Source organism: Nuphar pumila, chromosome 5 (genome assembly GCF_984573655.1).
Source record: "Nuphar pumila chromosome 5, dmNupPumi1.hap1.1, whole genome shotgun sequence".
In the NCBI taxonomy this organism is placed as follows: domain Eukaryota; kingdom Viridiplantae; phylum Streptophyta; class Magnoliopsida; order Nymphaeales; family Nymphaeaceae; genus Nuphar; species Nuphar pumila.
In genome coordinates, this window is record NC_143253.1 from 51636277 (window position 1) to 51708365 (window position 72089).

The 72089-nt window shown below is 35.7% G+C and overlaps 1 protein-coding gene across 3 annotated transcripts; it reads right to left on the reverse strand.

The window, feature by feature from the left end:
* Positions 1-15666: 15666 nt before the first annotated feature.
* On the reverse strand, positions 15667-34976 carry LOC149837587 (Myb domain protein). Of its 3 annotated transcripts, none has more exons than XM_090007433.1 (5): positions 34511-34873; positions 33770-33877; positions 32338-32402; positions 32099-32256; positions 15667-16708 (listed from the first exon to the last, which is right to left on the reverse strand). In XM_090007433.1, exons 1-5 carry the CDS (start codon positions 34607-34609, stop codon positions 16704-16706), a joined length of 435 nt encoding a protein of 144 aa, XP_089863559.1. In that variant the 5' UTR covers positions 34610-34873; the 3' UTR covers positions 15667-16703. The 3 variants fall into 3 exon arrangements, with proteins under 3 accessions (XP_089863559.1, XP_089863557.1, XP_089863558.1); XM_090007431.1 differs by lacking the exon at positions 15667-16708 and adding an exon at positions 31771-31822; XM_090007432.1 differs by lacking the exon at positions 15667-16708 and having other exon boundaries at positions 31962-32256; positions 34511-34976.
* Between the last annotated feature and the right edge of the window lie 37113 nt (positions 34977-72089).

The window sequence follows — 72089 nt, forward strand, 5'->3', positions numbered from 1 at the left end:
GCATATATTTTATTTTGGTTTATTTGTAATTGAATGAATGTAATTAATTATGAACGATTATGGACAACTATTTTAATTCATGAATGTTGAGTTTTTAATTCTATGGTTGTATAGTTATGAATGGATACGAAAAGTAGCACTCCAAGTTTTAGACCTAATAAGTTTTTTCACTGTTAATTTGTAAAAGTGTTTCAAAAAAAAAAAAATCCAACTTTTTTTTTTGGATTTAAAAATTGGAGTGTTACACATATACTCCATTTAATGGCATAAACAACTATCGACAAAGTATTAATTTTGGTTGTGCACTATTGGCAGATGAAACTCCAGAATCTTTTGAATGGCTTTTTAAGGACTGGTTAAATGTAATGGGTGGTTACCCTCCAAAAGTAATTATAACAGGTTAAAATTGAGCAATGAATGCAGCAATAGCCAGAGTTTTTCCCAATTCGGTACATAGATATTGCATATGGCACATAACCAAAAAGTTTCCCAATAGGCTACATGGTCCAATTGCATCCAAGGTTCAAGAAAACTTGGAATGATTGCATTTATGGTTTCACAAATGTGGAAGTTTGAAGATAGATGGAAAAGTATGTTAGAAACATTTCTGGAGTTGAAGACCATGGAATGATTACAAGATCTTTGGGATGATAGAGCAAATTGGGTTCAAGTTTACTTAAATGATATATTTGTGGCAGGCATGCTTAGCTCTCAGCGGGCTGAGTGTGCAAATAGTATCCTTCAGAAAACTGCTGATAGACACTCTTGGATGAGTTTATTGAGGTTATAGAAAAGAATATCTTGAAAGTGCATGATATTGAAAATGGATATAATCATCAAATGAATGAGGGTGGCCTAATTCTATAACTAATTGCCTTTTAGAAGATTATTTGATGTAAATCTTTACACGGAGATCATTTGCAAAATTTCAAAAAGAAATTTAAGCCTCATTAAGGTGTGTGCCAAAGCTGGAAAAGGTCCCAGGTGGTCGGAGATATGGTCTTCAAGAGTCTTTAGAGAACACTAAGAAAGAACATGTGTTGTCCTTTGATGAGAATTCTAAAGGGAGTGCTAAGAAAGAATGTGTTTACCTTTAATGAAAATTCTAAGGAGATATCAAAATATGCATGCCAAATGTGGGAGTTTGAAGGCATCATTTATCAGCATATATTTTGGGTACTTGGAATTGAGGTATTTGAGAAACTTCCAACTAATTATATTTTGAAAAGGTGGAATCAAAATGCAAAAGATGGTGTCATGTCCAGTTGTGCTAGAGATAAGAGACAACTACAAAATACAATGATTTTGCGACAAACTCATCTATGTTTGTATGCAAATAAGTGTATATTTGTTAGAGCACAATATGAATCAAGTTATGCTCATGTCTAAGAAGCTTTAAAAAGAGCTTCTCTTGAAGTTGAAGAACTTAACAAAATTGAAGAACTGAAAGCTAAAGAGAATGAACAAAATGAGGGAATGGTTGAGCCAGTACAGGTGGTGAGGGGGTTTCAAATGAGTTTACCCTTGTGGGTCGCCAACCAATGAGTACAAAAGAACGTGGCAAAAGACTCAAATCTGGATTGAGTTATTCAAACCAATGAACACGTGTCACTTGCAACAAAAAGACTTGTCATGATACTCGTAATTGTCAATTGAATATTAGTTTGGGGTATGATATGAAGTTCTCACCACTATATTTTTCATCTTACATGAAGTTAATTTTAATAGCTACTTTTTAATTCTTTTTGTTTCTATATATCAGGAATTTGTCATCTAAGATTGCATTCGACAAACCACCAAGAACATGCAAACATTGCAAGGGTGATGGTTATGACAAATGCAATTGCCCTAAAATAAAGTGCATGGGTAATCTATTTACTAAAATGATTTTTGTATAATTTTTTTATCCTGAGTTAATATTGCATGCTTTAAGTGTTCTTTCTTATCTCTTAAGATAACCTCACTTTGTTGCATTTTTTATGCTAGTGATTGTCGAGGATGGGGCTAGATTTCCAGATGCACAATCAAACTAGTTGTGAATGATCTAGAAGTCAATGCCTTTTTGTTTGAGGTACATTTGTTGTGCACTTAATATAATACATTATAGTTCAATGATTCAAAATTGCACTATAATGTATCATGTCTTATTTTTAGTATATTTGATAATTTATGTTAGTTTATACATTTATTTTAGTTTACACATGTGTTCATTATTATTAGAATCAATTTTGGTATCAAGGCAAGGTTTAGTTGGTCGAAGGCCTGTATTTTTCTTCTTCTTATAGAGCTATTTCAGGGATACCTGCAATGCAACTTTGAGAGAGACATTTTTGAAAATTTGCTTGATGGGACCAAGTATGGAACTTTGTTGTACTCTAATCATGTTTCACAGAATTGGAAACTTCCAGTTTTGGTCTCTATAAGAGTAACTCAGTACATTTTACTATGATTACTGCAATTAATAGTTAATCTCATCCAAAACCTGCAATTCCAGTTGAAAGGTGCAGTAATTTCATTTTTTATTCTCAAACATGAGTGTTTCCACATTTTTCTGTTGCAGCATATTCAGACATAAGTTGCTTGAACTTTGAACACGATGACATGATGTGTATAACTGTGCGTTCTCTTCCCCATGTTCTGCTTAAACATGTTTTGAATAGCGTGTATGCAATTGCATGTTTGTCTATATGTTACTGAATTTTTTTTCCTAAAACATTTCAGCTTGGTGTGGCAGAATTTCTTCAAAAGCCTTTGTTTGAATAGAAGCTTAAAGATGTATGCCTGCATGTGGTTTATTTTTTGCCCCTAAGCTTCAATCATATATCAATTTGAAAGAAAAGAAACTTATGTGAGTCAAGCTGGAACAATAGTTTAAACACAAATTATACATAAGATCAGGTGATACAGTTTTTGGAATTGGAGTTGCCCTATACTTTGGATACTCCTTCAATGAGCCCATGTATGGCCAAAGCTGAAGTGGATAAGTCTCAATTCAGATGCTTGAAAGGGTATGATGGTACCTTATAGAAGAAACAAGATCCATTCTTTTGTTCCTTTTCACCTCTTTTTAAAGTATTTGCATCATCATTCCTTGTTATTGTTATTAAGATTTACTGGTTGAAAATTGGTCCATTTTACACAAGCAATTTGATGAGATTTGATTGAAATTTTTTTATTCATATCTTCTTTTCACCACTATAAAACTCTTTAGGATTTTATTTTCTGAAATTTATTTGATGATCAACATTGAAGAATATGGATAAAACCACCACCATTGTTGCCCTCACTACCTCCTCCTCAAGCATGTGCTCCCTCATCAGCAAGGGCATCCACCCCATCCTCATGTATGAGTCGCTCCAATATGCTGCCAATAAGGCCATCAAGGTGCCCTGCACCATGGCCCTCCCATTCTCCCTTTTTGGTTATGGATCGCTATTGCTGATCTAGGCAGCCAACACAATTCTCAACAACAATGTCATTAATTATGTGCTCCATCCTTTTGCACCACCGTCACCCTCACCCTCACCAAATACACCTTTGGCACATTGACAAGGGCGTCCAACCCACCATAATCTTTAAGTCCTGTTGTGCTTCTAGGAACTTGTTTAAGTCCCCCCATCATGGTTGTCTAATCTCTCCGACCAATAGAAATCAGGTTGGTCTACATGCTAATGTTTTTGAGTTCCCCATCTCCCCCTCTTCCATGGCTGCCCTCATCTCCCTCTCCAACCAATGTAAGGTGGTGAAAGATTGGATCAACAACATGGCTGTTCTCATATGACGCCTTCGATAGGAGAAAATCCTTTCCCAAGGGGGGTGATACAAAATAGTTTTCATAAGTTCACAGTCAATAATAAACTTGTTTCTCATTGACCATGGGTCCTACCACGAGGGCATTCGTTTCATGTCGGTGAGAAATGTTCATTTTCAAACAAAAGTGAGTTGTTTTGTTAAAACAATGCCTGCCATCTATCTTTTCTATACTCTAGCATGGTGGTTGTGGGCACAATTGCTCGAGGGTGCAAGTATATCCTCGCTACTCCAACCAAGGAGAGAAATTGAAACCAAAACCATGTGGTGATCCAAGCTATCAATATCAACTAGCATGGGTTGTCTAAAGCTTACTAAGGAAAGCAAATAAGAGTACCCAGTTCCTGAAGAAAGAGAAGCTTGGGTAGCGAAAAAAAGATTCTCAATAGTAAAAGTTCAAACACCTACTGTAATCATAAGCCTTAACGTGACACTATAAGTGACCTATGAATCAAGCCTCAAGTTTTCATACTTAAACCATAGTTAACATCTCATGCATTCTTATTCTATAAAAAAAAGTGAATTTAGTATCCATGAGAGAGAGAGAGAGAGAGAGAGAGAGAGAGCACATTCATTTACCAAAGTTAGTATATGATTTTATACAAACAAGGGCTTCATGTATGTATACTAGGATTACTACATATTGAGTTTCAAAAGAAATAAGTGATTTTATCAATAATGGCAATGTGTACTTCATTTAACAATGTCGAATTGGAGGGAGAAAAACATGGCTAGCAGGTTCCATTTAGTCATCAAGGTTATGATCCATTTCTTGTGGTTGATTTAACATATTGACCAAAGAAGCAACAATAAGGGAATCTTGCATACCACCGTGCATCCTTTAGAAGTCAACTATTATCCAACCAGTCCATTTCAGACGAGAAGAAAATTCTTACATTTAGTGGCTGCAGTAGTAAAAACACCATGACAAATTGAAATAGATTAGAATATATTTTACTCATGAATCTACTATCTATACATGTAAACTGTAAAAAGAAATACATCTATATATTCCAGAATTTACAAAATTTCAACATTCAAAAAATAATCCATTTGAATTATTTTGTTGCATTTGTGATTTGCATAGTGAAAAAATTAGTCCACAATCAAGTATGTTTCAAAATTACCCATCATATTAAGAGCATCGAAAAATTAGGAGGATTATTTCAACTCCATTCAATCTGATGTCCAAAATCCAACAAAACCGACCTCGTAATCTCACAGAGAAATGATGTGGTAAATGGCAACCAAAGGACAAAAAAAATATAAATATAAATACAAAAACTAATAAGGTGACAATGAAAACAGACAGGTCTACTATTCAGTAAGAAATCATGCCAATTCTCAAAATATTTTTTTCCAAAGTGCATTCAAACAAGATTTCAACCATGATGTCTAGCAGCAAAAATTGGTGGTCAATTCGTTCTCTACCTCACCATCGTCATGTGAATCGAAGAATTTCATTTCATACCATGTTGACTATTTTCAACATGTCCATGTGAGAAGAGAAAAAGAGAAAACTGCACCCCTGCGAACACCAATGCTTGTCAAAACAAAGGGCAGATATACAAGTAGGTTATATAATATGTGCCTGCTATTTGCATGTCTATTCTTAGGTTCTTATAGCTAATCAGCAGATTAAAAAAAAGACTCGCTGTCAAGGAGATCAATCCCATGGCCTAAGTGATGGTCCTCAAGCTACTTGGCCTATCCGAGATGGCACCTAGTTTTTGTTGACTAGTGATTAAAAAGTTTTTGAACCCCAGTTGAAGCTTCACATATTGCCACAGAGAAAATAAGAAGGCTAAAAGAGAGCCTACTTGTGCTAAAATTTCTTTATTAGCAGTAAGAAAAAAAAAGAGTATTGAAAAATTATTTTCTTGAATGAAAAAGGGTTTCTCCAACATTAATCATTAATGTGCATGAATCAAAAATCCCTCTATTGTATTTGAGCATACAATTGGTTGGCATCTAAACCAACCATTGAATTCTCCTCAAACACGCCACCAACTTTAAAGCCAGAAGATTAGTTCAATTTATAGACTTATTATTAATAAGAAAGAAGAGGAACGAGGAGGAAGGATGAGAGGCGAAGGCTAGACTTTGAACGTGACATTCATGTAGGTGTCGTCTAGGACCTCTGGCCCTCTTTTTGTCTATGCTTGTCATCTTTAAGAGAAGAAGTGTAACGTCTCAGAAATTTCAACTTATGAAATTTAGGAAAAAAATTATAGTGGATCTTTTTTTCAGAATTTAAATGATAGTTCAACAGAATAACAATTTGAAAAATCCAAGTTAGCGCAACTCTGGGCAGATAAAATTTCCAGCAAAAGGATTAGGTCCCCAAATGTTTCAGATTTAGGCATGCATTTCCATACAATCATTCAAAACTATAAAAATTCAAACAAGGATGTGGATATAAATAGTTTTACACAAAAGTTCTTATACAAAAATGTCAAAATATGCTCAAGAGCGAACAATAGAGAGAATGAATTCTTGATATTGTTATGTCATTGTGCCATCGCCTACAACATCAGTCTATTTGTCACATGGATCCTATCAACAATGATACGTAGTTGTAAAAGACTAATACAAGTATTTATCATGGTTCGAAATATTGTATTGAATGAACCATAAATTTTGTATAAGCGAGGTGTTGTTTTCAGTTCAAATAAGCAGTGTATGTATCATGTCTTTGTTTCAATAATTACTTACCTGCGAGTACTCACATGATGAAATCGTAAAAATAACTGAAACCATTCAGAGAGTTTATTATTTTATGTAAATTGATAACCCAAATGACTAGCTGAGTCCGATGCAAAAGGAACGGTATAGTAACCGAGAGACAATTCTCTAGAGGCAAGAAATAAATGGGGGATGCATCCTAACTTCTGCAGAAGTTGTGGGATCTACCACCTAGAATAAAAATTGGTAGCCTTGTTCCCTAACTCTAATGACTAGGGATGTCGAGTCATTGTCACTCGATGAGTATAATTGTTAATAACATTGTTTATCAGAGCTTGTACCTTCTATTCTCTCTCTTGATAGAACTTAAAGTTAAATGGGTTTATCGAGTCTCCTTTTATTAAGTTAACCCATTCAGTATGCTCTGATCTTTTAAATCGAATCGTGCATCTTGTCTGTGAAGGCAATCTTAGTATTTGTATGTTATTTTCTCCATAATAATGTGTATTATTACACAAAGAGGTTTATCGCAAACCTTGACTCATACTTTGATGTAAGAGCATGCCTTGCATGTCTGATAGTATCATCGTGATCATAGTCAGTCCGCTCTTCTTTTTAAGGAAAACTAACTGGGGTGATCTTAGAAATTTATAATCTCCCGAACCTCAGGTTGGAACAACCTAGGTTATTCCCAAATAAGGATTTGGAGAGACTTGACATAAGTACGACCAGGGTCTATGTAGTCAAAGTCATGTGTTAGCCAGTCTAAGGGACAGACTCAGTTGTGTATGTTTGAATCATGTCAGTTTTATCTCTTTAATCTTTTTTTTGAAATTTGAACCCCATAGGGACAACATTTTAAAAAAGATAGATAATCAAGGATGTCTGATGTGGTCGGATGTGGGAACTTTGATGCATGCGAGTACAAAATCCTATTTTATTTGCAGGATAGGAAACACATGTGGTTGCCAAGTATTGTGTGCATGCCGACATAAAACACTTGCTTTATTTGACAAAACATCAGAGGCATGCAGACTTGATAGTCTTGTATATAAGCTTTTGAAAATAAAAGCATAAGTATGCAAAACAGTGAACTTTAAATAAATGCTCACATAATTTAAAGTAAGCAAGAGTACACAAAGTTGCGTGCTCTAAATAAATGCTAACGTAATTTAAAGTAAGCAATCTAAATAAATCATATATATATATATATACACATACATATATAACAAAGCATCGCATACTAAAAGGTCATCATAAATAAAGCAAAAGTATACAAAAATGCATACTTGAAATAAGTGCATGCGTAATTTAGATAGTAAGAGTACATAAAACTGCATACTCTAAATAATCATATACGTATATATATAATTACACGTATAGCAAAGCATCATATGCTAAAAAGTCACCTAAATAAAGCAAAAGTATGCAAAACTGCGTACTTGAAATAAGTGCATGCATAATTTAGATAGAGTAGGAGTACGCAAAATGTAGTCTGAATAATTATATAGTATATATATAATTACACGTATAAAAAAACATCATATACCAAAAGGCCATCGTAAATGTAGCAGAAGTATGCAAAACTGCATACCTGAAATAAATATGTAATTTAGATAAAGCTAAAGTATACAAAACTATATACTTGAAGTAAATGTGTACATATACTAATAATAGTATATGTATATATATTTGACGTAAATATAAATACGTATATTAGAAGTGTTCAACTGCTATCGTCGCATGTGTTTTTTCCTACTTTGGAGATAGTTTAAATGTTTGATGATTCCGAGCATAGGTGCTAGCTTGCTCGTGCCTTAGTATTCGTGCTGGAGGTATGAATCTTATAAGTTGTGTCTATTTAATGTACTAAAAAGATTTTTATCGAATTGTAGAAAGAACGAAAGTTAACGCTCATTTCTGAAGAAAGATGCAACTTTGATGCATGCGAGTACAAAATCCTATTTTATTTGTAGGATAGGAAACACATGTGGTTGCCAAGTAATGTGTGCATGCCGACATAAAACACTTGCTTTATTTGACAAAACATCAGAGGCATGCAGACTTGATAGTCTTGTATATAAGCTTTTGAAAATAAAAGCATAAGTATGCAAAGCAGTGAACTTTAAATAAATGCTCACATAATTTAAAGTAAGCAAGAGTACACAAAGTTGCGTGCTCTAAATAAATGCTAACGTAATTTAAAGTAAGCAATCTAAATAAATCATATATATATACACATACATATATAACAAAGCATCGCACACTAAAAGGTCATCATAAATAAAGCAAAAGTATACAAAAATGCATACTTGAAATAAGTGCATGCGTAATTTAGATAGTAAGAGTACATAAAACTGCATACTCTAAATAATCATATACTTATATATATAATTACACGTATAGCAAAGCATCATATGCTAAAAAGTCACCTAAATAAAGCAAAAGTATGCAAAACTGCGTACTTGAAATAAGTGCATGCATAATTTAGATAGAGTAGGAGTACGCAAAATGTAGTCTGAATAATTATATAGTATATATATAATTACACGTATAAAAAAACATCATATACCAAAAGGCCATCGTAAATGTAGCAGAAGTATGCAAAACTGCATACCTGAAATAAATATGTAATTTAGATAAAGCTAAAGTATACAAAACTATATACTTGAAGTAAATGTGTACATATACTAATAATAGTATATGTATATATATTTGACGTAAATATAAATACGTATATTAGAAGTGTTCAACTGCTATTGTCGCATGTGTTTTTCCCTACTTTGGAGATAGTTTAAATGTTTGATGATTCCGAGCATAGGTGCTAGCTTGCTCGTGCCTCAGTATTCGTGCTGGAGGTATGAATCTTATAAGTTGTGTCTATTTAATGTACTAAAAAGATTTTTATCGAATTGTAGAAAGAACGAAAGTTAACGCTCATTTCTGAAGAAAGATGCAACTATTGTGTCGCCTGGGTCGAACCTAAACCCTATTCCAGCTGATAGGACCGAGTCAGGCTCATCGTGATTAATCTGAGTTGGCTCGGTTGTGCGCAAAGGATGATACATCTCAATCTAAGCCACACAAGGAGGGGAAACCACTGAGGGGTAAACATAATGAGAGTGACAGAGAGTATTGTAAGGGCGGGGGCGAGTTATAGAGGGTCAGGTGGGGCGGTGGGGTATATGAGTTGGGGTATATGGGTTGGGTTTGGGTTGGATCTGGCTAAATCCAACCCCAAACCCATCATCCAAAGGTGGGGAGCTGGTTACGGTGTGGATTTGGGTTGGATCCAACCTAAGTTCAAGCTTAATATTAAAAGGGGGGGAGGGGGTCCGTGATGGTATTGGACTGGGTTGGGTCAGTTTGGACCTAACTCAATTCAAATATATATAGTTATACTTGTTTCAAATTGGGTTGAGTCCAATTGGACCCAGCTTAATCCTATTATAATTATATATATATATATATATATATATATATATATATATATATATATATATATATATATATATATGGAGTGTAGGTGGGTTGGATTTGGATAAAAATCCAAATTCATTCAAAAAACTATTTCTAGGTTTTAAATATATATATATATATATATATATATCACCTAAATATATATTATATTCGGTCTTCACATGTTTGAGAATGGGTCCATATCTCTTTATCCAATTCTAGCCCCAGAATGTTTATTAATGTGGATCTCATTTGGATCTAACTTGTTTTGAGGTTGGATCCATCAAACGGATCCAATCTTGTGCCTTAAAGTTTTTGAGTGATCCGAATCTCTTTTGAAATATTCTGAACCCGGATTCGGTCCATTTGAATGGATCCAAGTCCTTGTTATGATGTTTCATAAACCTATTTAATTAGGAGATTTCAGTAGATTTATGTGTCAAAAGTATGGTCGGATCAAGGTTTCTTGGGTCAATCCATGTGGACCCCCCTTTAAGATCCAGATCCATAAGGTGTTGGATAAGCAACATAACTTTAAAACATCCAAAAGTTCATCTATTATCATCAGTCCATGAATTTCTCATAAAATTACCGAAAATAATCCCTTATCATTTATGAAAAACCCAAGAAATTTGTGGGCGGTTGCAGTGCACCCGCTGAGGCTACCTCCAATCACCGCCACCTCTTTGTCCTCTAGTACCACAATGACTAACGCAAAGGTTCCAGATGGAGAAGACGAAGAAAGGGGCTAAGGGATGCATCAAAAGGTTGGATTTTGTGAAACTGCTGCCCTATTGCTAAATTGTTCATTCGTTAAAAAACCGAAGGCCATCAATCATTGCTCAAAGTAAGGGATGCGTTAAGAGGTTTTGCTTAAAAAATATGGCTTAAACAAAGGGCTGCTGGAGGAAAAGAACAGGCAAAGCCAATGCAAGCTACGGTGGGAGAAGAGAGGTGCGGGAGAAATGGCCTGCTAGGGGTGGTCCGGGAGAGAGAGAGAGGGAAGAAAGGCGAAAACAGGGTTAGGGAATAGGGGGAGTGGGTTGCTTTGGGTCGTGCGCTGACTGGGCAGGCAGGGTGTATGTTTTTATAATTATTTATTTTGCTTTTGCATTTTCCAATGGGCGGGACATTCAAACGGGTTGCACCTGAGTCCTCTAATCAAAGTTGATCCGACGGCTTGAGTGGAGCTGACCCCGACCCAAGCTGAATGAAATGCTAGCCTGCCTATTCTTTCGAAAAGATGCATTTTTTGGATTTTCATGAATTTTTGAGTGTTTTTTTCAAAAATTTGACCATGCTATCTATATGCATGTTTTTATAGGAATCACTTGGTGGAACATTTGATTCTGATGCATGGATAGGTTTTTATAAGATTTCAAACATCAACAACTTATAATTTTCATAAATTTTTTAAGGCTTTAAATGCCATTTTTTTCATCCAAAATGCATGACCCAAGTGACGATTTCTAATAAATCAGTCAAACACATCTATGGGGTCAGAATTTTGAAAAAATATCAAAAATCCACTATCATGTTTCATTTAGTAGGTTTTCATTTCCACACACACACACACACACACATATATATATATATATATATATATATATATATATATATATATATATATATATATATATATATATAAACCTACTAAATGGGCACGAAACATGTGATTGGATTTTCGGTGTTTTTACAAAATTTTGACAGTATAAATGTGACTTATATACTTGTTTTTATAGGAATTAGTTCTTGGAGCATTTGATTATGAATGAATAGATTTTTATAAGTTAAAAAACCAAAAGCCTACAATTTTTATAATTTTTTTAGACTCCAAATACCATTTTTTCATCTAAAATGCATGATCCCAGTATTGATTTCTAGTAAATCAATCATGTTGAACACATCTATGGGATTAGAATTTGAAAAAAAAAAACACAAAAAATCTAATAGCATGCTCTCTCTCTCTCTCTCTCTCTCTCTCTCTCTCTCTCTCTCTCTATATATATATATATATATATATATATATATATATATATATATATATATATATATATATATATATATATATATATAATAAGAAAATGAAAACCTCTTAAATTGAGGTTTTATTGATTTTTGGTGTTTTTCAAAATTCTAACTCTACAAATGTGATCTATATGCTTATTTTTATAGGAATAAGTTCTTCGAGCATTTGATTCAGATGCATAGATAGGTTTTTATAAGTATTAAAATCAATAGCGTACAATTTTCATAAATTTTTGAGGCTCCAAATACTATTTTTTTATCCAAAAATCATGATCCAAGTGTTGATTTATATTAAATCAATCATGCTGAACACATTTGTATGGTCAAAATTTTCAAAAAAATCACTACATTTTTTTTATTTGGGTGGTTAATATATATATAGATATAGATATATATAGAGAGAGTATTGCGCTCCTTCTGCCCAACTTATCACTCTGCTCCTAAAAAATTATTGTTTTCGGCATTTTTGTTCTCACATCTACCACTATAGATGTGATCTATAGGTTTAGTTTAGTGGGTACCAGCTTTTTGTTCACCAAAATTTGACCTGTAAACTGGTTTTTTCGGTGATCCAAAATCAATGGCTATGAAGGTACCAGTTTTCCTGACTCATAAAAACATATTTTTTTCATAAAAAAAACATGATCCAAGAGTCAATTCCCACTAAATCGAGCATGCTAAACACATCTAGCGGTTCAGATCTATCATAAAATACTTCAAAACTATGGGGCAGAACGAGAAATTAGCTCTAATATCTTTAGGTCACAAACACACACACACACACACACACACACACACACACACACACACACATATATATATATATATATATATATATATATATATATATATATATATATATATATATATATATATATATATATATATATATATATAAGCAAAGTGATAGCTGCCTACCACTTTTTTCCACTAGCCATTAGCTTACCACAAGCAAATGAGTGTTTTCAGGCTAATTTTCACAAATCTGACTTTGCATGTGATCTATATGTTTGTTTTTATAAGAATCATTTATTGGAGCATTTGATTCCGATGCATGGATAAGTTTTTATAAGTTTCAAACTCAACGGCATACAATTGAGGCTCTAAATACTATTTTTTTATCCAAAATTCATGATCCTAGTATCGATTTATAGTAAATCAATCATGATGAAACGTTTGTACAGTCAGAATTTAAAAAAAAAAAACAGCAAAAAGTTTTCATTTGGGAGGTATATATATATATATATATATATATATATATATATATAGAGAGAGAGAGAGAGAGAGAGAGAGAGAATAATGCGCTCATTGTCCCACCTTCTCATTCTGCCCCTAAAAAAATTTTCAATTTTGGCATTTTTCTCACATCTAACAACATAGATGTGATCAATGGGTTTTGTTTAGTGGGAACCGGCTTTTGAATCACCAAAATCTGACCTATATACAGTTTTTTTCGGTGATCCAAAATCAATGGTTATGAAGGTATCAATTTTTTTCAGCTCATAAAAACATGTTTTTTCATCAGAAAAACATGATCCAAGAGTTTATTCCCACTAAATCGAGCATGCTAAACACATCTAATGGTTCAGTTCTATCATAAAATACTTTAAAACTATGGGGCAGGGCAGAACAGGAAATGAAACCTAATATATTCAATTCTTATATATATATATATATATATATATATATATATATATATATATATATATATATATATATAAGAAAAGTGATAGCTGCCTACCACTTTTTCACCTGCACCAACTTACTACAAGCAATTTTCAGGCTGTTTTCGCAAATACGACCTTGCAGATGTGTTCAAAGTGATCGATTGGATAGGAACCAATTCTTGGATCATGTTTTTTTAATAAAAAACCTTATTTTTTTCAAGTCTTGAATATTTATAAAAATCTTAGACCATCGATTTTTAAAACTTATAAAAATCTACTTGCGTATTAGAATAAGACTATCCAAGAGTCGATTCCTATAAAATCAAGCATGGTGAATACATCTGTATGGTCAGATTTAAGAAAAACATGAAAAAGTCTTCAAAAAGTTAGTAGGCTGGTTATAGGATAGAAAAGTGGTAGGCAGCTACTCTCTCTCTCTCTCTCTCTCTCTCTCTCTCTCTCTCTCTCTCTATATATATATATATATATATATATATATATATATATATATATATATATATATATATATTGATGTCTTTGAAGACACCAAATTATATGAAACAGCTGAGCTAAAAATTATAGAATCAAGCTTTATCAACTCAATGTGACCACATAGATATGTTCAAGAAGGTTTGTTTGCTAAGGATCAAGCCGGATTGTTATTTCGATCCAAAAATATGATTTTTTGAGTCATAAAATTTTAATGCATTGTAGACTGTTCATTTTTGAAGCCCCTGAAAAACCTGCTTAGGTGTCACAATCATATGATTCAAAACTCATTTACCACTAAACAAACATTGTAGATCACATCCATAAGATTTATTCTAACAAAAATCAAAACAAAAACATATGATTTTCAGCTCAATAGTTTCATATAATTTGGTACCTTCAAAGACACCAAATATTAACCTTATATATATATATATAATGTTTTGGATATTTTGGATTTAAGCCCGACATGGGTTCGAGATGTGTATCCTGATATGAAATTGGGTCTTCCAGATCTGGGTCATAATCAAGTTCCATTTGACATTCTGGTTATATGGTTAGATATGGGTTTTAATTATGAAATCTGATCATATCCAGATCCGAACTTAGTGTAGCCATATATTCGGATATAGGCTCGGTTTGACTTCAGTGCAAATTGGGTTAGCCGTTAGTATCCCTACCCTAAGGTTCCATCACTTGGTACAAATACAATACCATTTGAAGCCGTCTTTGGTTGCCACTGACTTTTTTTTGCTGATTCAATGGAGTTCTCTCTCTCTCTCTCTCTCTCTCGCCACAAAAGTTATCAAAGCGGTACTTAAGGGGACGTTTGAATGGATGCACCCAAGTGGAGACAGACCAGTCCCTGCCAGGGTGCTGTGCCATGTTTGATACGCAACATGCACAGCTGTTTCAGACAGGACAAACTGCATCCCACGCAACATGTTACAATGCATCAGCGCGGGACACACCAGTCCAAACCCCAGGGGTGCAACTGATGGGTTCCAGAGAAACGCCATGTGTTCTGTCTGCACGGCGTTTGTCTGGTGTATCAAATGCCACAAAAGGTGAAAAATTAGTGGGCAGGCCCATTACGCCAAGTTTACAAGTTACTTGTACAATTTCTGTTAAACAGACAATTCGTCTAGGGCAGCTCTGGCCTTGTTGAAAGCGTATCAGATCCAGCTTGGTTTGGATGGAAGCATATCAATTTACCACAAGGTAGGACCTGAGCTGATCCCCAACATGGTGCCAGCCACTTCTTACTCCTGAGCATCATGCGGAAGTGTGGATCCCACCTCTTTTTTGAACTGCAAGAATAACTTCACCACAATACCCTTCACGAAGCACTTGACTTGAACCCCTCGTAGGGCTGGGAAACAAGATGAGCCACTCATGGTTCAGTTTGTGCTCGGCCAGTAAAGAGCACATTCAGACTCGTAAAATAGGCCTGGCAAGCTGAACAGAAGTAACAGATGTTTGGTCCAGCTCAGCTCGCATAGGCTTCTAAGTAATAATACATATATAGTTTTTATATATTTTATATCATATAATATAACGTAAAATAAGTAGTTGAGATGTTTTGGTTTACAAGCAATAGATTTAGAGTTAAAATCATACTACTTTTTGCTCTGAAACAATGTATTTTCTGTGTAAAAGAGTTAGCTCGAGTTGCGCTCAATAGGGCTAGAGTTCAATATCTATTACTTCTAGCTCTCAAATAATGTATCTTTTTAAAAATGATCCAGCTCGAGCTCGACTCAATTGACTCCCAGCTGAGCTTAAACACCTCAGGTTCAGTTCATTCAGCTTGTTTACCAGCTCTAAACCATGGTTGGAAGAATCATGTCCGACCATGTAGGATATTTTCATGATCTCAATCGATCACCACCCTAAAGAGGATGGCACTTCCACTTGGGTGTAGTCTGATCATCTGCTACAGGCAACTAGGCATCTCTCTAAGGAAGGATGCTGAGATGCCTGGGGCATTAAGCAACAGGCCCGGCCGGGTAAGGCTGCTTGCCAATCAAAAGACTACCCAGCAAAGGGCTATTGCAGGCTAGCAGTCAGCTAAAGATGGCATCACCTGTGGGTGGTAACCACCCAGATTATGGCCTTCTGGTGGATGCAATTCCCAGCACTAAAAGAAGGTTAGGGTAGCTGCACTCCCAAGATGGCTGCAAGTAGATTCATGCCAAGGGATCTGTCTGGCCAAAAGTAGCACACTTTGCCTTTACACTCCATTGCTGCATGGTGAACTCGTTGTGTCCTCCAGAAAATCCACTAAATCAAGATTTGGCTTAAGTCAAGCTTGAGTGAGATGAATGTCTTAGTCCAGGCTAAACCTGACGGACCTGTGATCGCAGTTACACTATGGATTCCATGATCTGGTTAAAACTCGGTCTTAATCGACGGGATTGACTGCAGTCACTTAACCTGTCTTGAGTTTATATAGCACAGTTAAGACTCTGAGTCAGCTTGAGACATGTTGCAAAAGAAAGGGTCTAAAGTGGACTTGGACCGTCCATTGACTATATTGCATTCTGATAACAAACGCCCCTTACCTCAGCCTGCAAAAATCAATGGAAGACAATGTCGTAAGTACTGGTGCCATACTTGTAGGCAACATGTATATGATCTATGCAACCCTCTCCCCAGCTGTGCTGTAACTTTTTTGAGAACCTGAGGTATGTACCAACAAACCAAACTTTTGGAAGGACCTTATGTAACACCTACTAATTTTTTTATTTTAACTTTTAAAATTTAAGATAAATTTATGTTAAAATCAAGTGAAATTCAAGAGTTCAAGTTGAACTAAGACTCTAAAGTTGTAGATATTATAGGAGACCCGATTTGGTGATTTTGGATATGGGTTTGATCATAAAATTCACTTTTCAAAATGGACTGACCTCTATTTTAGTTTTTTTCAATTGGATCGGATTCAGAAATGAATTTTTCAAAATTGACCGGGTTGTATTTTAGACCCAACTCAAATTCCTAATAGAATGTCAGAGTGGCATATGGGGCCTAGAGGGTCAGGCCCAACCTAGTGGAGTGCCACATGTCAATGCGAGGCTTAGAGGGAGCGTAGAGGTGGCCAGGAGTATAATGATCATTTGCATCCTCTCTACGCCAAGTGACAATTCCAAAACACAGAGAGATCTTTCAGGTGGGTCACATGATACTTGAAAATATAGGTACTAATCTAAATAATTGATTCTTGATATGTCTATATGGATCTAGACATTAGTATTTGGATCCAATACGAATTTAGATTAATTAATACATTTAGATATATTGGATATGAATTTAAACCATATTAACTGAACCCAATATGGGTTTGAATTAGATTTTGGGTCTGAACTCTTAATTAAGGACTTTGTTGGTCATTTGATCCAATCTCAAATATATTGAACCCACAGGGTGGGATGCTCTGAACAACATCATTATTGTTTCAGGTTGGGGACTCACCTATTAAATCAGAGTTGACCTTGACATTCCTCATCTCGAAGGCATCAATATTGACTATCTTTATGCCCGAATTGGTGGTGATTTGAGTGTTCTATAGTCTATCTAAGTTCATGCCTAATTGCAAGTCGAAAATCAGTATTTTTCGGCATTGACTGTTTTTTTGGCCGATCCATGTATGTACGATTAAATTTAAAATCACCGCAATGATATGATTTTCGAGGCCTATCAAATACTATTTAAATGTCGAATTCTATTGAGTTTTTGGGTTTGTAAGCCTCCTAGAAAGTTACCTTGTTACTGAAGCCTAAGTCAAGGTGAAAAGTTCTCAAATTTCTTATTTAACTTAATTAATTTTGAAATCTAATAAGCTAGAACCCATAATTTATTTACTTATTTTATTAATAAAAGAGATTAATAGATATTAACCTCTTATATTAGAAATGTCATTATTGCCTAAGTTTATCTATAAATAGAGATTCTCACGAGAAGGATCAACAAGGTTAGTTCTCTCTCCCTCTTCCATTCTCATTAGAACTCTCTAATCTCTCTCTACTATTTTTTCTTCATTCTTCTTCTATCTTGAAGTTTTTTTGGTAGTCATTAAAGTTGCTCTGAGGTGCTAAGACGGGAGACGAAGGTATTAGCACATCCAGCAGCTCGATTAAGGTAGGATTCATCTTACTCATAGTCATAGATCAAATGCAAGCACATAGATCGTGTGTCTTCCTGATTTTACAGGCTGGTCCATAGTAGATTAGACTTGGAACAAGTTAGAAAAGTGTTTTAAGATTGTTTTTAAATCAACATTATGCTTTGAAACAGATTTACAAATACGTTTTCAATAAAACTATACCCGAACGACAAAACCAAAAAATCGAGTAGTGTAAAACGCTTAGTTTCGTATTCTTACATGAATTAAGATTGATATCTTGTTGTTTCAAGAATGATTGAATGAATATTTTTTATATATATATTTACAATATGAATAATATTTCTGCAAATTTATTTCATGTGTTTTATGATGATTTAGTATGCTAGCATCTTAAACTAGATATTATGTGAATAAATCACGAGTTATATTAATATTTTAGAATGCATGTTTTATGATCATGTGATATTTTTATGAGTCTACATGATGCGTATGTACTGTGTATATGATTGATGCATGATTGAAATTCAAAATCACATGTTGATGCTTGTGTTTTTCTTATATTTAGCATGTTTTATATTATGATGCACATGTTGCCATGATTTTTCTAACTGATTTATTGTGGTATAATAATTATAGCTGACAAACCGAATCACTTCTTGCCAAATCCTTTTATAGAAACTTTCTAAACATTTGGGAGGTGTTTGAGAAAAATGTAGGGCCCTAGTAGTGGTATGGAATTGAGGGTTATGACTGCTATAACACAAGACATAAATTTTGTCCTGTGTGCAAAGCAAATTTCGACCATCGATTTTGTGAAAAATCAAATAAATCAATGGTTTAGTGTTGATGATTGATTTTTTAATATGTTGTGGTTATTAAGTGGATGAATCTGAGAAAAATAATCGAAAATCAAATTTGTTATCTAAGAATCCTAGAGTTTCACACAAGTCATGTGAAATTCAAGATTCTGCAGAAAATTTGGATCTAAAACTATCACAGATAGGGTTCAGTCCAAAAAAATTTAAATATTCATATAATGGAGTTTGTTTGTAAAATTATATGCTTTTGAAAGCTAACAAGTATAGTTATCACCAAAAAATTTGAGAGGTTGAGATTCGTCCTGAATTTGGTTTGGTGACTGCTTCTTTGTGAAGCAAATTTTTGTCAGGTTGTCAGGTTCTGATAAAGCTGAAAAACAATTTATGGTTCGTGAATTACTACGAGCAAACAAAATTGGTTTTCTTTGAGCTATCACTTAGATATGAGAGATAACACCCTCTGGTATGATTATGAATTTTGGATTCAGATATGCTTGGTACGATGATCTAACAGACTCGTGAACAACATAAAAAAAATTGATGTATGTAATCCCTAGTTTGGAACATGTCATGTCTTGTGAACTTCTCTTGTTTTAAATCTTATGTTTGCTTATAATATGGGATGTTAATCATGTATTTTCTAATATGTGATATTTCATGTTTATGTTGTATACAAGCACATTGATGATTTATACATGATGATATATGAGACTCCAGCACATGAATTTTAAGCATGATACATGAGATATTTTATGTTATTCATGGTTCATGCTATGTTGAAATGAGTCTCGTGCATCATGTAGAGTGGTATGTGATATGTTGTAAGTCATATAGAAAAAAATTACACTAACTCTTGATATATATGTAATTCTAATGCATGCATAGTTTTTACAAGTTTTTTGTGTGTTTATGAGCTTTTACATATGTTTACGAGCTTTTGATAATACATGTATGAATTAAATGACAACAACAACAACAACTACGCCTTCATCCCAAAACAATTGGGGTCGGCGATATGAACCAACAAAGAAAATCATTATGGGTCTTCCACATGAATCCTTCTCCTCCATTCATTTCTATCTAATGCCATGTCCTCGGTGAGGTTCAAAGCATTCATATCCTTTCTTATCACCTCCATCCATGTCTTCCTAGGCCTACCCCGACCTCTTTTAACTAATATATTTTCCCATTTCTCCATCCTTCTAACTGGAGCATCATTAGGCCTTCGTCGAATATGTCCAAACCACCGTAAACGATTCTCTCTCATCTTATTTTCAATGGGTGCAACGCCTACCTTCTTATGTATCTCCTCGTTCCGAATCTTATCTTTTATTGTATTTCCACACATCCATCTCAGCATACGCATCTCAGCTACACTCATTTTTTGAATATGATGTCTCTTGGCAGCCCAACATTCCGTACTATATAGTAAAGCGGGCCTAATAGTCGTCCTATAAAACTTTCCCTTCAACCGCAATGGCATTCTACGATCGCACAACACTCCAGTTGCACTCTCCCATTTCATCCACCCAACCTTTATCCTATGATTTACATCTCCATCAATTTCTCCATACTTTTGAATGATAGATCCCAAATATTTAAAAGAATCATCCACCAGTATTTCGTGCTCACCAAGCTTCACTACACTCCCATCACTACTTCGTTGCTTACTAAATCGACATTCTATGTATTCTGTCTTACTCTTACTCAACTTAAAACCTCTTGCTTCCAATGGCTGTCTCCATAATTCTAACTTAGCATTAACTTCAGCTCTAGACTCATCAATCAAAACAATATCATCAACAAACAACATACACCACGGCACATTTTCTTGAATTGATCTCGTAAGCTCATCCATCACTATAGCAAATAGGAAAGGGCTTAAAGCAGATCCTTAATGTAACCCAACCGTTATAGGAAAATTGGTTGTCACCCCTCCACAAGTGCGGACATTGGTTACTACTCCTTCATACATATCTTTAATTATACTAATGTACTTGAGAGAAACACCTTTCTTCATCATTGTCCACCAGAGAACGTCCCTAGGTACTTTATCGTAAGCCTTCTCCAAATCAATAAAAACCATATGCAAATCTTTGTTCCTCTCTCTATTTCTCTCAATAAGTTGTCTAAGAAGATGTATAGCTTCCATAGTTGATCTTCCAGGCATAAAACCAAATTGATTCTTCGATATCATGACAATCTTCCTCAACCTAGACTCAATCACCCTCTCCCAAAGTTTCATAGTATGACTCATGAGTTTTATACCACGATAGTTTGTGCAATCTTGTATATCACCCTTATTCTTATATAGAGGCACCAAAGTACTCTTCCTCCACTCATTAGGCATCTTATTTGTTCGCCAAATCTTGTTAAAAAGATTTGTCAACCATTCTAAACCTTTCTCTCCCAAGCATTTCCAAGCCTCGATAGGTATACCATCTGGGCCAACTGCCCTTCTTGATTTCATTTTCTTCAAAGTCTCTGCAATTTTTTTCTTTTGAATCTTGCGCATGAAGTCATGATTCATCTCATGAAAAGGAATTGAAAAGTCTCCAAGATCCTGAGCATGACTTTCATTAAATAGCTTATCAAAATAATCTTTTCATCTCTCCTTAATCTCCTCATCTTTGACTAAAACCCTTTGTGTTTCATCTTTGATACATCTAACCATACCCAGATCCCTCGATTTTCTATCTCTCATCTTTGCAAGCCTATAAATATCCTTCTCACCCTCTTTGGTATCCAACTTGTCATAAACCTCCTTATATACCTTATCCCTCGCGTTCCGAATTACTTTTTTAGCTTCCTTCTTTGCTATCATATACTTCTCCAAATTCTCATTATTACAATTTTTACTTAGATTTCTATAACACTCTCTTTTAACCTTAATAGCTAATTTGACATCCTCGTTCCACCACGATGTATCCTTACCTAGCAATGCACCGCCTTTAGACTCACCCAATACCTCCTTAGCCACCTTTCTCATGCCACCCGCTATCTTATTCCACATAGATTCTGAATCCTCCTCGAGACACTAATCAACTTCCTTAACTACCCGCTCTACAAACATTCCTTGTTTAGCTTCTTTCAATGCCCACCACTTAATTCTAGGATCTATCATATGTCTATCCCTTTTGCGGTATTGTCTAATTCTAAGATCTAAAATTAAGACTCTATGTTGTGTAGCTACACTTTCTCCCGGTATAACCTTACAATCGATGCAACAACCCCTATCTCTCTTTCTAAGTAGGAAAAAATCTATCTGACTCGTATTAACCCCACTTTTAAATGTTACTAGGTGAGACTCCCTCTTCCTAAACCAAGTGTTTGCTAAGATCATATCATAGGACAAACCAAAATCTAAAATCCTTTCTCCACTTTCGTTTCTTTCTCCTATACAATAGCCTCCATGGATACTCTCAAATTCATCCCTACTAATGCCTACATGCCCATTAAGGTCACCGCCGATGAAAAGCCTTTCGCCATAAGATATCCCTTGTACTACATCTAAATCTTCCCAAAATTGACGCTTAATGGAATCATTTAAACCTACTGGAGGTGCATAAACACTAATAATATTAATAATATTCGTACCTAATACTAATTTAATAAGTAAAATCCTATCACCCTTCCTACGGACCTCAACTACATTATCTATAAACTCACGACTCATAACAATCCCTACTCCATTCCTATTCCTATTTATTCCTGTATACCAAATCTTATATCCCCAAGGTTCTATCACTTTTGCTTTCTCACCTACCCATTTGGTCTCTTGTAGACATAAAATATCAATCTTTCTCCTACACATAACATCTACTAACTCTACCAACTTACCAGTTAAAGATCCTATGTTCCAAGTGGCTAACCTAATTTTATGGTCTTGGACTAACTTCTTTACCCCCACCCGTCCAATAAAGTGAGGGAACCCTTGCCTATTTGACACCACACCCGGGCGCCGGTGTGACGCGTCGCTTCCGGGCGACGACCTAGCAACCCTTGCCCATTTATCACTGCCTTCGGGCCTATAGAGTACAACGCGTCGTTCAGTAGGGAACGCCCCAACGAAATTCTCATATTGGTTCATATTTATAGGGTATGACTAAGTTTTTATGTTGGTTTGTCACAGGCCTACCGCAACCCTCCTCCTTTATCCGGGCTTGGGACCGGCAGTGTATAACTAAACAATTATACACAGGCGGAGTTATATGAATTAAATGACGTAAGTAAAAAATATGTATGCTTGAGGTTTAACACCTATGATCTTGACGTAAGTAGGAATAAAATATGGTGCTGAATATTGGCATACTTGGTTATGTATTTGCCTATGATCTTGATTTCTAACAAGTAATGTAGTACGAATTTTGTTTTATTTTAAATGCTTGTGTACCTATTATTTATTGTGAAATCTTTATTTTTGTCGTGAATGTTTGTATGCCATGAAATTATCATGTTATAAATGTTTTTAGTTTACGAAAAGATGTATGAGATATGTGTTATATTCTTTCTATGCATATGTTGTGTTATGTTTTCTACTGGGGTTGTTGTTAATGCCCTTACTTTTAACATTTTCAAGTAATAATTAAATTGGTTAGTGATGATAGAAGGCTCGGGGTGGTGCTAAGAGAGTCACATTTTTTTAGGGCTTCTGAAAGAAATTGAGTTATTTTATTTATTATGTTTTGAATTCATTGAACTTGTAAACTCTAATTAAGTGAGACTAGTACTTTGAGTTATTTCAATTCTATTAATAATTTGATTCAGTTAATTCTAGTCTTATACATGTGAGTTGAGAACTATAACCTGCCCAAGGCTTTAACCATGTTTAATAAATTTTTTGTTGTATTTCTTAAAAATCGTGAAAAGAGAAATTAAAAAATAAATGGTTTAAAAAATTAGGGTGTTACACCTTATTTTATTCCTCGTAGAACCATCACCAAGTCCTTGCAGCTTAAAAAGTGCAGACTTGGAAATCTTGGCATTGATTCTTCCTCCAACCTCCAAGACAACCGTTTCTAATGCTTTCAACATCATAAGATTTAGATCCCAAAGCTATCCCCTCTGAACCACAATGTAACCAAACTTCCATCATAAGCATCCTTTTAGGACTACCAAACCCAAAAATGGTTGTAGTGACAGAAGCAATCCTGACCAGCACAGTGAAAATTTGATAAAGCAAGGGAAGCCATGGTGGAAATTCACACATACGGGCCACTAAATATACAAGTTTAAGAAGCGAATGAGAGTTGACAGGCATGCTAATTCAAGAGGCTCATTATCAGCAACAGAAGGTACAGTCAAGCTGAAAATGCAGAAACCTCTTATGAAAGTCCTCTTTTCACCCTCAGTTCAAACCTTTTGAGTTGGAACAACTCACCAGTATATCTGTTAGCATATAGTCCCAACAATATCTGTAGGTTTCTTGAAAACTCTACTCTGAATCTCTGATAGTTTCTTCACTGTCTTTTCATCATACATGAAAAAGCAAGCCTGTCACATACCTTTCACACTTTGAAATCCCCAAGAGAGTAGATCTTAGGGCCTGAATTCATCAGTTAAATGCCTGCCTCAAGCTTCTCAATTTTGATATCCCATTTAGCAGGATTACTACCATGGGATTCCCAATACTTTGCAAGTTACTGAGATTTCCCGACCACCTAAGAAGCATTTTAACCTTGGATTTCCTCGAACCCAAATACCTCAGGCAAAAGAGATCCATCACTCACTTTGTGCCCAGTCGTATGAAGTTCTACAGTACTAGGAGGAATGGTTGAATGATTATTACCGTTATCTAGTAAGAGTCCCTATCTATATTGTATTATGTCATATAAGTAGCTCCCATGGGTGTTTTAGGTAGATTTTCAAGCGGACCACCTTCTAGATCTAATACCCTCAAGAGTCCAAAGTTTGATAACATAGGAATAGAAAAGGGTGGCATGTTATTGATATGAAACATAAAGAAGGCAGAGATTATGGGCATTTACAGTGTCTTTGTGTCGATGGCTTCATGCAACGACAGATGACATATTTTTCCATGAACAGAAAGCAGAGATGAGCATTTAAAGTGACTTTTTGTTGACGGATTCACGCATTGACAGATGACACATTTTTCCATGAACTGCAACTCCATTCCATAAAAATTTGCTGCCAACTTCTGAAACTAGCGGAGCAAACTCAAGAACAAAACCATCAATCGGAGACACCTCTCAGCTACTAGTTTCTGAAAATTGGATCATGTGCTGATCCATCAACTCTTTAAGGTAATTCTCTGCTACTTATAATGTTGTACCTCTTCTTCCTTCTACATCCCTCTGCCACACAAAGTGCAACTATTTGATCCTTGTCAATCAGATACTTCTTTCAGAAGATGGCAAAGTATAAAAATAAAAATTTAAGGTGCAAGGGTAGCTGTTTGTAGCTGAGCACCACGACGGCTATCACTCTGGCTAGAAAAGAATGAGAACTCAGTTCCCAGCTAAGGACTCTGAAGTTCTCCCATTCTACAACAACAAACAACACAACAACAACTACGCCTTCATCCCAAAACAATTGGGGTCAGCGATATGAACCAAAAAGAAATTCATTTTGGGTCTTCCACATGAATCCTTTTCCTCCAATCATTTCTATCCAACGCCATGTCCTCGGTGAGGTTCAAAGCATTCATATCCTTTCCTATCATCTCCATCCAAGTCTTCCTAGGCCTACCCCGACCTCTTTTAACTAATATATTTTCCCATTTCTCCAACCTTCTAACTGGAGCATCATTAGGCCTTAGACGAATATGTCCAAACCACCGTAAACGATTCTCTCGCATCTTATTTTCAATGGGTGCAACACCTACCTTCTTACGTATCTCTTCGTTCCGAATCTTATCTTTTATTGTATTTCCACACATCCATCTAAGCATCCGCATCTCAGCTACACTCATTTTTTGAATATGATGTCTCTTGGCAGCCCAACATTCCGTACCATATAGTAAAGCGGGTCTAATAGTCGTCCTATAAAACTTTCCCTTCAACCGCAATGGCATTCTACGATCGCACAGCACTCCAGTAGCACTTTTCCATTTCATCCACCCAACCTTTATCCTATGATTTACATCTCCATCAATTTCTCCATACTTTTGAATGATGGATCCCAAATATTTGAAATAATCATTCACCGGTATATCTTGCTCACCAAGCTTCACTACACTCCCATCACTACTTCGTTGCTTACTAAACCGACATTCCATATATTCAGTCTTACTCTTACTCAACTTAAAACCTCTAGCTTCCAATGTCTGTCTCCATAATTCTAACTTAGCATTAACCCCAGCTCTAGACTCATCAATCAAAACAATATCATCAGCAAACAACATACACCACGGTACATTTTCTTGAATTGATCTCGTAAGTTCATCCATCACTATCGCAAATAGGAAAGGGCTTAAAGCAGATCCTTGATGTAACCCAACCGTTATCGGAAAATTGGTTGTCACCCCTCCACAAGTGCGGACATTGGTTACTACTCCTTCATACATATCTTTAATTATACTAATGTACTTGAGAGAAACACCTTTCTTCATCATTGTCCACCAGAGAACGTCCCTAGGTACTCTATCGTATGCCTTCTCTAAATCAATAAAAACCATATGCAAATCTTTGTTCATCTCTCTATATCTTTCAATAAGTTGTCTAAGAAGATGTATAGCTTCCATAGTTGATCTTCCAGGCATAAAACCAAATTGATTCTCCGATATCATGACAACCTTCCTCAACCTAGACTCAATCACCCTCTCCCAAAGTTTCATAGTATGACTCATGAGTTTTATACCACGATAGTTTGTGCAATCTTGTATATCACCCTTATTCTTATATAAAGGCACCAAAGTACTCTTCCTCCACTCATTAGGCATCTTATTTGTTCGCCAAATCAAGTTAAAAAGATTTGTCAACCATTCTAAACCTTTCTCTCCCAAGCATTTTCAAGCCTCGATAGGTATACCATCTGGGCCAACTGCCCTTCTTGATTTCATTTTCTTCAAAGCCTCTGCAATTTCTTTCTTTTGAATCTTGCGCATGAAGTCACGATTTATCTCATGAAAAGGAATGGAGAAGTCTCCAAGATCTTGAGCATGACTATCATTAAATAGCTTATCAAAATAATCTTTCCATCTCTCCTTAATCTCCTCATCTTTGACTAAAACCCTTTGCGTTTCATCTTTGATACATCTAACCATACCCAAATCCTTCGATTTCCTATCTCTCATCTTTGCAAGCCTATAAATATCCTTCTCGCCTTCTTTGGTATCCAACTTGTCATAAACCTCCTTATATACCTTAGCCCTCGCGTTTCGAACAACTTTTTTAGCTTCCTTCTTTGCTATCATATACTTCTCCAAATTCTCATTATCACGACTCTTACTTAGATTTCTATAACACTCTCTTTTAACCTTAATAGCTAATTTGACATCCTCGTTCCACCATGATGTATCCTTACCTAGTGGTGCACCGCCTTTAGACTCACCCAATACCTCCTTAGCTACTTTTCTCATACCACCCGCTATCTTATTCCACATTGATTCTGAATCCTCCTCGAGACACCAATCAACTTCCTTAACTACCTGCTCTACAAACATTCCTTGTTTAGCTCCTTTCAGTGCCCACCACTTAATTCTAGGATCTATCCTATGTCTATCCCTTTTGCGGTATTGTCTAATTCTAAGATCTAAAATTAAGACTCTATGTTGTGTAGCTACACTTTCTCCTGGTATAACCTTACAATCGATGCAACAACCCCTATCTCTCTTTCTAAGTAGGAAAAAATCTATTTGACTCGTATTAACCCCACTTTTAAATGTTACTAGGTGAGACTCCCTCTTCCTAAACCAAGTGTTTGCTAAGATCATATCATAGGACAAACAAAAATCTAAAATCCTTTCTCCACTTTCATTTCTTTCTCCTATACCATAGCCTCCATGGATATTCTCAAATCCATCCCTACTAATGCCTACATGTCCATTAAGGTCACCGCCGATGAAAAGCTTTTCTCCATAAGATGTCTCTTGTACTACTCCATCTAAATCTTCCCAAAATTGATGCTTAATGGAATCATCTAAACCTACTTGAGGTGCATAAACACTAATAATATTAATAATATCCGTACCTAATACTAATTTAATAAGTAAAATTCTATCACCCTTCCTACGGACCTCAACTACATTATCTATAAACTGACGACTCATAACAATCCCTACTCCATTCCTATTCCTATTTATTCCTGTATACCAAATCTTATATCCCCAAGGTTCTATCACTTTAGCTTTCTCACCTACCCATTTGGTCTCTTGAAGACATAAAATATCAATCTTTCTCCTACACATAACATCTACTAACTCTACCAATTTACCAGTTAAAGACCCTATGTTCCAAGTGGCTAACCTAATTTTATGGTCTTGGACTAACTTCTTTACCCCCACCCGTCCAACAAAGTGAGGGAACCCTTGCCTATTTGACACCACACCCGGGCGCCGGTGTGACGCGTCGCTTCTGGGAGACGACCTAGCAACCCTTGCACATTTATCACTGCCTCCGGGCCTAGAGAGTACAGCGCGTCGCTCAGTAGGGAACGCCCCAACGAAATTCTCATATTGGTTCATTTTCATAGGATATGACAAAGTTTTTATGCTGGCTGTCACAGGCCTACCGCAACCCTCCTCCTTTATCCGGGCTTGGGACCGGCAGTGTATAACTACACAGGCGGAGTTAAAGTTCTCCCATTCTAACTGAGTATTTTTCTTTCTTTGAGATATTCAATCTATAATGACAATACCTAGTGATGAACCATCACATTTTCTAACCAGATTCTCAGAAACTTTAAGTTGTTTCATGTGGACATCCTCCTATAGTATTTTGATAGCCTTAAGTACAAGGATGCCATGATACTTCTACAGGAAAAGGTTTAGGTAGTGCATGTTGCTTGACCGAGGTTGCCAGACTAGGAAGCGGAAGCGAGAAACGATACGGGAAGCGGAAGTGAGAAGCGATGCATTTTAAAATGTATAGGAAATGGGACGCGAGGAATTAAAAAGATATATAAGAATTAAATAAGAATCAAAATGTAACATAAATAAAAACTAAAATAAAAGTGACTATTCTTAAATTTCATGATTTTTTGGTATAAGAATTAATTTTTAACAAAATCTAAAAATGATGACTGTCAATTAGAGAAAACACATGGAAGTGAGTGAGAAGCGTGAGAGGAAACACATTAAAAACATGAAAAGTAGAGTGAGAGAACATATAAGAAGAATAGATGATGCGTGTGGAAAGCATAGGAGAAGCGAGGGAGAATCGAGATTCTCATCAAGTTTCAGAAGCGAGGAGTATCGCGATTCCAAAGCAAGTTTCTGGGAAGCGGGCTTCCCACCTATCTAAGAAGCTTCCGGTAACTCTGTGCTTGACTGTCCAGAATCTATAGAGGGAAACAATGACTCCTATATCCTACTTCTACTGCTACTTCATGGTAGATCAAATTTTCCACCATCTCATACCTTTTCATCCCATACATCATCCAACATAAAACATACCTTTTCTGTCTTTAGGTAGTTAAAGAATGCTGCCTGCAGCATCACCATGCCCATTCTGTCAATGTCACAAGCAACAATTCCCTCTCTGCAGCAGAGATTCAAATATGATTTTTAAAAGATCATTTGGTACACAGAAACCCAAGCAGCATAACTGGAGTGTCTTAACTCTGGCAAATGTAAACTTTCTTAACGAATATTTGCTTTCCGTTAAACCACCCACTCTAACCACATCAGATTTCTCAAAGAAATATGCTTCTTCATGACCCTTGGCTTTCCCTAGCTGCACTAGGAATTGTTCACCTTCTCTATCAAAAGCACGTCTTTTCTTTGTTATATGTGCTCAATTCTCTTCCTGAAGATGTTGCATATTGTTGACAAGTTTGGGTTATGTTTAAATGTTTGAAAGCTAAAACTCTTCCTAGAAAATCTCCACATCATTTAGGACACTGAATTGTAGACACATCTACAACATCCTCAACATTAAATGCGCCATCTCTCGAATGTCTAACCCATAATTTTACTCCCTCCTCCCTGTTTTTCCATCTATCTAAATCCTTCAAGAAAGGTCACATACTCTCCAATTCCTCCTTGATCTCTTCTACTTCCCTACCAACTCCACTAATCAACTGGACTTCTTGCACCAAGAACGGTGCAGAACTAGTGATGAAGTAGAAACCAACCTCAACCATATCTTTCTCTCTCTTCCTAGGAGCATTATGAAAAAATACAATTTGGCTTTTGAGCATGTCCACAGTGTTGCAACTTGCTTTATTCACAACTCAACACTTTTGGATGTAGCTATTCTAGGTGTCAGATGTTCTCACAGTGCTATGGGAAAGTCAACAGGCAATATATGAGAGCGGATCCTGTAAAATGCTGGGTGAGATTAGCAATCTCACCCAGCGTTTACAACCACAAAACCCACCCCACTGTACTGTAGCTCAGTACAAGTGGGACCCACAGAGGGGTGGGTTTTGTGGTTGTAAATGCTGGGTGAGATTGATAATCTCACCCAGCGTTTTACAGGATCTGCTCTCGGCAATATATAGCTATTGTGATCACTGCTAACATTTGCAGTGCCATCCAATTCCAGAATATCATTGAAGCCTTTGACTTGAGCAGAATCGATGTTTCTGGACATGGCTTACTCTTTTTCTGCTTTTGGCTATCTTATACTTATGATCCTAGTGCAGTGTTGAGGAGAACAGCTCTGAAATCCAATGATCTGCATGATACATGAAACTGATGATACTACAAACAGCTTCATATGAAGTGCTGCACAAGATTGTTGTCTTTTAGTGAAGTATCAGCAAGCATCCTTATACCATGAGGATACATGTGTATGAACGTGTGCACATTCAAGGGAGTGTGCATGTGTGTGTGTGACATGAGCAGGCATGTGTATGTGTATGTGTCTGTGCTTGGCAACCATGACCACACAAAGGAGTGTAGACACACACTCACACAAGATAGGCATTGGACTATAGAAATTATTTCATGTATTTAATAATCCTCAATGTTGTTTCATCTGAAAAACTTTGTTGAACTACCACCATGGCTGGTGATACTAACCAGTTTTTGGTTAGTGTTTCCAAACAATCTACATCTTTGGAAATTTTATCCAAGGTTGCCCCCTAGTGGACTTTTAACTCTAAGCCTACCGAAAAAACACTATTAGTAACCAAAATAAAGTGTTAAGACAGTAGTCAAGAAAGTGTAGCTTGTAGCAATGACATAAACATAGTGAATTGTCCTAGGTACATACTCGAACAGCAACTAAGAGGAACAACTTTGTCCTTTCATGATCATGCCAGCACGCTTTATAGTTCACATGCAGTGAGACATATCAATTCCAATGGCAGTCCTTTTATTGGCAAGAGATCCTGCTATCCATTGTAGTACATCTTTAAAAATAACCCAGCTACCCATACACAAATCTGCTTATCTTTGATCATCCAGTTGTCCTTCTAATGATGATCATGATGCAGGAAGTGTGAAGGGAACATATAACAGCTCCAGCATAGACAGACATGCTGGAACATATAAAGAAAAATATCAGACAACCTCCAGCATAGACAGTACTAAGACTTTTCCCCTATTGCAATCTGAGATTCTGAGTACCAAATGCTTGTGGAATGTGTATGAGGGCTTTCATACTAATAGTTAGTACCTACATGCACAGCCAATAGACGCTTGCATGAAATGAGAAAGGCAACCAAATTCAAAACATTTTATGCAGTACACCTTACTTCCAGCTTAAGCTAAAAGAACAAAAAAGTAATACAGGATAAAACCCACAGAACTAACCATTTCACATCACAATGCTCAATCCAATAAAAACTTCTAATTTACAATAAAAACAACCAGAAAAAATTTTCATTTTGCATGGAACCAGAAAATTTTGAAAAGAAAAAAACAGAAGTGAAGGATAGAGCGCATCATTGACCTCGTCCTGCTTCTCTTCTTTGACGTGGATCCCGGCTAAGGCCATGTTTCTTTAAGGTATTAATATAATTCCTCATAAGTGTGAACTTATTGGTTCCAAGATAATAGAAGTAATCCCATGTGTAAATGCCTGTCTTGTGCAAGTCATCAAAGTTTATTCTGTATACAAGGAACAGAAGCAACCAATTTGAGGAAGGTGAAAAGCAATAAATTTTATTCCGGAAGGAACCACTCAAATACCTTATTCCATAGTTTCCAATGGGCTCAGCAGACATGATACCCACATGCCTTCTACCATATATTACCTGGTTGAAAAATAATCAGGTGGAAGAAATCAACCATTAGTGATAATATGCTTCACCAACAAGCAAAATGAGCTCACCATACTTCCAAAATAAATAGCATTGAAGTTAAAATGTTCCAGAATAAATTGTCACCAATACAATATGATCAAATTAAAGAAAGTACAAGAATCTAATTTTGTTAAGCACCTAGAGTAGGAGTTTGTCTAGTTAAGAGACATCTCTATATGTCCAAGAATCATGGGTGTGGATCGAATAAAATCGGACCATTAGGATATCCATGGTCCATGATTGGTTATGTTTGGGTTGGCAAATTGAATTGAGTTAGTAGTATTTGAGTTCGGGTCCATCTATGTTCATTTGGATTTACTTTGAGTTGTATTTAAGCAATAATTTTAAGGACTGTCTGTATTTAAGCAATAATTTTGAGTTGTATGTTTGTCTGAGTGTCTATGTGCATCTCTCTCTCTCTCCTAGCTCTTCTTCATCCTCATCCTCTCTACTTCTTTCTTCCCTATGTCCTCTTCCCCACATCCTCTGCCATTTCTTCTATGTCTCCTTCTCTATCCTCTCTTTTTTCCCTATCTTTCTTTCTCTCTAGCTCTCCCTATCTTTAATGTGCCTAAGCCAGCGTGCTGGCTGGCTGCCCTAACCGGCTGAGGCCTTGATGTCCAAGGCCCACCAGCATCTTCCATGAGAAGATACCTAGCGACCTAACAGCTGATCTACAAGATGCTGCCTATCCCTCTCTATATCGGATTTTGATTGGATCCATAACAAATTATGATAACCACTTAATAACATAAAATATTTATGACCAGTAGAAAGAAGGTGCCAAGCATTTCACATTCCATATGGCAAACTTTACACACCTTCCGCACATGGATAGAAGGGAACGGTTCCTTGAATAAGCTCTTTGCTGTTGGCAGTGTGTAAGGTATGGACCTGATTGATATCCTCTTTTTTGAATTAAATGTACAAAAAAAAACAGAATTACCTATTTTTCACAGACTAGAGCACACTGCATTAGCCTTTTAAAAGCACTTAGCTACACCATCCTCATTTGCAATTATTTTTTTCTCTGAGGGAAAAGAAAAACGTAAACTGCAGATGCTTATGAAAATTCACCTTGCCACTCAGCAAATATAATGCTCAGCAGGACTGCACCAGTCATCATAATTTAAGAACATGCATGCATGTAAAATACAGAGTTTGACACAACAGAAGCAGAGCACTTTGGCATAGAACTAAAAGCTCTTCCAAAGCAGAATGACAATTAAGAAAGGATAAAGACAATAAAAACGATCTGATATGAATAGTTACACATGAAACCATTGATGTAGATGGCAACAGGGCTTTTAAGCCATTACCTTCTCACCACCCACTGATCGAATCTTGCTGTCAGCAGCAGGGCTGTGTATTCTAAGAAATTCAGCAGACAAACTAAATAAACTCCCATTGCTGAATTCGACTTCCACCTGAGCAAAAGGCATCTTTTTTTCAAAACCATTACTCCATGAAGACCAAGATTTCAATCAAAGGAACATAGCTAAATAAAGCAAACATAAACTCCGAGAGAACACATAACCACTAATATAGTAAGGATCTAACAGAGCATAGCAGCTTCAAAATAGAAAAGCCACCGCATTTTCCTTTGCAGAAACTAATGAAAGTCTTCAACAGCATGTTCGCTTTCTATCGCAATTAATAACAATAGCTAACAATGTGCATATATGCTGGTAAAGCAATCTTAAAACTAATTATGATTTGTACAGTCCCCAATAAGCAACACCATAATTTTGTTGAGAATCAACACAGAACAGCTTGTCAGAATCAGCAACACCCACAAATAAAAAAGACTAGCTTCACACAAATTCGGCCTCAAATAGATAGGCCCTCATAAAGGTACCAATATTCTGATCACAGTCCAATATCTTCAAAGCTAATTGGTCATAGAAAGAAAACACCCACAGAATTGCTATGCTAATCTCATGATTGACATTCATATATTAAAAAGGAAAAAAGAAACAGAGCTAAGAATTGTAGCAGTAACACCGTAACCACTAAAAAGGAGAGCACAATGAAGATGAAGAGGATAATGGTTCGAATACCCGACGAGGAGCATCAAGTTTGAATCTGGTCAGCCGAGGAGGAGGCTCAGAAGACGTCTGCAAGCCTCTGAGGATCGCTCGCCTAAGAAACATTGACATCACGGGAAGATCCGCAGACTTCGGTGCACAGGATAAAGTGGCGCCAAGAAAAAGATTTTCACGTAACCACCTTCACCACCACCATAAAAAAATTGAAAGAGTATACCCAAAGAATCCTTTCAGAGAAAACACGGTGAGAAGAAGAATTATGTCTATAAGCGCCATTCACCACCACCTGCAATCCGAAATTTCCATTGCCAAATCCTTTGATGGCAGAGTGGGGGAAGCAATTGGAGAACGGTTGGTTTGAGGCCTCCAAGTTCCAAAGGCAGAAGAAGCAACACTATGGTGGTAGGTATCTGTGTCTCAGAGTTTGCTGTGGCAGCTGCATACCTCAGAAAGGGGATTATGGGGATGGTGCCTACACGGTTCGGATCCAGAACAACAAAATAATGAGAGAATCGGATCCGAAACAGTAACATTCCAAAACCTTCGTCCTGGATCCAGCCCATTTGCATCCCAGACACAATAAAGAAACTGAAGGCCGCCTTCTCGTTTTGTTGAAGCCTTGAGATGGTCCGGATTCTGTTCCTATGCCATTTGGAGTCCGATGGGAAAAGCATACACCAAATCCTAACTGATTAGCTTAAATAGCTAATGGTATATGTAATTGGATTAGATTTGGATATCTGTTGGAATCGATGATGTTCAGATTAAGTTATCCCGCACAACGTTGGGTTCGTCGATATCGGAGCTGAATCGATTTTCAAACGATTCAGAGAATCGGCCAATTTGGATTCTGAAAGTAAATCAAGCTGAATCAAGTACCATTACTTTTTTCATATAAAAAATTAATTTAAAACTTAAAAATACTATTCAAAATATTGAAAATAACATAAAAATTATTAAAAATAAGAGAGCACCATACTGCATGTACCTAAAAACACAGAGAGATTTCTAACTTATTTATTTGCAATCCCTTCATCTGAGTCCGACCATGAGAGAGAGAAAGTATGAGTTTGAGAGTGTGAATTTAATCTACTTGTACTATAGTTCATTGAGATGTGCTGACTCTCCTTCGTCATTTTATTCTTTAGTTTAGTTTTTGTGGGTTCGCTAGTGGAACTTGAAGAGTAAGGATAAAGCACCCGTTGGCTCTATCCACAACAAATTTTATAATAGGCAGCATATCTCACCATTTCTGAATCCTTCCCAATCCATCCTAAATTTGTTAAGCAATGCTAATCGTTCCCATATCTTTTCCAATTGTTTTCTATGTTATCTCTATCTCTCTCATTGTCTTTAACTCCTCCTACTGGTCACAATAATAATATAAAAAAAAAGAATAATTATTTTTTTCATGGATGTAGGCAAACAGCCCAACTAACTTATTGACCTTCATTGTGTATGTCATTTTTTTCATATTTGTAACATGGTATCAGAGCCAGGTTACCATGACCCTTCTTTCATGTTCCTACCGAATTGTTGTTGTATGCGTTTCTCACCATCCTACAACTATGGGAGATAGTAATCGGTCAGAGACAACAACTCAGCTCACTGCACAACCACCAGCCACCAAGATAGTGGTCCAGGAGCAAAATCCTACGCTAAAGATAACGACCACTCCGTTGAACAGATCTAATTACCTCAATTGGTCAAAACCTGTCAGCCTCTTTTTGAGCGACAAATCAAAGCTAAGGTATGTGACTAGCAAAACGAAAAGGCTTGATCGTCAAGACACTGCCTGCGATGAATAAGAATCAAGAAACCATCTGGTAATGTCTTGATTACTTAACTCCATGAAACCAAGTATTACTAAAAGTGTTCTCTTTATAGAAATGACACAAGAAATATGGCAGAACCTTGAGGAAGTATATGGAGCTCAAAATAACTTGGCTCACATTTATCAACTCCAGCAGGACCTATTTTATGTGAGTCATGAAAAAAGGTTGTTTCATGTCTACCTTGGAGCATTTAAAGCTACTTGGGACGAGTTACTCTAATACCAACCACCGACAACGGATACAGAGATCATCAGACAAATAACTAAGCATAGTAAAATATTCAAACTCCTTGTTGGATTAGGACAAGATTATGACTCCTTGAGGAGTCAAATCCTTATGTCCACTCCATTGCCCTCTTTCAACAACGTTTGTGCCACCATTCAGAGAGAGGAGACAAGACGAAAGGTGATGAAAGTTGAAAAACAACTTGACCAACTGCAAGAGAAACTAGCCTTCAAAGTTGAATCCAGCATTGAAGAGAAGAAGGCATCCAATGCCACTAGTCATGAAGAAAGCAACACCAACCTAGAAAATTCAAAAATAGAAATAAACCAAGGTGGAGCTATTGCAAAAAACTCGAACACATCTGAGAAAAATGCTGAGAATTGATGGGCCAACTAGGAAAGGAAAAAAAACCAAGATCAACGTCCTAGGAAGGAAAATGCCAATGTCATGTCCTTTGAGGACCTTGCAAAATGGTTCCAATAAATGACTCACTCCAACCTTGCCACAGAACTTTCTCTAAGTAGTTCAAGCACCACGAAAATAGGTATTAACTATGATAACTCATCTCAAACCTCTGATACCGAATGGATAGTCGATACTGGTTGTAACACCCCAAAATCTTGAACTTGTAACTTTTTACGAAAAGTTTGAAAGCTTTGTAATCGATCATTTTTCATAGTTTAAAATAGCAATTCAACAGAAAATGGTGTTTGAAATAGCAAGTCAACGAACCTTGGGCGCATTATCGTGAGCCTTCCTTTACACAATGAATTTGCAACTCTGTATATTCATTAAAAACCAATAGATTCAAAACAAGATTTTAAATAATTTAAAGTTTATACAAAAAGTAGAATTTCAAAGAAACTCTTATACCAAATTACATGAATGCTTTCAGGAGTGAAACATCATAAAAAGAGTCTCATCTTGATACCATCACATCATCGTGTCATCGCTTGCCATACCAACCTAATCATCACCTGTACCCATAAGACGAGCTAGTTTCATAAAAAATTGATAGGTGTACAAATTTAACAATTTAAAACAAAACTAACACATGCATAGTCTCATTCGTGATATACAATTTAACATAAGTAAAAATAAGTATCAGTGTTATGAGAGGCGTACGCCTCAGAGGCGAAGCGCAAGCTCAACACCTCGCTTTGCCTCGTCGCATTTAACAACCTTGATAAGTATGTAAATCTTATTTCTATATCGTTTCAATATTATCAGTTGTCTCTAAGGAGTGAGCAAAATGCACATGCTAACAAAATTCAGAACCAAACTAACATATGTGTTGTTCTTTTTGCGATATGCAAGTCAAAATAAGTAAAAATGAACATGATAACTTTGTTTTGATATTAGCTGTTCTGAGGTTACATGCAGGAGCAAAACATAGAAACAACTGAGATTGTTCAGAGGTTTGTTATGCTATATATTTTGTATACCCCGAACAACTAATTGAGTTCATTCTTAAGGAGACAGTTGGTGATTAAGAGAGGATTCCTCTAAGGCATTCGTGGCAAAAGATGCATCCAACTTTTTCAGAAGTCTATGTGATCTACCACCTAGGATAATTTTTGGTAGTCTCATCCCCTAACTCTGATGACTAGGGACACTGAGTCATTTGTCTGAAGAGTGGTTGTTAACAACCTGTCTATCAGAGTTTTTGTATCATCCTATCCTCTCTCTCAATAAAAACAAATAGGTGAATGGGCATGTCAAGCTGTTTTTAGCTCAAGACTCATTCTACATGTTCTGGTCTTTCAAACCAGCTTGACCAGCTTGCCTATGAAGGCGATCATCACCATTATGTGATTTTAACAATATGTTTTTTGCATGCTTTGAGGTTACCATAAACCTCTCATCCAATCACTGTAGTACTAACATGTCATGCATGTCTGATAGTACTGCTACGATGAGAGGGATATTGGTTTCTAAAAAAAACTCCAACTCTAATGTTTCGTAAAAGAAACAATGTAACCATTTTAGTTTAGTTTAACACGCTTGGGTCTTCTCAAGAATCTTGCTTGTGAAGGCAATCATTACTATTTATGTGATTACTACTTTTATATCATTGTGCAATTTATATGCTACAAGATCACCATGAATCTCTCATCCAATTATCGTAGTATCAACATGCGGTGCATGTCTAGTGATACTAAGGGGTACAAATTTCTCAAAAGAAACCCCATCCAATCACATTCCCATGCTCCCAACCAGGGAAGGTCATATCTGATATTAAACCAAAGTTTGTAAACACTTCTTCCTATTATGTCAGTTTGGGAAAAACTTAGTTGCAATTAAGCAACCATCAAATGTTCAAATTTGCTTTTCAAAACTACTCATATTTGAATGCTGGATTCTGAGCAAGAAATCCTTTTTCTTTCAAGTTTTAGGGCACATGCCCAAATCTATGTCTTTTGTAAAGAGCAAGCATGATACAGAATAGGGAAGAGTACGCGATTGTGTACCTTACAAAGTTGTATATATGTACGTATAATACATATATTACATAATACAGGCTTGTGCATATTATAGCACAATAACAATGTATAAAGCAATACTCAATGTGCAAAACTACATGTCGAGCAAAGTAAATGCGTAAGTGCATGAGGTACGAAACCATACCCCAGCTAAATAAATACGTAAGCAGTGTACGAGGTATAAAATTGTACCTCAGCTAAATAAATGCATAAGTAGTGCATGAGGTATGAAATTGTATCTCAGCTAAATAAATGTGTAAGCAATGCATGAGGTACGAAACTGTACCTTGGCCAAATAAATGCATAAGCAGTAGCCTGTGCATATGATAGTGCGTCGACAAAGTAAATGACATAAAGCAAGGCTCAATGTGCAAAACCGCACATCGAGCTAAATAAATGCGTAAATAGAAGCTGATGCACATAAAAGCATGACAACAAAGTAAATGACATAAAACAATGCTCGATATATGAAACCACATAACGAACTAAATAAATGCGTAAGCAGAAGCCTCTACACGTAAAAATGTGGCAGCAAGGTAAATGACATAAAGGAAAAAAAGGATAAGGATCACAAAACTTCGTCCTTGAGTTAAAAGCGTGCATAATATATATATATATATATATATATATATATATATATATATATATATATATATGTTTATTTGCAAGTTTTAACATCGTCCCTTCTTTGTCTTTTGTGCAACTTTCTCCTACCTTGGAGAATGTCAACTTTGCTAACATTTCTAGGCGTAGATGATAAGTGGTTGGCGCCTTGGGGCACACATGGAATATGTTGCATCAAAGGGGTGCACTAAAGGCTATTTTGTTGTATTGCGCAAATATAATCAAAGGAAATCATTTTAAAAGCATGCTTTTGGTATCACATTCGTGTCGTAGGGGTCTGGGGTCAACCGAGCTCGATTGGGCCCAACTAGCCACGAGAGGAGAGGGGTGGAGGCAGGGGCGGCACCCCTGCCTACCGAAAAATAGAAAGAGGCAGGGGTGTCACCCCTGCCTGTCGAAAAATGGAAAGCGGTAGGGGTGTTGCCCCTACCTATCCAAAAACCAAAGGAGGAGGCAGAGGCATTGCCCTTGCTTATCAGAAAAACAGGAGGTAGGGGTGTCACCCCTACCTGCTGATTAAAAAACTCTGGAAAGCAGGGGGTCACCCTTGCCTGCCGACCGAAAAAAGGGAAGAGCAGGGAGGGGCTAGAAGAGGGAAAGAAGGAGAAGGTGGGTGGTGCAGGGTGGCTCATGCAAGCCAAGCGTTAGTTGGTCTGATTCAAGGAGGTGCAGGGGGAAAGGTGGTGGTTGTGGTGCGGATTGGCTGCATGATAGATACTCAGTGATAATGCATACTTACAAGCACTAATGTGGGGGTGGTCCTGCACCACCTCCCGCACGATAGCAGAGCAAAAGGGGATCAACTCATTTTTTGGCAGAACACAGAGGGTGGGAGAGACTGCAGGTTGCTTGGCCCAATTAAGCAGGGTTTCAGTGAGCAAGGGTTACAGTAGAGGGGTGAGTGGCAGCTGGTGGTGGTGAATGGCAGCTGATGGTGAAGTTGCCTTCACCCCACCATAACACTGCATTTGAGAGAGAGAGAGAGGTGAGTACGTGAGTGAGAGAGGAAGAGAGGGAGTGTGTTATGCATGAAAGCTTGAGGGGGTATTTATAGGAGAGAGAGGGGGGTATATGCATGGGAGTGAGTGAGGCTTTGGGATAGGTGAGGGATTTTGGGAGAGAGGTTGGGATGTGATGGGTGAGAGACTTGGAAAGTGGATTGGATGTGATGTGAGGGGAGTTTTGGGGATTTATAGTTGATTTGATGGGTGATGGGATCCATTTGGATTGTGGATCCAGACACATTGATTGATTCATAGGTTCAAACATGGATCTAAAATCTATATTGGGATTTAGTTTGGATTGGGTCTGCCAAAGCGGATCCAAAACCAAGATCCAAACCCATATAGTATTTTAAACCTCATAAAAATCTAATTTTATCATCAATAATAATTTATAGTTAATTTACCTAATTAATTAGAATTCCTTTGAAATAATCAATTTAATTTTCCAAATAATCACAAAAGTCAATGACTAGCTAAATATTTAAATTTTTTAGAGTAGATCAATTCTGAACAGGTAAATTCCAAAAATTTAGGATTTTATAAGTGGGTCTTCATCATATTCTCACTAAGATCCAGATCCAAATACCTCTTTCGAACAAATCTCGTAGTCGAATAATTTAAATTTATGCTCTCTAAATACTTAATTCATGAATTAACTATTACGAACACATAATTGCTAATCAATTATCCCCAAAAATAGTTATTTATAATAAATTAAATTAAATGGCAGAATAATTATGAAAATTTCTTTCTTTTTATCTATTTAAAATTTCTTGAAATTTTGCGAGTATTACGTCCTACTCCTCTTCAAAGAATTTTGTCATCAAAATTACAATCACAAGGACTATACGAATAAGTTGGGATACTTTTCTTGCATGCTGGATTACAGTTTTCATGTATATTCCTTAATGTAATGATGTTGCCAATGTACTTTGACAAGAGAAATGATCTTTGATCTCAACACCTGGTCTCTTTGATCTACGATTTTCATAGGTTTTCCTCTATGGTCAGGTCCTCTCAAATGTTCACGTCCTTATACTAAATGATGTGTGACATATCACAGACATATCTCCTCAACATAGAGACATGAAAGACATTATGCATTTGCCTATATTGAGGAGGTAGTGTTACATAGTATGTCGTTTCACCAATCAACTCTAAGATTTTAAAAGATCCGACGTATCTAGGACTTAATTTTCCTTTCTTCGCAAATCAAAAAATGCTCTTGGTTGGAGATACCTTGACAAACACCATATCTCCTACTGTGAATACGAGTACTCTATACCATTGATCTGCATTACTCTTCTACCTGCTCTGAGCTGTATGCAGTCTCTCTTGGATCATCTACACTTTGTGAGTGTAGTGATGTAGTATCATCAGTGAGTCTATCAATCAATGGCCCACTTTATCCCAATAAACTAATGATCGACAAGGTCTTCTGTACAAAGTCTCATACGAAGCCATTCCAACACAAGCATGATAACTATTATTGTATGTAAACTTAGCGAGTATCGTATGTGTATACCAATCACCTTTCTAATTTAGCATACAAACCCGTAGCATGTCCTCTAGAGTTTGTATGGTCTACTCTAACTACCCATTAGTTTAGGGATGAAACATCATACTAAACTTCAACTTTGTACCCAAGGCTTAATTTAATTGTCCCCAAAACTGAGAAGTTAAACAAGGGTCACCATCAGAAATGATCAAGACTGGTACTCTAGTGTTCCCTTTATCAATGCATTTTTAAAAGGATATTTTGATGAAAAGTATTTATGAAAGTTGGTCACCAAATTTTAAAAATTCAACTCTTACAAGTAGTGAAAACCGGCATCGAACTCGAGGAACGAGTTGATAAAATTTCGTATTCCACTCAAAGAAAATTTGTTTATTGCCTTAAAAAGAAAATTTAAACTAATTAAAAGTAATTACAAAATGAGAATTAAAGGATTATTATAGACCCAAATAATGCTGAAATTGAAATTAATTACAAAGCTTAAATATGGCCAAAAAGGCTCTAATTAACTAGGAATTGAAAATGTAAAAACAAAAACAAAAAATGGAGCTTCTTCGCCTTAACTTCTTCATTTTAACTTCAAATCCACTGCACTTTAATAATGTGAAATCAGCAAATGGTGTCATCTCCTACAAAAACAATAATAAAAACAAATAAAATGCAAAATCTACACTAATTTGAATTACTACACAAAATTATAATTCTGCCACTAGCTATTACAGAATTTTCTGTCAGAACATGTTTCTATAATTTGACAGAATTAGATAGCAATTGAATTCAAATCCTTCTCAAAATTTTTAAATATGTTCTCAAGACATGAATGAAGAGAATTAAATTTACACAATTATAAAATTTAATGTATAACTTGATTTATTAATGAATGAACAACAACTTCAAAACTCTAGAAATTAATGTCAAAATTTCTGATAACTTTTGGTATTTAACAGATTTAGTTTAGCAAAAAAAATTAAAAATAAATAAAAAAATTTACAGCAAAAATTAGATTTATTCATGAATCCAATCTATTTTACGGATTTGGATTTGGAGTTTGGAAGCTCCATATATATTGAAAACAAAAACAAAAAAAATACAGGAAATAAAAGTTGCAAAAAATAGAGATGCCAGAATATACGGTCCGAAAAAACTCAAAACAGTGTCTCAATCAGAATTCGGTCATGCTTAATTTTTGTAGAGAGCAAATAGACTCAAACACAAATCAAATCTAATTTACGAATCATAATTTGGATTCTGAAATCTCCATTTCTTTAGAAAACAAAATCTGATAAAAAATTAAATTAAAACAAAAATTAAGAGTTATTGATCTTTTCCTCTTTGATTCATTAGATTGAATCAAAGAGTGAATTAATCCAAACTCTAACAACTAATCTAATATTTAACTAATGTAATTACAAAATTGAATCAAAGAAACAACAATAAACTTGCTAAAATTTAAATATAAGAATTGAATCTAAACTATGAGATGGATTGATCTAATACTCTAATTAAATTGAGTTCAATCAAGCATAGATCCCCATATTGTTTTTGGATTTTCTTAAGAACAAAAAGAAAAAAACTTCAGATTAGATATAGGTCCATTGATTGAATCTACTCTAATATAATCTAACACAATTAGAAAACAGAAATTGAAATTGAATTAAGAAAACACAATGGATCTAAATCAAGATCATCAATCAGCTATTGGATTTATTCAAGAGGCAAATTCAATAATTCGATTGATCTTCTTTGATTCTAGATCAAAATTCAATCAATAAAAATGATGAAAAAAAATTAAAATTACAGAATTATGAAATCAACTAAAAAAATTCAAAATCAAAAGAAACTTACAAATACAAATCCATGCAATTCCTTATATAGATAAAAAAAGAGAGAGGTAAAGGAAGATTCACCAATTTCTTGAAAATATGCCGATTGTGGGTATAGAAGAATGATCTTCAACTAATGGAGTATTGTGATCATCGCAATTTTTCTTTTCTTTTTCTCTCTTTCCTTTTCTTTTCCTTTCTACCCTTTTTCCCTTTTTGAAGGGGAAAAAGAAAGAAAGAAGAGAGAAGAGAAAAAAAGAAACTCTTTTGCAAGGTCTCACTTGACCTTTATTTGAAAAAGATTTGAAAAATTACTTACCTCCGTTTTCTAAAATTTTGTAGGAAAAATGGAGAGACGGGATTCGCTCGTTGGTACGAGGCTCAACCGTTCCTGGCACCTTTACCAGGGGTAATTGAACTAAGGATTGAATCAATACCTTTTGCTTTGCCTAAATTTGTCTAAATGATTATTCTAAAGTCCTAAATGCACATAGAGTCATGCTTGTGCTATAAAAATGCAAAGATGTATGCTTTTGAGAAGTGCTTCAGAAATTTTGGATTTTTTCAAGTGACTTTGAAATAAGTTTGAAAAATATCTTTGAAGAAGTGATTCAAAAATTGAACTTGATTTGAAAGACTTGAGATTTGAATCTACACTTGGAATTTGAAGTGAACTTGAGATTTTGAAAAGGAAATTTTGAAATTTGAAAGTCACAACTGCAACTGAAATCAAAGGTTGAAATAGAATTGAGATTTTAAGAGTTTCTGAAATTGAAACTTTGAATTAAAAGGAAGATAGATTTTGGAAAAGAATGAAGTTGGAAAAGGTTAAATTTTGAAACTGGAACTCAAAATTGAATTTGGAGTTTGAAGTTTAAAGTTTAGAATGGAAATTGGATTCAAATTGGAATTTAAAATTGAATTTAGAAATTGAAACTTGAAATTAAAGTTAGAACTTGAAATTGAAGTTGAAACTGAAATATAAGAATGAATTTAGAAATTCAAAGTTTGGAATAAACTGTGGATTTTGAATTTGAGAATAAAATTTGAATTCAAACTTGAAATTTGAAATTTGAAATTAGAAGGGAATTTGAAACTTGGATTGAATTTCAAAGTAAATCTCAAAACTCGATTTGGGATCTCAAAATGAATTTCAAAACTTTGATTTAAAGTTGAATTAAAACTCAGGATTTGAAATAGAATTCAAAAATAGAAATAATGACTTTGAATAAAATTTAAAATATGAAATTCAGAAAGATGAAATTAAAAAATAAGAATTGAAAATTGGAATTTTGAAATATGAGACTTAAAACTGAATGGAATTGAAAATAAATGATAAATTTGAATTTGTAAATAAAGAATTAAAAGAATGATTTTTGAATTTAGAAATGAAAACTATGTTTTTGAAAGTTTATTTCAAAAATCACTTGGAATTTGGAAGATGATTTGAAATAATTTGAAAAAAGAATGCAATTCTATCCTAAATAATAAATGTTTTAAAAGAATTTAAAGATTAGAATTTAAAAGCATATTTTATTCTTTAATAGAATTGAAATAAGATTAAATCATAATACATTCATGACTATGGTCACAAACATATTAAAATATAATCTTTATTTAAATTCTAATAAAGAATAAAATAGATTTTGGGCCTTTATAGGATTTAAAATGAAATTAACTTTTAATATATGCATGACTATGGCCACAAATATATATTTTAAGTTTATTCATATATTAAATTTTGATAAAGGAAGAAAAGAATATTTTAGAAAAATATGATGATTTTCAAAAGAGACCTAAGTGGAGGTCAAATGTTATTTCATAAAAGATAAAATCCTAAGTATTGTTCACATTTTGACTATGGTCATAAATGTGAATCATTTACTTAGAATTATTTACCTCTTATTAGAAAGGTACACGTGTCATTCGTGTTCCACCATTGTGAAGTTTTGAAATAAAAATAAAATAAGATGTCGCAAATAATTATGTGAATTATATGCTCATGCATTCTATTCTAAACTGAAAAGTAAAAATTCTCATTAATATCTAATTATTAGTCTTGAATTGAAATTGAAAATATCAAAATCCCTAATCTAGGAAAGGAAGTCTAAGTTTTCCATGCCATCCCTGCAAAAACGAGTTAGCACAAAGCAAAATGCAAGATATAGAAGAGAATGGAAAACACTATGTTGAAAAAAACAAAAGTGCACATGATTATACATATTCCAATAAAGAATGCATATGTTATGCCTAAGTGCTAATGAGAAAATTTATATGAAAATGCATATGTAATACATTATGTTGATGAGGCAATAGATGTGGAAATGCATATACAATGTATTATGTTAATGAGAAAACATATGTTAGAATGCATATTTAATGCACTCAGCTAATTGGGATGCATATGCGATGCATTTAGCTAATGAGAATATGTATATGCCTAATGAGAAGTATGTATGCAAATGGTGATAGAAATGTAGCAACGTATAGGTATTCATGTAGTTGATAGTTAGGTGAAGTGATATGAAGACATGAGAATGCTGGGAAGAGGTGTAAGTGGTGCTGCCAATGAAGTGTTTCAGTAGATGCATATGCTGCAGGTGGAGATGAGTGTTTCGTAAGATATGCAGATATTGGGTGTGAAAGTGCAGCAGTTGGTATAATAAAGGGGTGGCACTCAATGTATACCCAGAAAAGCAAACAACAGAGAAAAGAAGATGATAAGGTGAATGACAAAACAAACAAGGGCCTTGTCTTCAAGGAAATGGATTTCTGGCGCTCCATTTCCTACTAATTATTTTCACTAGAAAAGGAAAGAAGCTACAGAGATATACCCAACAACTTAGTTGGTATACTAGGAAGACTCATCTTCACAGGCTTTCATCCATTCACTGACTGCAAATACTGAAAAACAACAAATATGACAATGGTGGGTTTTTCTCTAGTTGGGCTCCTCTTATATAAAAAAGTAGAAGAATTCATGCTTTGGTGGACATTGTGATAGGTAACAAGAGGTTGCAGATCTCCATTTTTTGGTTTTGCATTAGCAAAAACCATGAACTCCAATAGATGGTGTGCAGAAATAGTGCAGGGATGTGAGGTGCAACAAGAGTGTAGTGAGGTGCATAGCAGTATAAGTGCAGTTGGGCATGAAGTACAGGGTGTTGTGTGCTGGAGGTTGATGTGGGTGATGGTGCAGAGACAATTAGTTGCAGCAAGGTGATGGGCAACAAGTGAAGATGCAGTGATACAAAAACTAAGTCTGATATGCTGAGCAGAAGGTGCTAGGTAGGATGTTGTATAGCGAATAGTGAAGAGGAAAATGTTGTGTTGTGGCATGGAGGTGGATTGTACAAGGACACAGGTGTTGTGCGTGAAAGTGCAGGGCAATAGTGAGACAATGAAGTGTTGTATTGGAGATGGCATTATACAGATGGTGTACAGACATGGTGGGGAATGAAGTGAAGTGATGTGCTGAGTGAAGTTATGGCAGCAATGTAACAGCGAATGATGTGTTATCTATATTTGCAGTGGCAATATTAACATTTTCATAATAAAGTTTACAGTAAATGAAAGCGAATCAAAACAGGAATTCACATTCAAACAAACAATTCATAGCAAATCAAACAGAAATGATGGAATTCAGAAGAAACAAACAAAAGAGGAGCCAAAACATAGAGAAAGTGAAGGTGCATGGGAATGGAGATGGATATTGCAGGATGTTGTGTGAATTGCACAAATGATAGATGCAACATGTAGGCGCAGAAGATAAGGGATGATTGTTGTAAAATGAGATGGTGTGCATAAGCTAATCACACTTATTTGCTACGCACTAAGCTATGAACTTAATTTGATATGGTGAAACCTATATATATATATATATATATATATATATATATATATATATATATATATATATATATATATATATATATATATATATATATATATATATAATGAAGTATGGGCACCATGAAATTCTGTGAGTATCCAACAAACTCGCTTTTAAATAGTAGCAGTTGACTCCCTCTTGATTGAATTTCCCACATCATAAAATACTTTGACATTTTGAATAGTAAAACCTTGCTCATTTCAACTTCCGCAATGTTTAAAGAAATCATGTGGAAGATCACCCACCATGCCTTGCTCCTATTTAGTGAAAGATTAGCCACCAGAGTTCGGTGTCAATGAAGTGCTGAAATTGAGATTCAAAAACAAAACCTCTATCTGGATTGCTTTGACAGAAGGGCCCAACTCATCTGCAGTCGCTGACTTATGTGACATCTATAATAGAGAACCCATGACTGCACGAACTCGTTACCATATATAGGAAGATTCTGGTATATGATATCTCTAAACTTTGAATATACTTTCCCACAATTTATGCTCCCACCTAAATTACATACTAAAGTATATATTTGATTATATCATTCTTTTTCAAGACAAATCTTAAAACTTACTCATGAATTAACTGTAAATCCCCTCCAAATGTCAAAGTTACTGGCGACATGGCATTCAACAAATGAAGTTTGAATGCGATTCAATCATGTGTCTCTTCACACTATGAGATCAGCAGATGCTCAGCAAATGGGGTCAAACAACTTTCAATCGTGAATATTCCACATAGGAGATCAATTAGTGCAAATGAGGTGAAAAGAAATCCAAATGGATGTAATAATGGAATGCAAATGCAGATGTGCAACAAGGGAGCTATGGGACGTGAGCACCTGTTTATGCAACCTTGGAGCCTAGACATACGCTAAGATGGGGTTCAGGGAAACAAAAACACCCTTTCATGCTATAGAAAAGCATGAACGAGTGTTGTAATGAAAATTCAAGGGATGAAAGCATATGTTTATGCTATAGCAGAGCATAAACATATGCTCACATTGAGACTGCAAAAATGAAGGTATATGCTTATGCTACAGTCGAGTAGGAACATCTACCATGAAAATTATAAAAAAAAGAAAGGGGAAATCAAACGAGAATCAGCAAAAGAACAAAGCAAATAACAAAATAACACGATTGCAATAAGATGTAGCAGAATTAGCAATGAATCAAAAATGGATTTACAAAATAAATAGAAATTTAAAGATTGCTAAATGAGATAAGGATGAAGGGGAGTACCGAATGAACATATATTCAATTTACGTAAACAAAAGAGATTATAAAAAAAAAAATGTTGGAATGAAATCATTCCAGTAATATTGCACATGTGTAGGCTGATGCTGCTATATACAGATCGACACTACCACGATGCTTGCTTTTAGACAGTGAAGAAAAAAATGATTCGTGAAAGGAAACATAAAATGGGAAAGAAGGAGAATTAGATGAGAAAAATCTTACAGGGAATTCGGTAGAGAAGGAGCCTCCACTCGTATGTTGATACTGGATCCACCTCCTTTACTTGGATTGACAGAGATTGGGATCAAAGAGTTGATCCCTCTATATGTTGGGTTTAATCGATCGGGTGGTGATGCTTCCTAGGTAAGCGATGGAAAGAAGATGATGTCTCCTTTGTATGCACTCCAGATGGATCAATTTTCTTCACTAAACAAGAGGGAGAAATCAGAGAAAGGGGGAAAAAGAAGGAGAGGGATCGAGAGGGAGGAAGAAGGCGATGGGAGGAGTGAAAAGCGATCAGAGGCAAGTGGAGGGGTGAGAACGGATGGATCAGAGACCTCCCCTGCGGCTCTTCTTATAACAAAAGGCCGTTGGGGAGTTTTTCAAAAGAGGTCCCTCTACTTCCAAGAAATTTCAGAAAGGCAGTTTTTGAAAAGGGGTTTTTCAAAACGATGGTTCTACTTATAAAGTTTTTTTCAAAAAGGAGATGAAGATATTTATAAAAGTTTTCTTTTGCATTTTTGAAAGAAAAACCTAACTTTATAAGAGATTTTAAGAGGGACTTTAAAGGATATGGAGTCTAGACAGGGTTTTTAGAAGTTTTTATAAAATATTTGTTTTGAAAATTGAGGTTTTTATAAAAGATTTTGTGAAAATACGTGGTTAAATTTCAGTAATTGGGTTTCAAAATGGGTATGGATCTAAGATTTTAAGAGAATATTGAGTTTGGATCTTGAATTGAGATTGGATCCAGATAAAATATCTGAGAAAATATAGAAAATTGATTTTTTTTTTTGAATTTTTGAAAAATAAAAGATCTGGGCTCAGAATTGGATATGGATATCAGATTTGGATCCGAGATTGGGTCAGATATGAAAATTGAATTTGAATTTTGGATCTTCAACCAGTGAATCTGAGAAATGAATGGAAATTGATCAGAAGTTGACCCAATTATTCATAAGATGGGGGTCAGGGGCAAAAAGGGATTTTTTGAAAAAATTAGGGTGTTTTCAAGTATGTCCAGCCCTCCTCCAAGTTGGCTTCCTTGCTGGTCTCTCTTGCTTGATGAGAAATTGAAAGAAGAAGAAGAAGCATTGGAGAAAGAAGAGAAAGAAGAGGGAAAAGAAACATGTGGGAGAGTTTAGAAATTCAAGAAGGGGTGAAGAAGAAAGGGGAGAGTAGGCTTGAATGGAGCTAAAGATGCCCCTCACATCAACCCTTGTGTGATATTTATAAGAGTTTTTTTAAAAAATTATCAAAATTGATTTACAAAATTTTAAAATGAAAAGGGTTGCTTGGCGCCATTTTCAAAATTGATTTTTCTAAAACTTTGAAATGAATTTGGTTAAAAATGTTTGCTGGACAAATTAAAATTGGATTCAAGATCCAATTAATGTGTTCTGAACTCGATCAAGGTCCGAATTGCCTTGGGATTCACTCTAAAATTATAAAATGGTCGTAACTTTTTTATTTTAACTTTGAATCACACGAAATTCAAACTATGCTTAAATGCATGATTTTATGTATTAAGAATGAATGCATTCTCATCAATTATCAAATTCCTCCATGCTTATTTTTTGCTAGTCCTCGAGCAAACACTACTCTAGGCTACAAAAGAACATAAAAGCTCTATTCTAAAAATGCAAGAACTAAAGTAAAAATGCTTAACTCACTTTCGTAAAAATCACAGTTGCATTTAGCATATGTGATTGGATTTTTTTGTAAGTGTTATTTTAAAACATTATTTTATCATTGAAATTGTTTGAAAAATCACTAATTAATTAATAATAACCGAATTTCCACTTTTGTGGTGAGTTCAGATCGATCCACAGGGAACATGATGCACTCGAATTAAATCAAACAGTTACCCTTTATTGATATCAAACTTGTTCAATTACAGAGAATAATACAATGAAAATTAAATTGAACAAGTTATGAAAATGAGAAACAACGAGGTGAATCCAGAGTGTTACAAAATATGCAAAGAGCTGCAGCTTGGTATCACCTGCAAAATACAAACACAAAGTTAGTTAAACCAACTCGGTGATTTTAAAAGCAACTAGGTCTTGTTAAGACTAAATTAGCTAATACTCTAATTTGTACGAAAAACAAAAATTTATCCGTGCTAATTCCCTAAACTAATTATTCTAACACTGCAAACAACTCTAGATTAATACCCGAAACTCCATGAACTATGAATGCTCGAAGTTAGAATCACTACGTAAACTAGAAAAAGACAACTATGCCCTTGCACAACCCTAAACTCTAATTTTGGATAGACTTCTAGAAACTGAATAGTGGATTACTCTACTGGAGTCCGATTGAACTGATCTTGGGTCTATTGGATTTCTGACATGATCACAAATCCAACGCAACTTTCAGATCATGAATATCAGTTTGGGAACTTCAGATATAAGTGTCACAAATTCAGTGACAAAATGAGGACAGATCTATCGAGAAAACCTAAACTAGCAGGGGCTAAAACTACTAGAACACAATCCCTACGAAGCAAATAGCGACATTAACACATGAAAACATTCAGCTTTATACCGAAGACACAGACCACGTACGGAAAATCACAACTCTAGATGACTAGGCTCTTCTCTTAAGCCATCCCTCTAGTTAGAATTAGAACCCTAATCAATTTTAGGCAATGATAGCTCAATCAATGAATAAATTGGGTTGTGATGATGCCGCAAGATGCTTACACATTCTTAACCTAATCTAACAACCCTCTAACTCAACTGGCAGTTGAGCACTTGAAAACAAGAACACGCTAGAGCACAATACTAACACGAACTCACCTACTAAAAAAAATATATACAACCGGCTAGAGTGACTCTAGCCGACTTTTGCTTTTCAAGAAACTAAACTATTAATAGAACAACATCATGATAGAATCTGATCTAAAACATCTAAGCTATCAATTCAATGTTTACTAACACATCAGTAGTTTTACCTACTGGAGTTGTAAATTTAATGACTACTCTACACTCATATACTGAATACACAATATGAAAATAGCATAGAGAATAACTATACCAATGAATGCTTAAGCAAAATAGCCAATCTACTCTATAAACACAACTCGGCAATTTACCTAACATTGCTACTGAATCGAACCACCATTGAGGAAGTGATCTCATGATAGTATGCTGCGGAAACAGAACATCCCCAATGTGCCTAAGGCTAAACTACAAATTGACTATGCATTATTACTCGTTAACCCCCTTTTTTATGCTTTTTGATTAGAAGAGACTAAAACTAAGAATCTAAATCACATACCAGTAAACTACAGCAATGTATATGAATTTAAAACTTATAAACCCAGAACTAAAGCACACAACACATTAAATTGAACTCCTCTTGTTATCAATCTTGGCATTATAGCAGAATGCACTACCATATAGCCCTTACTACTTCAAAATGGCCGCAATGTTTGCAGACCTAAATTGTACTAAGTATATAATTCAAAACAACTACTAAATCTCCAAGCATGCAGTAAACTACAAAACACAAACAACCCAAAGGATTAGGACTACTAAGCAATCACCGACTAAAAGCATTCTAGCCGGTTTAATACAAATACCTCAATTGATTTAACTAAGCGTGGCAGGGCAATAACACAAAGAAAGCCTATCAGCTAAACTCGACCTAGATGTTGGTCTATGCATCAATTACACACTAAAGCTGGAATTAATTCAATGAAAACGCACACAAATAGAAAATAAGGCAAACATACAAATCGATTTTTAACTAGAAGAAATAGGGAAGAAGACATACCTTGTATCGCCTTGAGGTCTGACCCGTTTCACTAAAAATGCGATATCTCTCTCGTTTTAAGTCCAATTCGAACGAAATTTGAATCGTAGCTCATCATATATAAATGCATCTAAATATGGGTTCTAAACCTATTTTTGATGCCTAAATGCATAAATATTTGATTATCTTGCTGTGTATTTCATGCTTCGTCAAATACGCCCACGCTAGAATGATTGCTAGACCCTAGCAATGAACTACTCCAACTATACAAACTCGGACTAACCAAAATAAAGTGAAAATTTAAATTATTACTTAACTCACTTTCGTAGGAATCACGATTGCATTTAGCTTATGCAACAAGCCCTTTTAACCCCTAGGTTACCCCAGTGGGCGAGATAGTCTTAGAACTCATATATGCATGATTGAATCACTTTGAAATTGTTTTCACAGTATTAGAACACATATATGCATGATTGAATCACTATCATTTTTTTTGACAACCTTAGAACACATATATGCATGATTGAATCTCTATAAAAAATTTTTGACAGCCTTAGAACACATATATGCACGATTGAATCTCTATGAATTTTTTTGACAGCCTTATAACACATATATGCTCGATTTAATCACCGTGATTTTTTTTGACAACCTTAGACACATATATGCATGATTAAATCACTATAAAATTTTTTTGATAGCCTTAGAAGAGATATATGCCTGATTATGTTACTATGACATTTTTTTGACAACGTTAGACACATATATGCATGATTAAGTCACTATGAAATTTTTTTATATCCTTCGAACACATATATGCCTGATTGAATTACTAAGATTTTTTTTTTACTTCCTTAAGACACATATATGCATGATTGAATCACTGTGATTTTTTTTTTTACTTTTTTAGAACACATATGTTCATGATTGAATTACTATGATTTTTTTTTGACAACCTTAGAACACATATATGCATGATTGAATCACCTTGAATTTTTTTTGACAGCCTTAGAACACATATATGCATGATTGAATCACTATAATTTTTTTTGACAACCTTTGAACACATATATGCATGATTGAATCGCTATAAAATTTGTTTGATATCCTTATAACACATATATATGTGATTGAATCTCTATAAAATATTTTTGAGAACCATAGAACACATATATGTATGATTGAATCAATGTGATTTTTTTTGACAACCTTATAACACATGTATGCATGATTGAATCACTATGAAATTTTTTTGACATCATTAGAACACATAAATGCGTGATTGAATCACTATAAAGTTTTTTTGACAACCACAAAACACATATATGCATGATTGAATGACTGTGATTTTTTTTTGACAACGTTAGAACACATATACGCATGATTGAATTACTATGAATTTTTTTGATAGCTTTGGAACAAATATATGCATGATTGAATCACTATATTTTTTTTTGACAAACTTTGAACATATATATGTACGATTGAATCACTGTGATTTTTTTTTGACAACCTTAAAACACATATATGCATGATGGAATCATTGTGCATTTTTTTTGACAACCTTAAAACACACATATGCATGATTGAATCTCAATAATTTTGTTTTGAAAAACCTTAGAACACACATAACTGTAGGATTGATCATTATTAATTTTTTTGACAGCCTTAGAACACATATATGCATGATTGCATCACTATAAATTTTGTTTGACAATTTTAGACCAGATATATGCAAGATTAAATCACTATGAATTTTTTTTGATAGCCTTAGAACACATATAAGCATGATTGAACCACTATCATTTGTTTTACAACATTAGGACACATATATACATGATTGAGTCAATATAATTTTTTTTTGACAACCTCAGAACACATATATGCATGATTGAATCACTATAAATTTTTTTTGACATCCTTAGAACACATATATGCATGATTGAATCTCTATTAATTTTTTTTTACAACCTTAGAACACATATATGCATGATTAAATCACTCTAAATTTTTTTTGACAGTTTTAGATACATATATGCTTGATTAAATCACTATGATTTTTTTTGAGAGCCTTGGAACACATATAAGCCTGATTGAGTTACTACGACATTTTTTTGACAACCTTAGACACATATATGCATGATTAAATCACTATAAATTTTTTTTATAGCCTTAGAACACATATATGCCTCATTGAATTACTATGATTTTTTTTGACATCCTTAGAACACATATATGCATTATTGAATCACAATGAAATGTTTTTGACAGCCTTAGAACACATATATGCATTATTGAATTACTATGATTTTTTTTTATAACCTTAGAACACATATATGCATGATTGAATCACCTAGAAAATTTCTTGACAGCCATAGAACACATATATTCATGATTGAATCACTACAAGTTTTTTTTGACAACCATAGAACACATATATGCCTGATTTAATCACTATAAATTTTTTGACAACCTTAGAACACATAAATGCTTGATTAAAACAATATAATTTTTTTTTGACAACCATAGAACACATATATGCATGATTGAGTCACTGTGATTTTTTTTCGACAACCTTAGAACACATATATGCAGGATTGAATCACTATTAAAAAATTTTGACAGCATTAGAACACATATATGCATGATTGAATCCCTATAATTTTTTTTGATAACCTTAGAACACACATACGCATGATTGAATCACTATAATTTTTTTTGACAGCCTTAGAACACATATATGCTTGTTTAAATCACTATGAATTTTTTTTGACATCCATAGAACGCATATATGCATGTTTGAATCACAATGATTTTTTTTGCCAGCCTTAGAACACATATATGCACGATAGAATCACTATAAAGCTTTTTGACATCTTTAGAACACATATATGAATTATCGAATCACTATAATTTTTTTGACAACAATAGAACACATATGCATGATTAAATCAGAATGAATTTTTTTTGACAGCCTTAGAACACATATATGCTTTGTTGAATTACTATAATTTTTTTTGACATCCTTAAAACACATATATAAATGATTGAATCACAAAGAATTTTTTTTATAGCCTTAGAACACATATACACATGATTGAATCACTATAATTTTTTTTGACAACCTTAGAATACATATAACGGTTGAATCACAATAAATTTTTTTTTACAACATTACAACACATATATGCATGATTGAATCTCTATGATTTTTTTTTGAAAACCCAAGAATACATAACTGCAGGATTGAATCATTATAATTTTTTTTTTACTCCCTTAGAACACATATATGCATGATTGAATCACTGTGATTTTTTTTTACAACCCCAGAACACGTATCTGCATGATTGAATCACAATAAATTTTTCTTGAAAACCTTAAAACACATATCTATAGGATTGAATCATTGTGAAATTTTTTTCAACCTTAGAAACCATATATGCATGATTGAATCACTATGAAACTTTTTTGACAGCCTTAGATCACATATATGCAAGATTGAATCACTATGAATTTTTTTTTACAGCATTAAATGCATATATGCATGATTGGATCGCTAAATTTTTTTTTGACAACCATAGAGCACACATATGCATGATTGAATCACTATAAATTTTTTTTGACAACGTTAGAACACATATATGCATAATTGAGTCTCAATGATTTTTTTTGGACAGCCTTAGAACACACATATGCATGATTCAATCACTATCAAATTTTTTGTCAAACTTAGAACACATGTATGCATGATTAAATCACTATGAAAATTTTTTGATAGCCTTAGAACCCATATATGAATGATTGAATTACTATGAAAGTTTTTTGACATCCTTAAAACACATATATGCATGATTGAATTACTAAGATTTTTTTTTGAAAGTTTTTAAGACATATATGCATGATTGAATCACTATAAATTTTTTTTTGACAACCTTAGAACACATATTTGCAATATTGAATCACTATGAAATATTTTTTACAGCCTTAAAACACATATATGCAAGTTTGAATCACTATGAATTTTTTTGACTGCCTTAGAACACATATATGTATGAATGAGTTACTATGATTTTTTTTTGACAGCCTTAGAACACATACATGCATGATTGAATCACTATGATTTTTTTTGACAACCATAGACACATAAATGCATGATTAAATCACTATAAATTTTTTTTGACAGTCTTAAACTACATATATGCCTGATTGAACAACTATGATTTTTTTTTACAACCATAGACACATAAATGCATGATTAAATCACTATAAAAAATTTTTGACAGCCTTAGAACACATATATGCATGATTGAATTACTATAAATTTTTTTTGACATCCTTAGAACACATACATAAATGATTGAATCACTATAATTTTTTTTGACAGCCTTAAAACGCATATATGCATGATTGAATCACAATAATATTTTTTTGAAAACCTTAGAACACATATCTGCCGGATTGAATCAATATGAATGTTTTTTGACAGCCCTAGAATAAATATCTGCATGATTGAGTCACTATGAAATTTTTTTGACAGCCATGGAACACATATATGCATGATTGAATTACAATGATTTTTTTTTGACATCCTTAGAACACATACATAAATGATTGAATCACTATGAATTTTTTTTGACAACCTTAGAACACATATATGCATGATTGAATCACTACAATATATTTTTGACAACCTTAGAACACAAATATGCATGATTGAATCTCTATGAATTTTTTTTGACAGCCTCACAAACTCATATATGCATGATTGAATCACTCCCAATTTTTTTTGACAATGTTAGAATACATATATGCGTGATTGAATCACTATGAAATTTTTTTGACAGCATTAGAATACTTATATGCATGATTGAATCACTATAATATTTTTCGTGAGGGTTTGCAGAGATGCTACCCACAAACAACAGAAATCATGCAGAAATTACAAATTTTCTTCTAAACATGCTAGGCAATTCTAGAAATCAAATTTAGCAGACATTTAATGTAATTTTTCACTTCTCAGAACATAATTAGAGATTTTATGCCTCCACGATGAAAATTTTTCTTTCACTCTTATAAAAATCACATTTATTTATGATTGTTTCTCAGAAAATCATGTATTATCATGCTATTATTCATTTTTCATCACTTGTATATTTTTCTACGGAGTCTTTCACTCTACTTCTAAGCAATGATTTTTTTTTCTTTTCATTTGATAGCTTGCGTGTGGTCTGCTTTTGTGCCCTATGCAATGTTAATGTCTTCTTATACCACTATCTATATGTCGAGGGCATTAACTAGACACAAAAGTAACTTCATTTATTTACCCTTTCGACATGAGATTCAGACACTTCAACTTATGTCTGGACTCAGCTTTTGAGGCTCACAAAGTTTTCACTCTCCTTTTCGAGTGGAATTCGAACGCTTTAACTAGCATCTGAATTCATCTTACTCGAGATTGTGAAATCATCCAAACAACCTAACGCATGCTCTTTTCTTTATGTTTTTCATATACTTAGTAGTTTATTTCAGACTGCGCTTACTTATACTTTGTGATTCAAAATTATCTTTTCACATTTGAATACAGTCTTTTATTTAAATTTCACATAAATATTCACTCTTTTTAGCTTTGTTCAGAAAAAAATTTTCTCATGGGGATTCTAAAAATTTCTAATATGTCAGATTATGTCAAAAACATTCATATATGCTAAAAAAAATTTAAAATGCCTAATTTATGAGTTTTAGTTACCAAAACATGATAAACAAGACAAAATAGTGTGTATCTACTGACCCCCCCCTCATGCTTGAATGACATTGTCCCTAGTGGCATGCAGAGATATAAGAATGCAATGTAGATGCACACTAAAAGAACTTGAAATCAAGACAGGAGAATGGATAGATACAACCTGATATGCGGGGCCTCTTGAGCTGATTCTTGACTAGATTATGCTCCACCACTAAGCATATGCCGACGCTTAGTTTTCAGTTGATCTAGCCGATTATTTGTTCTCAAGGCCATGTCCTAGATCCAGTAACCTATACTCACACATTGATGTTAGATAAGCCTGCATGAATCAAAGCAAATGTAAGCTCAAATGAAATCAAATGGCTGAACAAAGATAAATGCTAAAACTGAAAAACCTAATTCTGCTATCTACATATGATACATTTTTCCGCTCAGACCCTATTCTTTTGCGAGATTCCAGACCTCACACTCACCAGCTTGTAAGGTAGCTGAAATGTAGGGCTTCAGTCTTTGCCCATTCACCTTGAATGTGCCTCTGATACGTGGGTCAAATAGTGTCACTGCCCTGTGCGAAAATACTTATCTAACAATGTAAGGTTCATCCCATCTTGACCTTAATTTACCTGGGAACAGATGCAAGCGAGAATTGAACAACCAAACTTTCTGATCTGACTCAAACACTTTTCTGATAATATGTTTATCGTGAAAGGCCTTAGTGCGAGCTTTATATAACTTGGCATTCTCGTATGCATCATTCCTGAGCTCTTCTAGCCCAGTGAGCTGCAATGATCGCTCTTTGCCAACTTGGGTGATATCAAAGTTAAACCTTTTAATTGCTCAGTAAGCCCTGTGTTCCAACTCGACAGGGAGGTGGCACACTTTCTAAAAAACCAGACGATATGGGGACATGCCAATAAGGGTTTTAAACACAGTCCTATATGCCCAAAGAGCATCGTCTAAGCGTTGGGACCAATCCTTGCGGTCCGGACGAACTGTCTTCTCTAAGATCCGCTTGATTTCCCTATTAGAAACTTCAACCTGTCCACTAGTCTGCGGATGATAAGGAGTTGTGAAACGATGATTGACAGAGTATTTTCTCAAAAGAGAAGCTACTTGTACATTCCTGAAATGTTTTCCACCATCACTTATCATCGCGCGTAGCACACCAAAACGACTGAAAATATTGTGCTTAATGAACTTAAGCATGACTCGATGATCGTTGGTCTTGGTTGCCACAACCTCGACCCACTTGGACACGTAGTTGACTGCCATTAAGATATACAAATTGCCAAATGATGGCGGGAATGGGCCCATAAAATCTATGCCTCAAACATAAAAAATCTCAACAATGAGAATCGGGAGTAAGGGCATCACGTCCTTCTTGGACATGTTCCCTATCTGCTGACATCAGAGACACTTTCTATAGAACTCATGCGTGTCTCTGTGGAGTGTAGGCCAAAAAAATCCAGGCTGCAAAACCTTTGCAGTTGTCTTCCTACTGCTAAAGTGCCCTCCATAAGCTAGCAAATGACAAAAATTGAGGATGGACTCATATTCTTCCTCCGGGACGCACCTTTTAATGATCTGGTCCATGCAATATCTGAACAACTCTAGTTCATCCCAATAGTACTGCCTCACTTGTGATAAGAATCGCTCTCACTCATTCTTATTCCAATGCACAAGAATTTGTCTTGAAACCAGATAGTTCACAATATCTGCGAACCAAGGTAACTATAATGTTTCAACGGCCATAATCTGCTCATCGGGGAAAGAATCATTGATCGGCCTCTGATCCTGAGTGGAATCCACGATCAGTCTAGAGAGATGGTCTGCTACTATGTTCTCACTTCCCTTCTTATCTCGAATCTTGAGACCAAACTCCTGTAGTAGCAGGACCCATCAGATGAGCCTCAGTTTGGTATCTTTCTTGCTGAGGAGGTACTTCAATGCAGCGTGATCAGAATAGACAACCACCTTCGAACTGAGAAGATAGGACCTAAACTTATCCAAAGTGAATACAACTGCAAGCAGTTCCTTCTCTGTCGTGGTGTAGTTCATCTGAGCATCAGCCAAAGTTCTGCTCGCATAGTATATCACATAAGGCTTCTTGTCAACCCGTTGTCCTAAAATGGCCCCCATCGCATAGTCGAAAGCATTGCACATCATCTCAAATGGAAGCGTCCAATCCAGAGATCTCAGGATGGGCGTAGTGGTCAAGGCATCTTTGAGTATCTCAAAGGCCTTCATGCAATCATTACCAAATTCAAAGGGCTGATCCTTTGCCAATAATGAGCAGAGCGATCAAGATATTTTGCTAAAATCTTTGATGAACCGCCTGTAAAAACTGGCATACCTTAAGAATGAATGTACCTGCCTAACAGTGGTGGGTGGAGTCAATCGTGAAATCAACTCTACCTTTGCTCGATCAACTTCTATTCCTCTTTTGGACACTATGTGTCCGAGCAAAATCCCCTCTTGGACCATAAAATAACTCTTTTCCCAACTCAAAACTAGGTTCGTCTCTATACACCTACTCAGTACTCGAGTAAGTTTCTGAAGAAAATCCTCAAAGGAAGAGCCATACACAGAAAAATCATCCATGAAAACTTTCATGACATCATCCACCATGTTAGAGAAGATAGCTATCATGTACCTCTAAAAAGTTATTGGGGCATTGCAGAGCCCGAACGGCATACATCTAAACGCAAAGGTACCATACAGACAGGTAAATATGGTTTTCTCCTGGTCATCAGGATGTACAACTACTTGATTATATCCAAAATTTTCGTCCAAGAAACAGTGGTAGCTCTGTCCGGTGAGTCTTTCCAAAATCTGATCAATGAATAGCAATGGGAAGTGATACTTTTGTGTTGCCGCATTCAGCTTCCTATAATCAATACAGGCTTGCCACCCTGTGGTGGTCCTCATTGGAATGCTCTCCCCCTTTTCATTCTCCACAACAGTGAGTCCAGATTTCTTTGGCATGACCTGAATCAGATTGACCCACTGACTATCAGAAATGGGGTATATGATCCCAGAATCCAACCACTTGACCACTTTATTTTTCACCACTTCCTTCATATTAGGGTTTAATCTTCTCTGCATGTCACACACTGGTTTAGATTCTTCATTACAATGAATCCAGTGCATGCAGAATGAAGGATCAATCTCTTTCAAATCTGTGACCCCCAACCAATCGCTGCCTTGTGCTCTCGCAAGATGTCTACCAGTCGCTGTTCCTGCTCCTCTATGAGCAGTGACGATATGATCACATGCAGAGTCTCACAAACTCTGAGGTATGTATACTTGAGTGAATCCGATAAGGGTTTCAACTCAAGTTGTAGGGGAGACTCTATCGATAATTTGGCTGGGGTCAAAGCAAGTGGTGGGAGAGGCTCAATGCTTATTCTCCAATGATGGAATTCTGACGATGCTAACGACACATCTACACTATCTCTACAACTATCATCTAATGTATAATACACATCAAGGGACTCCTCTATCATGTACAACTCTGGATGTGCCTCAACTAAATCCTGAGCGATGTCTACCTGGAAGCACTTTGTATCTCCCACTGGACCCATCGCGGCATTAAAGATGTTCAGCCTGACCTTTCGGTTGCCGAACGACAAGTCCATGGCTCCGGTTCTGCAGTTGATGCAGGCATTGGCAGTAGCCAAAAATGGTCTGCCCAGAATGATCAGAGTCTGGTGCTGGCTATCAATTCTCTCCATGTCAAGGATAATGAAATCAACCGAAAAGTAGAACTTATCCACTTTCACTAGCACATCTTCCAAAATACCTCTCAGCACTTTGACGGAGCGATCTGCTAGCTGGAGTGTAATCGGGGTCGTTCTCATTTCTCCTAGCCCAAATGAATCATAGAAATATCCGGGCAAAATGTTCACGCTTGCTCCAAGGTCGAGCAAGGCACGTTCTATCCTGATGTTTCCTATGGTGCATGAGATGATCGAGGCTCCATTGTCCTTGAGCTTTGGTGGAGTCTGGTGCTGAAGTACCGAACTCACATGCTCAGTCAGATGGACCTTGGTAGGAACTCTTCCTCTAGATTTCCTCTTTTGGGTACAGAGTTCCTTGAGGAATGTGGCATAAGCCGACACCTGCTGAATGACATCTAGCAAAGGCATGTTGATCTACACATGTTTGAAGATCTCAAGCATGTCCTGGACCTTCATGCTTTGCTTTCCTCTGCCAATGGGAGATTCTAACGCCTTGGGATACGGTGGCTTGAGATATACATCGGTGGGTCCTCCTCTTTGTGAGAAGGCTCACCTTTATCTTGATTTTGGATTGAGGGCGAGGACTGAGCCGCAGAAGATGGTATGATTGGTTCTGGCTCATCTGTCCTCGCTCTACTCTCGACGTGATACTCACATCCGCTCCTAAGGGCCATAACAACTTTGGTCCGTTGTTGTGAATCTGTTATGTACAGGTCTCCTGTCATTGGTTCCTTGCCCTTAGGGTTCATCACGGCCTGACTCAGCAAGCTGCCCTCAGGTCTCCGACTTATCACTTCTGCTAACTATCCCATCTGTGATTCTAATTTCGGGATGGATTGAGTATGAGAACTCAAGATTTGGCTGCACTTCTTGAAGGCATTTTGATTAGAGGTTTTCACCTCTTGGAGCGCCTGGAAAAGTCTCTCCTCGAAAGGAGTCGGCTGAGCAGACTCTTGTGAGAGCTGAGGAGAATAAGGAGGAGTGATTTGAGGAAAGCTCGGCCTCTGAAGTGTTTGAGTAAATGGTGGCGACCGAGCAGGCTGAGAGAGGGGAAGATGAGTGGAAGCCTGAGGATTCTTTCATGAAAAGTTAGGATGGTTACGCCACCTTGGGTTATATGTAGAAGAATATGTGTTGTTTGGGGGCCTGGCGTAACCCTGAGCGGCCTAAACTTGCTCTTGCACAAATTCAGGATACTGAGCTGCCGAAGAACACTCAGTGACAGTGTGTGTCAGACTGACACACAATGCACACACCGAACGAGGTGGGAGCGGGCTCGAGAAAAGTTGGTCCAACTTCTGAGAAATCATATCCACTTTGCTTTGTAGCTCAGTAGATTGAGCAATCTCTAGAACACCACCCCGCTTAGGTCCGCTGGGTGTGTCTCTTTCCGAGCGAGAGGTGGAGGCATGGTGCAAAGAGTTTTTGGCAAGAGTATCGAATAGATGCCAAGCCTCGTCCTCGATCTTTAACATAAAGGTCCCTCCACATAAAGCATTGATCATCTGACGATTCTGGTAAGACAATCCATCATAGAAGCTCTGCACTAGCTGTCATCTTGGCACCTGGTGGTGAGGGCATTTCCTAAGGAGTTCTTTGATCCTTTCCCACGTCTCATGAAATTTCTCACCATCCATTTAAGAGAAATTGGTGATGGCTCACCTGAATTAGTTCGTCCGACCGATGAGAAAGTATTTCTTTAGGAACTCCTGCTGAAGTTGATCCCATGACCCTATTACTATCGTATCCAAGGATTTTAGCCAATACTTGGCTTTATCGTTCAGTGAAAATGGGAAAAGGGTAAATTTCAAAGTATCATCCTCGAAATTTTGGATCTTCACCATGGAACAAATTTTGAGAAACTCATCTAAGTGCCTGTAGGGATCCTCATGACTAAGACCATAAAATGATGGTAACATCTGTATTACATTGGCCTTAATCTCGTAATGTGGCACCCATATAGCTGGTCTTCTAATACATGATGCCTTGGTGTACTCCATAGGCAGGAAGTACTCCCTGAGAGGGCACATCAGAGCTTTGGGTTCTAGGTCCCCCATTTCGGTTCGGCTTCGAGGAGAATGTAAAATTCTCTCTGGATCCTCAACGAAATGATGAAGTGGAACACCCAAAGTCCTACACCCGTGCATGCACTAGCACTAAGTCCAGATATTGCAACAAAACCTAATCTATATAATTTCCTACGTAAGTATAAAAGCAGAAAGCACAGAACATAAGCAGAATTAACTATGCTAAGTATACTTAAACAAAATGGAAATAACAGAAATAAATCTACGCTAAGTATGCTGAAGTACAAAAATATAAATTCACACTACGTTCTCTAGAACTCACCTGTCTAATTGCTTCAGAAGAATGAAAAGTTGTGAATCCTAAATAAGCAGAATATGAATCCTATATGTACTTACTACGTTAATCCTATATTTACTAACTAATCCTAGCAACTAGAATAATCAAAATACGACTAACTAAACAGATATCAATAAATTGTACTATTTAAAGTAAAAAAGTATAATCACCGTTCCTCAGCAAAAATCGAATTTGGGTTGATGTGGGTTGGATTGGGTACGTTTTGGTCTAGATCCAAGGCCCAAATGGCCCTTTTGGATCCGAAATGACCCGTATCGCCTCGAGGTCTAACCCGTTTCACTAAAAATGCAATATCTCTCTCGTTTTAAGTCTGATTCGAACAAAATTCAAACCGTAGCTCATTATGTATAAATGCATCTAAGTATGGGTTCTAAACCTAGTTTTGATGCCTAAATGCATGAATATTTGATTATCTTGATGTGCATTTTATGCTTCATCAATATACAAAAAGCCCTTTCAACCCCTGGGTTACCCTAGTAGATGAGTATGGTCTTGTGAGGGTTTCTAGTGATGATACCTCTAAACATCTCTGTCATGCTTATTTTTCATAATTTTCTCAAATATCAGGAAAGTAAAAAGCTATTTTTTTTAAAATATGTTTTAGGTATTCATATTCTTTTTCATTTATTGAATCATCTATGCCTCCACATTAGAAAAAAATTCTTTCAATATCTTTAGATTTTTTGATTATCTATATTTTATTTTTAGAAAACTTTGCTTACTCATGTCATCCTCTATTTATCATTACATAAACACTTTTGCACGGTTTTATAAAAAATTTCAAGCAATGTTTTTCTTTTCTTTAAGCTTTTTTTATTCTTCCCTTTTCAATTGAGCACTATATCAATTTTCAGATTTCATGATCCATATAACGAGCTTTAGTCCAGTGACTCCCAAGTCAGACAACCTTAAGGCACTAGACAAAGAGTGTCTCTCAGACTTAGTCACTCAAGTCACTACATCTTTAATTTTCATAGTTATATATAGCTTTTCTATCTGCTTTAGCAATGTCTCTACTAATCGGGCTTTCTAATGGATCCTTATAATGAACTTTAGGCCAGTGACTCCCAAACCAGATGACTTTAAAGCAATAGGTGTTGAACACCCCTCAGTCTTAATTACTCGAATTCAACTGATAATTACATAGAGTTTTGATATTCTAGCGGCCCTATTCACTTGAGTACAAACACTTCAACTCATGTATGGGCCCAATGATTAGGAATTCAATCACATTAGTGCACACACTTCAACTTGTGCTTTGCTTTTAAATGCACTACAACTAGAAGTGCCAGAATACTATTTGTATGCTCCTTTTCTTTTCTTTCTTTGTTAACATTTGCTTATTTTTGAAAAAAATTCAGCACATCTATATTTATATAAATCATAATAAATTTTCGTAGTTATAAACAAATATTTTCTTTAAATGCCACATAAGTAACCTTTTCAGCTAAATTGATTTTTGGAAAAAATTTCTACATGGGGCTTAAAATTCATCTCAAAATGACAAAGATCTGCAAAAACTATCATATATTGTTAAACTTTTGCTTTAAAAATGCCCAATTTTACGAGTTATTCAAAATTTGTATACATGAACAACCACTTTTAGGTATATCATACCTTTCCCCATGCTTGAATGTCACTGTCCTCAATGGCACTCCCCCATGCTTGAATGAAACTATATGAATATACAAAAAGAGCATATGAAAGCAAAAGAAAGAAAAGACACGACCAAATAATGCTTGAAAATGCTGGAACTCTTTTGATATGGCTTATGATGTGAAATTATAGATTGTCATAGTCCTATAACTCATTACAGTATGCATGATCTATTATTAATGCTTACAATACAAAAGCAAAAGCAATAAAGTAGTAAAACAATAAAACTACTAATTTAGACACTAGTGTGGGCTGCCTCCCACCAAGCGCTAAGTTTTACGTCTTCAGCTAGACGGATATTTGGTTTCCCTCCATAGTTCATGAGAACACTGGATGGATGGTCATGATCAATCTGAAGGTCTCAGATAGATTGTTTCATCTTTTGCCCTTTCAACCACATTACCTCCAATTGGTCCCAGATTCACCCTATGGTAGATCTTTTTCTAATTTTCAATATTGTCATCATCCACACCTAATTGTGATTCAGTGTGAAGTGTGTGTAGATGTGTTGTAGAGCGACAAACTGAGCATTTCAATATGCTCTTATTCAGCTGTGGATCAGAATGCTTAATAGAGAAGCATTCATCATTTCTTGAATTTTCTATTATAATATTAAAGATGTTTATTCTGATTTTTTTTATTGCCAAAGAAAAGCATTTCTCCTGTTCTACAATTTATACATGCATTGGCAGTGGCCAAGAATGGTCTGCCCAAAATGATAGGAATTTGATGGGTGATGTTGGTGCCTTCCATATCTAGAACAAAAAAATCTACAGAGAAATAAAAATCCTTGACCTTTACTAAAACATCTTCCAAGATTTTATAAAGAAGCTTGGTGGACCTATCGGCCAACTGAAGAATGGTCATAGTGGGTTTTAAATCCCCAATCCCAAACATGTCATATAGAAAACCTGGCAAAATGTTCACACTAGCTGCAAGATCGAGCAAAGCATGCTTGATATTATTGTTTTCAATAACACATGAAATGATCGGTGCCCCAGGATCTTTAAGTTTAGGTGGTGCTTGGTGCAAAAACACTGAGCTCACCTATTCAGTCAGAAAAATTTTCTTAGGCAAAGATCTAGATTTTCTTTTCTACATACAAAGTTCTTTAAGGAACTTTGCATATGCTGGCACCTGTTGGATGACATCAAGCAGAGAAAGGTTTATATGAACATGCTTGAAGATGTCAAGCATTTCTTGCATTTTGGCACCCTGCTTGCTAAAAACACTTGGTTTGCTTAAGGCTTCAACCAACTATCCTATTTGAGGCTTTAGGAATGTATGAAGGAGAAGGCTTAGGCCGTGGGCTCTGGCCACTTTCCTTGGGCCTAGAAGAAGTCGACTACTCCATGGATGAGTCTTTGTGTTCTTCAATCATCTTCTGAGGTAGGTAAAATTCCTTCTCACTCTGAAGGGTCATCACAATGTTGGCCTGCTCTTGATGAGTATCTGCCATGTGCAGGTTCTTATGCATTGGTTCTTTACCCCTTGGGTTACTCACAGGTTGATTTGGCAGTCTCCCTCCGCTGCACTGTGAACACCCCAAATTTTTCAAAATTTTGTAAATATTTCCTTTTTGCCTCTAGTCTCCATTTCTGAGTAAATCAAGTTATTTTCACTCAAAATTCCAGTTTATTTCTCATATTTACTAGAATCAAAACCATTTTCTATGTTTGACTCAATTTGGGATCCAGATCTAGTGTCAAAATCTGATTCTGAGCCCCATTAGACAATTTTTCAAGATTTGAATTGCAAAAATATCAAAATAATTTCTAAAAGGCTCAGACAGTCCATCCGATATCCATTTGGATCCACTGCTTTGTATTTCTCGATTCAAGGTTCAAAAATTGAATATTTCCTCAAAATTCAGATCTGAACCTGTTTTCTGAAGAAATCTTCAAAATTTCAAACCCAAATTCTCATAAAACACTTCTTTTATAAATATTTTTAAAATTTCACAAAATTAGTTTAAAATCCTTTAGTTTTTAGAGTTTTATTTCAAAAACACAAAAAAATATAGAAAACATGAAGAAAAAGAACAAAAAAAATCAAAAATAGAAAAGAAAAATACAAAAGAATGGGTTAAAACCCCCTTTTTGAAAACCATATTTTTGACCTTTTAGAAAACTTCTTGAAAGGAGACCTTCTTCCAAATTTTCCTTAAAATTTCTGGACCTGGGCAGAGAAATCCTTAACGGCCTCTCGTTGAAGAGAGGCCGTAGTGAAGGAGATCAGTGAACCCCCCATCTGCCTCTTCCTTCATGGATCACCATCTATCCCCAACCGTCGCTCCCTTCTCGATCCTTCTTTCGTTCCTTATAAAAAGGAGCACAGAGGTCTCGTGGAAGATTATCGATCATTCACCATCCTCCATTTATGCTTGCTTCCTCATGAGATTCCCCTCCTCTGCTCCCTCTCCCAGAAGTTCTTGCAAGCAAAAGAGAACCATCCAGGGTATTCACGATCAATCGATTACATTAATCCATTAACCCATCTTCTTCACGATTGAGGAATTGATTGTTAGCGCATCCGCTCTCCCTCCTCCTTCATAATCCCTATAGCTACGAGGAATTGATCACTCTGAAGCTTCGGTAAGTATCCCTCTTGTTTTCCTATTTTTTTTTGGGGCCCCCGTTAACGCACCCTGGACTGCGTTGGATTGCTCAACAATTTCAACCCATCCCTGTGCTACAGCAAAAGGAACGACCCTGTTCCAACAATTTTTTATGCTTTGATGGTTTTGTCGATTCGTGATTCTATTTTTGCTCTGATTATGCTGTCAAATTCAATTATCTTGCATGTTTCATCTGGATCTCAATCCCATCCTCTTATTAATTTTTAACTTCACTTTCAAGTTTAATTTTATTATGAATTTTGGATTTTCCATATACGTTATGATCTCTGCCCTTGATATTTTTTTTTCTCCGATTGCTGTTGGCACTGTAATTTCGGACATTTAATCATCCGATTTTGGTTAATCAGTACTATCATTCGGTTAAAACATAGTTTTGCAAGCTTCCTAGCTTTAGACCTGCGTTAAAGCCATATTCCATGGTATTTTCCCATTGATGTATAAATTGAATCCCTGTTCATCACTATCCCTTGTATCTTATTTCTAATTTACAGTTTCAAATTTTATTTGATGACTCCCTGTATTTATAATAGCATAATACAGATTATGCCTCTTCATGTTCCAAACATTTTTTTTAGCACAATCTGTTAAAATCATTACCCAGAATGTTTTGATTCATGGGTTTGAAGCATTATTCATAATTAAGTATCTGTACTCTCTAGACATGGCATCCCCTGCGCTTTCTGTCTCTATAAGCACAGAGGCTGATGTCGTTTCTTCATTGTTTGGTTCAGGTATAAAACTCTTAGTCATCCAGCATTCTATCACTAATTGATATGCAGTAGAGTTACTGTTTTCATTCCATTCTAGTTACATCTGATTGTTTGTTAACACTCAGAATCAAGTCAATTGATGCCCTCTGTGTTTTTGGCTTCTGTAACTCTATCTGCAATCCACCGTGAAAAGGTTGTCTTTCACGCTTCTTACAGTATTAGCAATCCCAGCTTCAATGCTTGGCTCTGGAAGTGGCTATCTTTCAGATGGCCTGTAGGTTTTATTGCCAGCCTTCTTGGTGCCACCGTTGGTACCACAACAGCGTCATCCCTGGGTGGAATGATTGGAGAGCTATTAGCTCTTTCAAATTTGGAAGATTATTCACAATTACAGGAGATGGCCACAGCAATGCACATATCAGGCCTTAAGATAGTATCTACAGGTTGACAAAATAGCTTTTACAACACATTAATGAATAGGAGCTCAAAGGGATTTTTGAGTTGCCAATGGGATCCAAAAGAGGAGATCGTTATTGCATAATGATTGTCAAGCATGCACATCAGGTGCAGTTGGTCCGAGTTGCTCTCTGTGCCATTGGGTTTGTTGTGGGTGTCATCTGTTCGGGGATCAAAGTGGTCTTCCATTTGTTTAGAGCTTAACGTCATATTTCATGTTTATCATCCCGGTTTAGATTTAACACTGTATGGTTTGTTAAGCATAACTTCTGGGAAGGGGGAGGGGACTCGGTATCTGGTTGGCTAGTGTGGCACTTCAGTCCTTCTCCCGCAGAAGTGATGAATCCTGTCTTAGATATCTGTTTCATATAAGGTTCGATGGGTAATCATCAAACCATTGAGCCACTCATACCCTCACTATTAAGTCCACTTTCACAAGTGGTACAAGGGCTAACAGTTGAACTTCTTTCGCATCTACTGCTTGATGAGCATTTGCAGAAGGATACCAAAACATAACTATCATAGGACTGGTGAAAGGAAACAATAATTGTCAGAAAAATTTCTCATTCCCTCAAGCAAAATAAATCAATACAGATTGATCATTTTATTGCATCTTGTGGTCCTTGGTTTCCTTTCCCATTACAGATTTCTCCAGATATATTTAGGTTGTGGCTTACTTCTGTCATTCGTGAGTTATGTTTTAGATTGTCAGAGATTTTGGACCAGTTTCCCAACGGCTCTCTATCAAAAGGGAGATATACCCGAATCGATTCTCATTGAAGTATAGAAGTAATAACAACCATCAAGGCCTGCTGATATTGATATCAGTACAGTAGATCCCATGAAGGAATCTCCCTCGGTTACTGTCAGCACTATTTTGTCCATCCTTGCAGGGGACTACCCTGTCCAAAGGGTTACCTGTCATGTCTCAGATGATGGTGATACCAAGCTAACATTTGAAACATTTGCAGTAACATCTGAGTTGCTAGGAAATGGATTCCATCCTGCAAAAGGAAATTTCTGAGCTATGATCCCCTGTATAGTCACAACACAGCATATTTCCATCTTTATAAGTATCCTTTGCTGTAAATTTTTTTTTTTGTATACACTTCGTTAGCCATATTTCTCACGTACACCTGCAGCCTACCACAATATATGCCATCACATTCCACTTCATTTTCAGCATGTTCACTATGCTGTCAGCAGCTCCCTACACTTCCACCATGCATTCTCACAGCCCCAGCACGCTTACAATTTCCTTCATTTGCTGCCCATCATTGGCAACATCTAGAATGATACTTCCCACCAGACTTTCACATCACCATTACATATTTTCACCAGCTCCATAACAATACCCAGTTGTATGTTCAGCACATAATAGTAGGGCCACCCCATAGATACCATTTTCAGCATGTGCATTCACATACCCCCACTGTTATCAATCCTAAAAACTATGTATATCCTACCTTGTGCATTACCATAATGTCCCTTCTTTGAGATAGTACATGGCACCTTAGAGTTCATCTTTCTAGGATGTGATATATGCATTTAGCAACCATTCTCATCCCTAGCTTAGGAAGCCGTATATCTCAACATTCATTCCCTGTTACCCTATGTATATTCGGATATAGACCTCCTTATATGGTTG

What these genes read in the sequence shown, in the direction of transcription:
- LOC149837587 (XM_090007431.1), bottom strand. Translation starts at nt 34,609, where the DNA reads ATGTCAATGTTTCTTAGGCGAGCGATCCTCAGAGGCTTGCAGACGTCT. An exon ending in AACTTGATGCTCCTCGTCGG is followed by an intron (nt 33,878 to 34,510) that starts GTATTCGAACCA and finishes CCTTTTGCTCAG; the next exon opens with GTGGAAGTCGAATTCAGCAA. An exon ending in ATTGGAAACTATGGAATAAG is followed by an intron (nt 32,257 to 32,337) that starts GTATTTGAGTGG and finishes CCTTGTATACAG; the next exon opens with AATAAACTTTGATGACTTGC.